Source organism: Chamaea fasciata, unplaced genomic scaffold (genome assembly GCF_029207755.1).
Source record: "Chamaea fasciata isolate MVZ Bird 193981 ecotype frontalis unplaced genomic scaffold, bChaFas1.0.hap1 SCAF_2, whole genome shotgun sequence".
Taxonomy (NCBI): Eukaryota; Metazoa; Chordata; class Aves; order Passeriformes; family Sylviidae; genus Chamaea; species Chamaea fasciata.
The window spans coordinates 15,596,144-15,668,232 of record NW_027094087.1 but is presented as its reverse complement, the minus strand read 5'-3'; the positions used below and the strand labels follow the sequence as shown (position 1 = coordinate 15,668,232).

The following is a 72,089-nucleotide window of genomic DNA, read 5'->3' as shown; positions in this document are numbered from 1 at the left end:
CTGAGTATTTCAATGTTATTCTGCCACTAGATGTCCTGCTGACCTCACAGAGTAGGGGATGAACTGCTTTCCCTGGTGAACAGCAGAGACCAAGGTGGAAATCCAGCTGTGACAAAACCTGCTAGTAACTTTTAATTCCTAGGAGATCATTTTTGATTAATAATGCTTCTTAACACAAAAAGTCAGTAAGAACTGTCTCATCTGCCACCTTTTTTTCAAGTGTCACAATGGGAATAAGAGTCTTGCTGTCATCCATCACTGGTCCTATTTTCGAGCACTTGTTTTCTACTTTGATATTTTGATCATCTTCCACAGCCCATCTCCTTGGTGGTCTCTTTGCTCATTTCCAAGGCGTTCCTTCTCTTTGGATTTCATATGCACGAGTGCTGTAGACTAAGAGCAGCTCACCACTCTGTGTTTCCATTCATTCTAGACAAAACTGAGAATCTTTAAACACCAAATGGCACCTTCCGAATCTCACTATATTTCCCACAACAGTTCAGGACAGTGACCAAATGCAAGGAAATTCCAGGGATGCTCAGAAGCCTATCACGGGAGGAGCTTGGAAGAAAATATCAGAGTTCATGTTTTGACAGACTTCCCTCAAGACAATGGTGAGAGTTTTCTCCCCTTTCCATTATTTAGCTCTGTATCTCAGTAGCAAATATCTGAAAGGAAGTGCTGTACAGGATAGGTGGGGCTTTGACAAGCAACTGTATGATACAAATTCTAGGACTGACAAAAATGGTCAACATATCTTCTGAACAAACATGACAGCACACTTAGCCTGAGGAAATACCAGCAGCTGCTGGTATAGAATCAGGCTATTCTACAGAATAGAAGGTGGGATCCAGAGCTTGGGCTGGTCCCCAAGCCTGATATGGCATCCCAAATAATGGACCTGAGCACAGGAGGATGTGTGGGTGTCTCCTCTCTTTACCTGCTCCCTGTAACGGAAAAGCTGTGCCTAAAACTGATGTGTATTTGAGTGCAAATCTCTTTTCTGCCTTCCACATTTATTCTCTTTGCTTTCTTTATTATGACTTGGGTCAGTGGCAAAACTTGGCATAGGACTGAGTACTGTTCTGAATTTCAAAGGAATACTTTCCCACTCTGTGGGTAAGGTAATGCACTGAACATCTCCACTCCTCAGTTTCACCATCTTAAGACTCAAAAGAGCTTGTGACATTTAAATGCTTGACAAGTTCCCAGGGACAGAGATGACACTGCGCTGTGTGAGCTCCTGTGGCACACCAAGTAAGAAAACCATGCAAATCATGCTCCAGCATTGAGACTATTTCCAGGAAGCAAATAGTCAAACACCATATAAAAGCCCCTGCTCTTAAACTTCAGATTTTATCCACAGAATAAAATGGCTTTATCTGTGTTTTTTCCTAGAGAAATGATAATGCCCCTAGCACTTAAGAGGAGTTACATGGGGATTTTTCCTTTATTTGAAGTCTAGTTGGCTCTAGCTTAATTATCTAGTTTGATCTAATTCATCGTCCAGCTCATTGACTTTCATTTAGTGGTTCTTACAACATGCTCCAAAGCCTGTAGTGCCTGGACTCCTTTGGTCATAGATGGAGACAGGATGTTACAGCCACAGGCATGATGACATCAAATTGGCTCATTGCTTCATTAAATAAAAGCAAAGAGTTGGAACTCAAATGGGAGTGTGACACACTTTTTCTAGTCCCTGTCAGCTCATCCATTCTATAGCTGATTCCAGAGAGATGCTGATAGGCATTGTGCAGGATAATGCCTGGTTTATTGACAGAGAAGGCCATAAGCACAACATAAAGGGAAATAGACATGGGACTGAGGGTTTTTTTTTAAACATCTTCCTTCTCCTCATCATAAATAATAATACTAATTAGGTTTTCATTTCACTCTGTCTCTTTGCTCCCAGGCAACATCTTGAGCTTGATCTGACCCCTTGGCCCTCACTCCTGTGATAAGATTGGACTAGCGTTCACTGATGAAGCTCTGGCACCATTGTTCTTTCAAGTAAATAAAACTCCCTGGCTACATCCATACTAATAAGCAGTGCAGGTCACAGCTGACTGTATAGTTAAATTTTATGCAAGGTCCCTGGAACAGCTTTGGACAGCACCAAACAGTCCTGTAGTTGCACAGGCCAAACAGCCTTCCTGGTGAAGAGAATGGACATGACCAACATGTTCTGTAAAGAAACAGATTAATGATAAAGGTATAGAACCTTGCATCTCATCTGGCCATGGGGCCGGGGGACAGACCTTGGCAATGCCCATTTTTGCTGGACAACTGTGATGCTTTAATGCCTGCCTTGGAAGATGTTCTGCTAAGATGAGCTGCAGAAGTCACAGTTTTAGTGTGTTTGTTCAGTTCCCTTGCTTCATTAATATTAAGCATATTTAGGAACATAATCCTAAAGCTGGCAGGGGAAGAGTGAGGAAAAAGCAGAACAGTATTTATTGGATCACTTTTACATGGGGCTGATGTTTTCAGCTTTCCAAGGACATCTTGCATCACATGACTTTGCTCAAAGCATGAAGTCAAGGAGTTTGGCAGCAGATGAGCAAATAGTCACTTCTCTCTGCTTTCCAACTGTCCCTAGTTCCTCATTCCAGGAGGAACCACTGAATTCAAAGTGGGAGATTGTATCCATTGTGGACGGTAAAGGCAAGGTTTCAGAAAAGATTTTGAGTAAAGTTTACAAATGGCTTCTCAAATATCCTGAAATATGTTCCTTTGGTGGTACGTCAGTTGTTTCGTCAACCAGTTCCTCTTTTGCCTTCTGAAGAGTTTGTAGACAGGGACAGCTGCATTTATGCTTCATAAGTGTTCTGTTCACATTTTCTGTATCATATTTGGGTCAAACCAGAGATGAGATTTCCAAACTGCAAGTAACCCACTCTTGATAAATTGATTTGATCTGAAGAACTTACCTGGTGATTCCTGGGATAGCATTTCCAAACAAAGCAGGTAAAACCTCTTTCCCAAAGCTGAATTTTGCTTCTGTAAGAGCAGCCGTCACCCCCAGCCAGCACTAACGTGACATTACAGCCCAGCATTCAGCTTTCATTGAACAGCAGTGCTCACTGAAGCCTGGTAAGTACCAGGAGAAAAACAGAGGCCCACAGCATCAGACAGAGGGGGAGCTGTAGGAGCAAGTGCAGAGGAAACTATGAAGATGCTCTGAGGGCTGGAGAACCTCTGTTCTGGAGACAGGCTGGGAGAGCTGGAGCTGTTCAGCCTGGAGAAGAGACGGCTCCAGGGTGACCTTAGAGTCCCTGTCAGTGCCTAAAGGGGCTCTAGGAGAGCTGGAAAGGGACTTTGGACAAGGACCTGGAGGGACAGGACAAGGGGGAATGACTTCCCACTGCCAGAGGGCAGGATTAGGTTGGATTGGCTGCAATGGTGGTAAGGCTCTGGCATAAGTTTCCTAGAGAAGCTGTGGCTGTCCCATCCCTGGGAGTGCTCAAGGCCAGGTTGGTGTCTTGGTTTGGAGACAAGTTTAGGAGAAGAACACTCTGAAATGAGTGTTTCCTCCAAAGAGAAGGACTCCAGTAATCCCTTTTGCCAATGATGGAAATTAATACCAGTGGGTGAAATCGAAAAAACCCATTCATTAATCAAAAAAAGGGGGGTGCCTGCAAGGCATGGAAAAGGATTGAATAAATGCTAGACATTGAACTCCTAGAAACTTATCCTTCACACATCCACCAGCCCCCAGAACAAAAAAACTCAGAAATGCCTGGGGAGGACAGACACAGGATAGACACAGGCTGGTCATGTGGCCCAGAAAGCAAAATGGCGGTTGGCCTCTTTTGTGTCCAGGAAGGGAGAAGAAAAGGGGTTCAGGCAGCAGCCTGGAGCAAAGCAGGTGGGAAACGTGTTGATCCTCTGGCATTGCTGTCCTCCTCACAGCAGGCAAAGCTGGCAGATTTTGGTGTCCTTTTTCCAAGCTGGTTCAGCTTCTCTGAGGTCTCGAGCTCGGAGCAGCCCCCACCAGCTCCCAGAACCAAAAACCAAGATGAGAACAGTTAAAAATCATAATAATAATAAAAAAGCCACCAAGAGGATTCCCGGTACAGCCTTGAGGCTAGGGGAGGGGGGAAAAAAGAAAACTTGTTTCAAACTAGCAAAAATCAAACCAGTGAAAGCAAGAATGTAACATCCCAGTCCCTGCTGCTGCCCAGCACGCTCTGGAGAGAGGCTTTGAATAAAAACTCCTGCAGAAGCCCAGGGCTCCCTGCTCCTCCCCCGGGCCCATCTTAAATCTACAGCAGCCATTTCTGGGCATAAAGCAGAATAGAGTATCATCATAAAATCACCTTAAGGCAGTTGGATGTGGCTTGGAGCAACCAGATGTAGTAGAAGGTGTCCCTGCCTGTGGCAAGGGGTGGAACTGGATGAGCGTTAAGGTTCCATCCAATCCAAACCATTCTGGGATTCTATGACTCTATGACAAGCAAAGGGAATAAGGAAGACGAGGCAGAACAATAATCAAAATGGCTCTGAGCCCATTACTGCAAATTGCACCTTCTCCCAAAGCCTTCTTTCATGAACAAATACTGGTGTAGAGGGCAGGGAGGGGAAATTTGAAAAATAGTAGCTGCATCTAGATTTAGGATACATCAGATTTCCATTTTCTTGCACTGTACATGTGTTTTATGATGCCAGGAACTACCCATGCCTAGCGTCAGTGATATGTGGACATACAGTGTGCACAACATTGTCATAAATTAATGGTGATCATTGTTATCTCACTGCAGACAAGGGTTGGTGCTGGATAACTGAGACAAAGGGAAATCATCCACAGAAATGCAATCTGCATGGCTGAACATAGTTAAAGAGGAGACAGCAGGAGAGACAAGTGAGGCATTCCCAAAAGAGGGTCCCAGGACTTTGTTGGGTAGCCGTCTTGGGGTGGATTTGCTTAACCCTGGTGATACCCTGCTTAACCCTGGTGATACCCTGCTCTCCCTTTTACTGTGGGAGACCACTAGGTGACTGCCTTGTGCTGGACTTAAGCAGGTGAAAACTACTCCCACCACATTTCTTACAGAGCAAAAGCTGGGAAACTCCAGGTCTGAATGTCCAACTGACAGCTTGTAAGATACACAGCTAACAATCAGCTTCAAGTGTAAAGGGTGAGAATAGAAGGCTAAACGGAGGGCTGCCTGGGGTGTCAAACCAGAGAGATTATTTCAAGTGGATCAAAGGAAATGGAAAAGGAAATAGAACCTGATAATCTGGGACTGCCCTTCTCCAGGATGCGATCTGCTGGGCTGTGAGCTCACATCTGCTGGGAGTCAGCAGGAGCCAGAGGGACTGGTTGTGTGTGTGCTCTAAGGAACAGTCCCAGAATACGCCGGAGACAACTGTGCCCAAGGTCATCTCCAGCTCTTATTTTGTTTTAGAAGAATAATGGTTCCTTTGGAGATTATTTTGAGTATTGTCAAAATAAGGCAGTAAGCCATGGAGCACATCCCCACCTGGCCTCACTAAAGGAGGTGATTTCACTACAGTGAATAAAGCTGCGACAGCTTTCCTCAGAGGTGGCTGTGAAGATGCTTCTCAGTGAACATGAGTCACACTGTGAACTCCCACCTTTGGACTCTGACTTTGGGAACCATGAGGTGGCGCAGTTAGCCTGGATGTCAGATCACAGCTAGCTACATACCGGCTAGGTATCTTCCCAAAATATATGTCCACTCCTCAGCTGCATTAACTACAACCACATGTTAAGGAGCTGCCGCTTTATACATGGTTTAGCTGCATCACCTAACCCCTCTGATATTCTGCCTTCCAGGGGGCCAGTGAGGTACCGTGGGAGAAGAAAGCACAATCAGGCATGTTGTACTCTCATGTTAGCAAGTGCGCCCCTGGCAGGGATCTCCTTCCTCTCCTTTTCTTAAATAGGAGTTAACAAAAAAATAAACTAACTCCAAATGCATTTTATGCTTCCCCCCAGGAAAGCACTACAAGGACATTGGTTGTTTTATTAGTGAGGCAGCAGGATGCAAACTAACAGATACAGACCATGTGGCAGAAGATGGTGGTGGTGGCTACCCTCCCTCTGCATGCCCCATCTCCACAGTGGGAAGAAAATGTTGGAGAGCTCTCTGCTGTTTGTGAGTAGCGTTCTTTGCTCTCTGTCTTTGGGTCCCTTTCGGGCTTGAAAAGATGTGGCTGGTCCAGGGCCCTGCTGATTTCCAGGGAGGGAGAATGCACTTGAATATCCTCAGGTTCCCCCTTTTTTTGAACTGGAGCTGGTTTTTTTTGTTGTTGTTTGGTTTTTTTGTTTGTTTGGTGTTTTTTGGTTTTTTTTTTTTTCTTTCTTTTTTTTTCCCCCTTGCTTCTTCCCCCAGTCATTGCAATGCTTTACTGTGTTCTCACAGATTGGCCCAGAGTGGGTGAATTCCAGTAGAAAATCTGCACCTGCTCATGAACTGGGACACTGCACATATAGAGAGGACAACTTGAATCCTGTGTTTCACATCGGTTCCATTCTGGGATTAAAAATACTTTGGGATACAAAGAGCATTTATGCCCTGGAATGCCATATTTGCTCATGCAACAGCTGCAGCTCCACTCAACCTAGAGTTTGCCTTCCTGTGGCGAAGCTGAGGCAGATGGACGCTTTCTTACTCCTGACAGTCAGCACGGCCATCATGCAGTGTTACATGCACAGGTGGCGTGTGGTGCCACAAAAGCACCATGTGGGAAACATGTCCTGCCAGGAAGTTGTGGTATTCTTTCCCTAGAGCATCATAGATCTCAGGTGTGATATGATTTGAACTCACTCTCCTGCCTCACAGGCATGTTTTGCTTTGTCTATAAGTGCCCTTCCAGTACTGTCTGACGTTGATTCTTATCACCTGTACACTTGAGAGATCAAAATAGCCTCGAAAAGGCACCTCCAGACTCTGCTATGAGTGCCCTGCAGCCTGCCTATTCTGACCACATTCCAGCTTCCTCCATTCATCAGGTGCCCAGAGCTCCTGAAAGAATATGCTTCAAGGTTCGGTTAATTGTATTTAACATTTTCTTCACCTTCCAAAATTGCTTCCCACCTTCCCTCAGCAATTCATATGATGCTAGTTCCAGGACCAGTTACCCAAAACCTAGCAGGTCTCCCACTTGTGTGGGCTGAGATGTGGAGATATGATGCCTCCAATCCCCCGTTTCATCTCTGGCCTTGAGACAGTGCATTGGGATCAAGAATGGTGGCAACTGCTACAGCAGGAACCTAACCACCCTTGACACCTCTGGCTGGGGTGCATTCAACCTGCCCCCAGCATCCTTGATGCCTGACTCAGGCACCACGTCTGCTTTTGCTATCAGCTCCTGGTTGTGAGATGAGCCCTGCAAGTCTACACATTCCTCCTTGCTTACACATCACAAGCTTTATTTGTTTTAATCAAAGGGTGCCCTGATAATTATTAACATGTTTAATTTTAATTTTTACTCTGAGTCACTCAGCTCAGGCGTGAAGTGATCACAAGAATTGCTTTACTGCACAGACCCAGCCCTGGAGCATTTGCACCACCAAGTAATCACTCTTTGCAGATAGCTCCCTCTGATGCTGGTCTCACAACCTGCCTTTCCTCCCAGTTTAAGCTGATTTTTGCTTTGTTAAGGGGCACCGGCCTTCACAGGAGTAAAATTGGGCACATTCAGACAATTTTCACGGCTAAGACTTTGCATGCTTACTTAGCAGAGGTTGCTAATTCTGGGACAGCACTGGCAGGGAATGATGTTCATCTGAGCTGTGCTCCAGTCCTGTACCTCAAGAGAGGTGTTAGTCCATCTGCCCTCCTCAGAAACTGCATCACCCCATCCAAGACTTCCCCTCCCAGGCTCACCAGCAAGTTGCATGGCCTTCCACCAGCAATGAGAGCAGACTGCAATTAGTGGTCTTTCTCTGAGGAAACTCATAACTCTGCACTTCCACATGATTTATGAGGTTCTCCAGCCTGGGCTGACCCATGAGTTGTAATTATTCCTAGCCTCAGTGGTTCATGGTGAGGCTACCTGGAACTGCCTGTATGGTTTCCTCCTTTGTTGTCCATCAGGGCTTTAGAGAGAGGTGCTGCCCTTGGAAAATGCCCACCATCTGTTGATAATATCTGGACAGTTTGGATGGGGACCAAACTCATGTTTCTGGAGTGCCTTTGCATTGGAGTGCGTCTACATCATCCTGAGTGAGCTTGGTTCCTGCTGACTCCTGTGTGACTTGGGACTTTCTCCCTAAAACAGAACAGGGCACTGTGATCAAGGATTTTCATTTGGACAATGCTCTCAGGTACATGGTGTGACGCTTTGGGGTGGTGCTATGCAGAGCTGAAAGTTGGACTTGATGATCCTTGTCACTCCCTTCCTACTCAGTTTATTCTGTGATGTGGGATTCCGTGATCCCACGGGACTGCCTTGGTCCTGAGCATTCAGGAGAATTAGTGTGGCATGTTAACAATAATCACTTTAATTCTCTCTCCACCAGTCCCACCAGTGATGTGAGATTGCATTAGCCAAATATGTAGGTATAATGAAATTGTGGAGGGTCTCAAGGATGCACAGAGGAGGCTTTGGCAGGGCTGGGAATTGAGCAAAAACCTCCAGACTCATACAGAAGATGCAGGCCCTTGCTGAAATACATATTTAATAATAAGTTTTTGATTAAATATGCACATAAATATTTATAGAGAAGAGGTGGAAAGTTTCACAAACCAAAACTTTAACAATTTTAAACAAATTAAATTTTTAATGAGAATCAGAACACTGATAGTACTTCAAAAGTATATAAGATAAGGGTCAGTCTCTGCTTTCCCTTGAGGAAAAAGATTGAAAAATAGTGATCGGGCTGTTCCTATTAAGGTTGGGCTCTTGCTCAGAAACCACCCTTTTTTTTTTTTAAATCTGCACTTTCGTTAGCTCTAGTAATAGCAGCACTTCTTTTGTCTTGGCTGATTTTACTGCAGACTCCAGGAAACAGAGCTGGTGTCCTGGCATGTAAAGGCTTGTCCCTATCAAAGTCTGTTTCTACTCTTAATCAGGAACTTGCGTGGGCAGCGATCACCCCAAAGTCCTTGTATTTTTGGTGTTGTCTCATTGCTAAAATTTTTTGTGTGTCTTGAAGCAGTCCCCAAAAGCCACATGGCCACAAGCTGCTCATGAGACCCTGTAAGCACAAGGTGCAGGGGAGGGGGCAGAACGTGTGCTTGGAGCTGATTTTAGCTCCTGTACTTTAAGTACAGCCTGGCCCCTGTGATGGCCATGTAGAACTTCTTGCCAAGCATCATTCCAGCCTCACACCTACTTTCTTGGGATAGACACAGTGGAGAAAAAGCAAATGGTTATGTGTGGGGTGAATTCCCAAGCTGAGCTCCATCTTTATCCAGTCCAGGGAAGAGTTCGTCTTGTGAACATAATGGGACTCCTCGTTTAGAGATGCTCCAAGATCAAATAAGTGATGAATGGGAGAGTGGTTCCCAGCTCTACTTGTGGATGCTGCCATCAAGAAAGGAGGGACTTGCCCGAAGTGGCAGACGACAGTAGATGGAAAGTGTGATGGGAGGCTGGAAAGATGCATGGAAAGAAACACCTAGCATCCCAAAAGTATAGAAGGTGGGAAGAAGCATCATCTGTTTGCTTCAGTTGCAGAAGCTGAGCATCCTCTCAGGACATGTCAGGATCTCAAAAATCTTTGCAGTACTTGAGCCTGGGTTATTTTAATCCAGATGGGTTGCCCGAGCTAATTCCCAGTTTACATGAGTGACAGTTCTCGCAAAATGAAATGAAAGACTAGGAGTGGTAGCTTTCTCAATGCTGCTGCTGAGACCTTTACCAACACTACATCCTCAGTCCACCACTGCTCCCCATCCCCTCTGCAAACAACCAGACAAAGCTCCTTTATTGTACAGTCAGAGCAGGGAGGGGAAAAAAACAGAGCAGTTAAAGCCAAGAAAATATTAAGGCAGAGAAAACTACAAAAATCAGTGCCTGCAATCCCAGCAGCGCTAAACCTATCTGCTGACTTCCCTTCCAAAAGCAATCTTGACCTGACCCGGGTGGGAAAACGCCTGTAGTTGTAGCCACTCATCATGAAAACACAAACCAAGGTTTTGTCTGAGCATTTGATTGCAAAGCTTGACATTAAATTCATTCCCCTATACAAAACAACAAAGCCAAGATGCTGCAGGTAACAGGCCAAAAAGTCTGGGACTTTCACTTCCTACAAGTTTTGGCACAGTGGCTACTTCACACACAATCAATTACTTCAGCACCAGATTATACTTGCGGACTCCAATAGAAGTGATAATGGGAACCAACTCAAGTAATTTATATTTACTTTGTAAGTATTTTCCTTTGGTAAATCTTTTGCTTTAATTTGACAGATTGGACTCCAGCATTTTGTTTTTATTAAAAGATACAACCCTAAAACCAGAAGATGAAATCCAAACCTGTAAAGCTAAGAAATCCCTCCCTTTCATGTTCAAAATCATGTATGACATGCAGTTAAAATAAAAACAACAAAAACCCCCCCCCAAAAAAAAACAAACAAACAAAAAAAAAACAAACAAAAAAAAAAAAAAAACAAAAAACAAAAAAAAAAAAAAAAAAAAAAAAAAAAACAAAACCACAAATTCCAAACCGGAATGTATGCACGTGCCTGGACTAATAAAAGTATACCATGAAATTTGTGGTAAAGTGCCAGCATGTCTTACTGGAAGTACATGAGCTGGGCTGGAGCTGGACACAGCGTTCATGCCAGAGCTTGAAACGGAGATAGACTTTGGTGTCACAGTGGGCAAGCTCACAAAACAGCTTGCATGGGAGAGAGCTGTGGTTAAATGTCATCTGCTGTTGGGGAACTGGCTTGCTAAGTGCAGCTGTTTAAAATGGGATGGTCCCAATTTATGCCATTATATTTTGGCATAAATCATAAATGGTTAAAAATTTTAACCACTGTCTGCTTCTTTTTTATGCAGTTTGGATGTTTCTACACCACATACATCTAAAAACTGCTGAAGGCCTTTGTGTCTTTTGTGAACTTCATACACAGTGACTCAGAAGTGAGAGGTTTATAAACCATTGCATTACCTAATCCACATCTCAGGGAACAACCCTAATAAAGTATAGCACCAGTCAACTAAAGAGTGACCTGCCGTAGACAGAGAAGGCCATGAAACCTGTGCCCCTTCATGAGCAGAGCTGTAGGGTTTTATACGGGTTAGCCTTTCCTATCTCACTAGCAGCCCTTCCTTCCTTGCCTTTTCCTCTCCAGCACAGTCCTCACAAGCCTCTGAGGATTCATGAAGTTCTTCTTGTCATCCAGTCAAACCGTTCCTGAAATGTCTAAGGCATCCCATCCCGTTCCGTCCCTCCCCAGCCGGGCGGGGCAGGTGCCACGATTCCCCCCTGGGTGCGGTGGCGCGAGTTCCAGTCGCCCCCTCCACGAGGTGATGGCGGACGCAGCTGGCAGACAGGGATGGAGAAAAGGCTTCCTTTACGAACTCACAGGGGGAGCTGATCTTGGTGCCCCCTCTGGATAGCAAAAGGAGCTGTAGTAAGAACCTTGGAGTGAGCAGCAAGCTGGGAAGGCGCGGATGAGCAAGGTCCTGGAGTGGTAGATGAGACGTACCCGAAACTCAGCAGGCAGCAGCCCGGCTCCGAAGCAGAGCAGGGAAAAGACTCCCTGGGAGGGGAAAAGGCTTGGGATCCCGGGTTTTCCTCTGAGGCATCCCAGCAGATGGCGGAAGTCCTGTTTTTTTTGTGAGGTGGGGTGTTATTAAAGTCCCCATGAAACATTAATTTTGAAGAATTAAAGATTTTAGTTAAACCAGATATTGCTGAAGTAAGACAGATAGACTTCCCTTTTGATAAGCAGAAGCCAGATTTAAGGAACTGATAAATCATGAGGCCTGTCTACTTATGTTTGTGTATTCTTACTAATCAATAGGCTTCAAGAAGGACAATGAATTCATAAATCAAATCCTCCTGGGAAAACCGGATTCAGTTGTCACACAACACTAAAAGCTTAAAAAGTCAAAGCGAAGAAGACTCACTTACTTCATCATTTTGAGACCCTGCTCCATAAAAAAGAACACTGATCCATTTCAAAGAACAAACCACGCATGCTTAATAGCTTTTGGCTAATTACCATACGAAGCGGGGAATGGGATGTACTAAAGTCATGAATATACATTTGTGTTTTGGGTATTCAATACTTCTGTACATAAAAAGACCGTGTGATCTTCTGTAGGTGCGCGTGTGTTTGGGAGCTATCCCGCACGCTGCCCGGCGTCGTAATAAAACATACACTTTCTAACTTTAAACTGTTAGAGAGTCTTTTGTCCATATAACAGCCCTAATACCGGATATCGGCATTAGGGCTGTTATAAATGATCAGAGCCAATTTCCAAAATCAAAGATTTATTTAACAAATTTGAAAAGCAATTTCGGGAAACGCCATGATAAAACAGGACAACATCAATCGAATGTTGGGTGGACAATCCAGGAGCAGCAAAGGGTGCTTCTCCGGAGTACTGCCCACAAATTCAGGGTCTCAGGGTAGGTGTTTTATACCATTTTTCTACCCGAGGCGAAAACAAGACGGTAACAAAGAACCCGAAGAACATGACATCATGTACATAACATAATCATTGAAATGTCTGGTGTCCGCAAGGGATATCTGAAAGAGTTTCCTGAGAAATTGAAAAGACGTCTGAATGAAAAGTCTCTGAATCTTCTGTCAGAAGGTTTCTGCCGCCCTCCGCCCAGACTGGTATCGGATCTCCTGACGAACTGAGAAGATGTGGTCAGCCCATGCTTAGTGGGCCGTTTCCCGGTTATCTCTCTGGCAGATGTCGAGGTAACACCTTTGGACTGTGAAAAGACTGTGGTATGCAAAGAGATGCCCTGGAACTGTTTCCAGGAATTCAGGGGTTTTTACATTCCACTGCAAAGTTTTAATACACACAATTTTAATCCACGAATTTAAAACTATGTTTGTATTACAGGGCGATATTCATATTTTTTTAATAATTCACCCGTTCAGTGGCTCCTCTCACAAGCAAAGGCTCACCCATGGCAGAAGAAGCAGGACTGGGCTGGGCTCCAGCGGTGGCAACGAATTCCTTCTCCCAAGTAGCAGCTCCAACCATCCTTCTCCGAAGCTGAGCGCAAGAGAGAACTAGCAGCTGCCCTAGCCCACCCCCCCACCCCCTTTTTTTTTTTTTTCTCAGCCCAGTTCTTGTGGTATCTCTGCCCCTCGGAGAGAAACCCTCAGATAAGAGATATGCAGCCAGATGCCCTCCTCCCCTGAGCTTGGCACCTCCTTTTGCCTCTCTTAAGCACCCGGTCGTTACTGTTCCTTAGCAACAAAAGTGGGGGAAAATTCCCAAACAGAAAAGAAAAACAAAAGGAAAAACCCTAACCTCCAACAACATTAAATGCAGCAGAGCTAGGGATGCCCAAGATGATAGTGTGGCTCTGTGACTAAGAGATCAGGAGAGAAATTTATGTGCACTGATAATGGTGGCCTGGACATGTACAAGATGGAAGCAAATGCATGTCCTCATGGACTCTCACTTTTATTCCAGGAGGAGGAGCTGGGCAGAAGCCTTCGCCTTCCTCTGAGCTGGCAGGAATGGGGGGACACAATGGAAAAAACTTGCCTCCTTCTTTCCCTGGGGAGTGAAAAGAAAGTTCACTAATGTTGCCAAAGACCCTTTGCAGACACTTTAATGCCTTTAGAAAGCCATTGAGTTTCTTTTGGGCTCTGAAAATCTACTATTTGCAATGTTGCTGTTTTCTCAGCTTAGGATAGTGTGTGGATTTTATAGCCATAGAATTGCCACTCAATTTTCACCCTCTAGATGGTGATTTATGGATTCTGTAACAAAGGTTAAACACTCTTCCTCTCCTTGTTAGTGCTGTTTTACACACTTCACGTAGATCAGTGCCATAGCCCTTGGAAGAGTTTGTTGGCCAAAGTGCCATAAAATCCAAATTTCTCTTCATTTTGCATCTCCCATGCCTTAAGTCAGGGAGATGTGTGACAATCTCATCTCAACAGACCCTGAAACAGGAAGTGGAGAAGGAGTAAAAAAAAACCAAACCAAGATCTGCAAGACAGCACAAAGACACTTCTCTGGTACATCGTAGTGAGACAACAACATCAAGCTATCACGAAGTGCTGCATCGAAGTGCTGAATCCGTCCCTGTTTTCTTTGCCCATGCAAAGGTATGTTGCTCACTCAACAGAATACTTGGGAAGATAGAGATAAAATCATACAATCATAGACTATCCTCAGCTGGGAAGAACCCACAAAGATCATTGAGTCCACCTCCTTGTGATAGATATTGTAGGATTAATTCGTGTTTTCTTTTTATAAAACTTTATAAACCTATATAGAGTTAGTTTGTGTGTTACTGTATAATATTTTAAGCCTAAGGAATGCAGGGTTCCGGGAAGACATTCCTCTGCCAAAAAGCAGAGAATCACCCATCACGGAGAGAAAGGAAAGCATCACCCATGGGTGATGGAGTTGAGCACTGCCATCATCGGCCATTTGGAAACCTCTTGTGAGCCCTGAATGAGCTTCTTCCTCCGTCTCCCCTTGAAAACTAGTTTCTGACTTAAAAATTTTAGGAGAGGAAATGATCTTAACAAAAAACATGAACATTTTAACACTGTCAAGTGTCCCCACCAGACAGAGAAATTATACTCCTGGGTTGTTTCAATTCTTGTCTCTTCACCCCTCACCCTTTTTCCCTCATGTGCGTTGACTGCATCAATAAAAGTCTACTTTGTAAGTCGTCCAAGCTATTATTATGTCAACCCATTTTGAAAGGCCCTTCAAAAAAGTGAAAAGTCACAAAAAGTCTCAAAAGCTTGGAAAAAAAACAAATCTCATGGTAGATCTCCACCTGCTTCACTTACCAAGAGAAGCCCAAGAGGAGGCTCAGAAAGGATGGGAGTTCATCCTCAGGAGAAAAGAGCCAGAAGGAACAGAGCCTTGTAGTCTATCAGAGGTCCAAGGCTGGAACCCAAAAGCAGACACATTTCATTTCAAAAAGCGCTTTAACAGTGGGAATGATTAGGTGTTGAAACAAAATACCAGTGAAAGTAGTAGAGTGTTCCTCTTCAGATACTTTCAAATTGTGAGCAGATGCCTGTTGGAACACAGGTTTCAGCTAAGCACAAGTTATTGCGTTCCTTACTGGAGTATGCAATTTTATGGTCCATATTATATGGAGCTCAGACTAGATGATCTTATGGCCCACTATGACTTTAAAATCTAAGAAATAGGTAGTTTTGGATCAAAAGGAGCCAGGTTTCCTTTGGATTTGTATTTTGAGGCTGACTAACTCTGCTGCCTAAGAAGACACAAAATCCAATTGAAGGCTTTCTCATTTTATAGCTGTGCTTTTAAAAAGCAGACTCTGTTTTCAAGTTGTATTTGTCTGGCTTCTAATGTGGTTATTGGTCTGCCTCTCTGCTTGACTGACTAGAAAGCCTTGCTCTCAGGAGGATACCAAACAAAGCCTTTTTGGCCTCTAATCTCCTGCAAGAGTGGTCGAGCTTGGCCAGCAGAGTCAGATGCTGTTAGAGTGGGAATGGACATACATGAGCACACACATTCTCACAGTCTGACAGAGAGAAGTTTGCAGTAGCTTCCTTTCTCCAGACTAAAAAAAGAGACTGAAAAAAGTTAACATTAAAGGAAAATTTTTCTCTTCACATGAAGGCTGATATATTTGAATACATTCTTTGTCAAAGCAGTTGCCTCTGATAACAATCAGATGACCCTGAAGATCTTGTCTGTTAGGGTTGTATACTTTAGTATATATATATTCATGTTAGCCTGACTTTATTTATTCTTGGCTTTGTAAAATGTGAGAGCTAATCAGTGCAGAAATCTGGTCTCTACTCAGTTTTCATGAAGAGGTTGACAGCTCACCCTCTTTAATTAAAAGCTAAAGTGGAATTCATTGTCTACATCATCTAACCCAGTGAGGATTCAATTAAGAGCATTTTTGGGCTGTATTTTAGGAGTTAGTGCCTGTCAAGATTTTACCTTGCATTAAACCCTGTCTCCATGTCATGCTGTGTGTAAAAGCTTCACTCTTTGAAGGAATTCATCTCCCCTATCTTTTGCCCCACACCCTCCCCAGACACAAGGGTGAGCTAATTTTTCATAGGTAGCAATAACAATTTTTCAGGATGCCAAGTTCAAAGCTCCTAACCTACTGCCAGTGTGAAGCCCAAGAGTGAGGTCAGGACTAATCTCAGACTTCTGACCTTCCAGTCACATCCACCGTTACTAGATCAGAGAACAGAAGTGGAAGAGCTTATTTTGAAAGGTTTTAGATTTCAGGTGAGGTCAACAAAAGATTTGCCCAGATGGAAAAAATCAAGAGGATAAAAATATGGCACATATTAGGGGAGATGAAAGGTATTGTGTAAAACAATATCCTTGTTAGCCTAGAAAGGAAAGTCTAAGTACAAGGGTAACCTTTTGGTAATGGCAAGTAAGCCCAAGCCATCTGAAAATGTAGCAGAAACCAGGCACTGTCCTGGAAAAAAAACCGCAAGCTTAGAAATTCAGAGTGACACTGCTGGGATTTATAAAAGCTTCCAAACAGAGTAGGCTCCAATCTTTTAAGCCGGTGGGATTTATGTGTCTTGGTACTTTTGATAATTCCATGAGGCATCTTTTTGTATTTTAAGCAGAGTGAATACCTTGGTAACCTCACTGTGGGAGCTTGATTTGCCACATTTTGAAAAATTTTGAAAAATAAGGGTCATGTGGAAATTAAAAATATTTGGGCATTTCACCCAGAAGAACCACACAGAAAGACATTTATGCAGCATCCAGCCCACTTCCAGCTCAAGAGACATCAACAGACCTGGTAACACCACACCATTTTGCAGATAAGTGTTCCCAGCTATACTGAGATCCCATAATGGACTTGGGAATTAAAAACAGATTTCCTGACTGCCATCTCTGAGTCATTGATTAAATAGAAAAAGCATCCAAAAATAGATTTCTATTTCTGAAACCACCTTTTGGGAAAATGACAGGATTTTTTGTGAAGTAATTTTTCTTTAGAGGAAAGAAGGGAAACCCCATAGAGATGTGACTGGAGTCCTCCTCTCTCCAGGTTTCTCCCATATGCCCTCTTGCAGCTTTTCTTACACCTTGATTTGCCTCAATGATGATGCCCTGGAGGAACAGGAGCACTAGTGATTCCCCTGTGGGGGATACACCACTTGGACTGGTAGTGGGATGTGTTAGTGTTCAAGGCTGTATTTTACCTGCATACAAGACTGCATCAGAAGAAGACTGTGCTCTAGGCTAAAATGATAAATTCCACAGAAAAGAAGTCAATACTTCCTTTTAAAGAATAATACAGAAGTTTTGCTAATTTGAGGTCACAGATGTGTGAGCCCTGGTGGACACACAGATCTTGTGGGCACTCGGAAGGAAATCCAGCTCCAAAGGGTACTTGTTGCTCTATCCAATGCACTCTGAGAGTCTTGTACAAGAGACCTCATTTTCCATTCCTTGTAAACTTTTGTCAGCGTTTTGGATAAAGAAAAGTAACGGGAGATGATGCTGTCAATCTCTGTGCACAGGATTTTATCTGGGGTTAGCTGGGCTATTTTCAGCTCAGAGTGGATAACTGTACTGTATGGGTGTCCTGGGTTGAAGTATATTCTATCACCATCTTCATGAACTGTTGAAACCAGGTGAGGCAGTGCTCCCTGCCTCCTCCACTCTGGCTTATCTTCTGTTAATGGGCCATCAGCACCTTTGCTACACAGCTCACAGATAACCCCCTCCTGGACTATCTCCTGTTAATGGGCCCATCAGGCCTTATCACATGACTCACCATCCCATTGTGGGATGCTCCGCCCAGAGGGAGAAACCAAGCATTCCAGCCTGGATATAAGCTGAGACTCTGAACACCAGAGGGGCGCTTACCCACTGGATTCCCAGAGGACCCGAGCTACCAGACCTTTCTACAGGATCACTGCTTCAGGAAGACCACCTCATCTGGACTGCTTCCATCACTACGCTCAGGTTGTATTCTGACTCTGTCAGTGGTCTTTTGTATTATTGCATCGATTTTATTTTACTTTCTTTCCTTTTTTTTTTTTTTTTTTTTTTTTTTTCTTTTTCCTATTAAATTGTATCTCTGACTTGGAGCCTCTCATTTGTTTTGCTTTCAAACTACTACATTTTTGGCGCCCAACGTGGGGCACAAGGCACTGAGAAAAGTCAGAATTACAATTTTGTATTGAAGAAGACACCTGTTCGCTATGATGCTCAACATGCTTACATGTGTCTTATATCTATCTCTCTATATTTTTCCACAACTGGGGTACTATCTGCCAGTCTTAATGCTCCTGCGTAGACCAGGGTATGGTACTAAAATTGCTTTAGTAGTCTATTATGTCCATTGCTTGATAAACTCTGAGGCAATGAACATTATTCAGAATATACACCCACTTTTGTTTTCTTGTTCTGGTCTAGGATGCTACATCTGGGGCCTCAACAATCTCACCCAGCCCCTGTGGGGAGGGGTGAAGAATGATTTTTTCCAGCTTTTCAGGCATGACACAGCAGTTTTTGAAAATATGGAATACCCTCTGGATGCCAAGGACAGCATGATGTTGTTGTTAGTCCTGCTTTGTCTTCTCTGCACGGCCCGCACCATGCTTAGAATCAAAACACTACATGGTGTGATACAGCGTGTTCTGAAGGAAGAGGAAGAGGGAAAAAGAAGCAGAGCAACAATATCAGTGTCTACACAGAGTGTCACAGAGGTGAAAGGAACCAAAGGCAAGGCAACAGTGTCCTCATCTACACAGACCGTCACAGAGGAGAAAGAAGCCAAAAGTGAGGCAACAGTGTCCACATCTACGCAGACTGTCACAGAGGAGAAAGGGACTAAGGGTGCCATCAGCATCTCCACACAAACCATCACCGAACCGGAACAGCCTAAACCAGTAGCAGTTGCCCCCGTTCAGAAGAAGAAATCAAGGACCAAATCAGTCCGCATAGTGACTGATGAGGGTGCAGCAGGACCTTCACAATCAGCAGAAGAGACAGAGCCAGAAATCATCACTCGCTCTCTATCTCTGGGTGAGCTGCGTGACCTGCGAAGGGAAATCACCCGCCAGACCAACGAGTCCATCCTGACCTGGCTGCTCCGCATCTGGGACGCTGCAGCCAATGACACCATTCTGGATGGAAGTGAGGCCAGGCAACTGGGATCATTGTCCCGGGATGTGGTCATTGACCAGGGGATTGGGAAAAGCCAAGAACCTCTCAGCGTCTGGCAGCGACTGCTAACAAGTGTGAAGGATAGATACCTTTGTAAAGAAGACCTCCAAGTGCACCAAGGAAAATGGAACACAATAGAACAAGGTATCCGATGCCTGAGGGAATTGGCTGTGTTGGAAATCCTTTTTTCAGAAGATGAGAGATTTCCTAAAAACCCAGATGGTGTCCAGTGCACATCATGGATGTGGTTGAGATTTGCACGGCTTGGACCCGAGATGTACTCACGTTACCTGGCAACACTGCAATGGAGGGAAGGTGAGGACAGGGTAGGTGTCTTGGCTAATAAACTAAGAATTTACGAGGACACTGTCACTGCCCCAGTTCGTACCCATGTCTTGTCTGTGGAAACAAGACTGGCTGAGCAAGTCCGGAACTTGATTGAAGAAGGCCATCAGAAACTGAAAAAAGAACTTAAGGAAGAAATTTACCATATCCAGCCAGAGCCAATGAGAGTCTCTGCCATTAGGAGCAGGCGCTCCCCAGCCAGGGAGAGAGGATACACACCCCGAGGTAACCTCTGGTCTTTTCTTCGGGAGCATGGAGAAGACATGAGGAAGTGGGATGGAAAACCCACCTCCTCCTTAGCAGCCCGGGTACGTGAACTGAAAAGAGAAACACCTACCACAAAGAGCCCATCTAGAATCAATGTTGCTCCGGTCTCTCGTGCACAGAACTCCAGACGGTACAGGAATGATGATATGACTGATCCTCTTGAAGGAACCTCAGAAACATATTTACAAGAAGAGAGCAATGTATGCCATGACCAGGAATAGGGGGGCCCTGCCTCTAGCCAGGTAGAGGAAAGGGACAATCGGATCTACTGGACTGTGTGGATCCGATGGCCTGGAACATCTGACCCACAAAGATATACGGCTCTGGTTGATACCGGTGCTCAGTGTACTCTGATGCCATCAAGGTACATGGGAGCAGAACCCATTTCCATTTCTGGGGTGACAGGAGGATCCCAGGAGCTGACTGTACTGGAAGCTGAAGTAAGTCTAACTGGGAAAGAATGGCAGAAACACCCCATTGTGACTGGTCCAGAGGCCCCATGCATTTTGGGCATAGACTATCTCAGAAATGGGTATTTCAAAGACCCAAGAGGATACCGCTGGGTTTTTGGCATAGCTGCTCTAGAGACAGAAGGCATCAGACAACTGAGTACCTTGCCTGGACTCTCAGACGACCCCTCTGCTGTGGGACTACTGAAAGTTGAAGAACAACAGGTGCCGATCGCCCGAGCAACAGTGCACCGTAGGCAATATCGCACCGACAGAGACTCTGTGGTCCCCATCCATAAGATGATTCGTGAGCTGGAGAGCCAAGGGGTGGTAAGCAAGGCTCGTTCACCCTTTAATAGCCCTATATGGCCCGTGCGTAAGTCCAGCGGAGAATGGAGACTGACAGTGGATTACCGTGGCCTGAATGAAGTCACACCACCACTGAGCGCTGCCGTACCAGACATGTTGGAGCTTCAGTATGAGCTGGAATCCAAGGCAGCAAAATGGTATGCGACCATTGATATTGCAAATGCCTTTTTCTCCATTCCTCTGGCAGCAGAATGCAGGCCTCAGTTTGCCTTCACCTGGAGGGGCGTGCAGTACACCTGGAACCAACTGCCCCAGGGGTGGAAGCACAGTCCCACCATTTGCCATGGACTGATCCAGGCTGCACTGGAAAAGGGTGAGGCTCCAGAACACCTGCAATACATTGACGACATTATCGTGTGGGGAAACACTGCAACAGAAGTCTTTGAGAAGGGAGAGAAGATCATTCAGATTCTCCTGAAGGCCGGCTTCGCCATCAAGAGGAGCAAAGTCAAGGGACCTGCTCAAGAGATCCAGTTTCTGGGAGTGAAGTGGCAAGATGGACGGCGTCAGATTCCCACTGAAGTCATCAATAAGATCACTGCAATGTCTCCACCGACCAACAAGAAGGAAACACAAGCTTTCCTAGGTGCCATAGGCTTCTGGAGGATGCACATTCCCGAGTATAGCCAAATCGTGAGCCCTCTCTACCTGGTTACCCGCAAGAAGAACGATTTCCACTGGGGCCCAGAACAGCAGCAAGCTTTCGCCCAGATCAAGCAGGAAATCGCTCATGCGGTAGCCCTTGGCCCAGTCAGGACGGGATCAGAGGTGAAGAATGTGCTTTACTCTGCAGCCGGGAGCCATGGTCTGTCATGGAGCCTTTGGCAGAAGGTGCCGGGTGAGACTCGGGGACGACCACTGGGATTCTGGAGCCGAAGCTACAGAGGATCCGAAGCCAACTACACTCCCACAGAGAAGGAAATCTTAGCCGCCTATGAAGGAGTCCAAGCTGCCTCAGCGGTGATTGGTACTGAAGCACAGCTGCTTCTGGCACCTCGACTACCGGTGCTGGGGTGGATGTTCAAGGGAAAGGTTCCTACCACACATCACGCCACCGACACCACGTGGAGCAAATGGATCGCCCTGATCACGCAGCGCGCCCGTATTGGAAACCTGAATCGCCCTGGGATTCTGGAAATTATAACAAACTGGCCTGAAGGTGAGACCTTTGGATTATCCTCTGAAGAAGAGGAGGAGCAAGTGACACGGGCCGAGGAAGCCCCACCATATAACGAGCTACCAGAGAGTGAGAGACGATATGCCCTTTTCACCGACGGTTCCTGCCGAATTGTAGGTACTAACCGGAAGTGGAAAGCTGCTGTATGGAGCCCCACATGACGAGTTGCACAAGCTACCGAGGGAGAAGGTGGATCGAGTCAGGTCGCAGAGCTTAAAGCTGTCCAGCTGGCTTTGGATATTGCTGAACGAGAGAAGTGGCCAAGGCTCTATCTCTACACTGACTCATGGATGGTAGCTAATGCTCTGTGGGGATGGCTGGACCGCTGGAGAAAGGCCAACTGGCAGCGCAGAGGGAAACCCATCTGGGCTGCTGAGATTTGGCAGGACATCGCCACCCGAGTAGAAAGGCTGACCGTGAAGGTTCGACACGTGGGTGCGCACGTACCCAAGAGTCGGGCTAATGAAGAACATCACAACAACGAGCAGGTGGATCGAGCTGCCAAGGTGAAAGTATCTCAGGTTGATCTAGACTGGCAGCACAAAGGAGAATTATTCCTAGCTCGTTGGGCTCATGATGCCTCTGGTCATCAAGGGAGAGATGCAACATATCGATGGGCTCGTGACCGAGGGGTGGACATTACTATGGACAGCATCTCCCAGGCTATCCATGACTGCGAGACCTGTGCTGCGATCAAACAGGCCAAGCGAGTGAAGCCTCTGTGGTATGGCGGACGATGGTCAAAGTATAGGTATGGGGAAGCCTGGCAAATTGACTACATCACCCTTCCCCAAACCCGCCAAGGCAAGCGCTACGTGCTCACCATGGTGGAAGCAACCACTGGATGGCTGGAGACCTACCCTGTGCCTCATGCTACTGCCCGGAACACCATCTTGGGCCTGGAAAAGCAGGTCCTGTGGAGACATGGCACCCCTGAGAGAATTGAGTCAGACAACGGGACTCATTTCAAGAATGGCCTCATAAGCACTTGGGCCACAGAACACGGAATCGAATGGATATACCATATCCCATACCATGCACCAGCTGCTGGGAAGGTGGAACGCTGCAATGGACTGCTTAAAACTACCCTTAAGGCACTTGGTGGAGGGACCTTCAAAAATTGGGAACAGAACTTAGCGAAGGCCACCTGGATGGTCAATACCCGAGGGTCCATCAATCGAGCTGGTCCTGCCCAGTCTGAATCCTTGCATACAGTGGATGGAGATAGGGTCCCTGTGGTACACATGAGAGGTATGTTAGGAAAGACTGTTTGGATTAATCCCACCTCGGGCAAGGGCAAACCCATCCGTGGGGTTGTCTTTGCACAAGGACCTGGTTACACTTGGTGGGTGATGCAAAAGGATGGGGACACCCACTGTGTACCACAAGGAGACCCTATTTTAAGTGAGAACTGTGTGTAGGATTTCATTATATATATATGTGTGTGTGTGTGTAGTTTAAGGAAGGTATTGATTTGGGATGATGTAGATGGTAATAGAATAAGGGGTGGATAATGTCCTGGGTTGAAGTATATTCTATCACCATCTTCATGAACTGTTGAAACCAGGTGAGGCAGTGCTCCCTGCCTCCTCCACTCTGGCTTATCTTCTGTTAATGGGCCATCAGCACCTTTGCTACACAGCTCACAGATAACCCCCTCCTGGACTACCTCCTGTTAATGGGCCCATCAGGCCTTATCACATGACTCACCACCCCATTGTGGGATGCTCCGCCCAGAGGGAGAAACCAAGCATTCCAGCCTGGATATAAGCTGAGACTCTGAACACCAGAGGGGCGCTTACCCACTGGATTCCCAGAGGACCCGAGCTACCAGACCTTTCTACAGGATCACTGCTTCAGGAAGACCACCTCATCTGGACTGCTTCCATCACTACGCTCAGGCTGTATTCTGACTCTGTCAGTGGTCTTTTGTATTATTGCATCGATTTTATTTTACTTTCTTTCCTTTTTTTTTTTTTTTTTTCTTTTTCCTATTAAATTGTATCTCTGACTTGGAGCCTCTCATTTGTTTTGCCTTCAAACTACTACAATGGGATTACCATATATATGTTGCATTTATTAGTATAAACATAAATGTTGTTACAGGCATAAATCAAATTAAAATTTAGACTTTTCCAGGTAAGTTCAAATGTGTGTCTGTTTAAACATCTGTCTTACATTTGTTAGAAACTGCTCCTGGAAAGAAAGGGTCCTGGCTCTCTCACAAATGCCTGCTTGATACCCACCTCCAGGGCCAAGGACCCCAAAAACCTTGCTTCAGTACCATCAAGTTGTACACCTGCATAAGGTCCCAAACTCGAGTTAATCAGACCAGAGTACCCTTGCCCACCCACTGTGTCACATCTTTTCACAGACTGCAGAGACTGTCAAATGACAGGGACTCAGTGATGACCTCGGGCTCCAGCTCCTCTGCTGGTTGTGAGGGCCCTTGTACCTAACTGGTTTTATACTTCCTCCTCTGCACAGGGGTGGCTGCTGCTGGCTGTGGCTGCCCTTGTGGTTTGCCTGGAACCTGGATGGTTGTATCTCTTTGTTCTATGGCTGCGCTATCCACCTTTCCCTTAGTAGGAAAGGTAGTACTGCTGGGCAGTGTCTATGGCCTCTGCAGCAGGTTTCTGGGCAGCATTCCTAGTATCTGGGGCAGATTTTGAAGGAATCTCATCCTGTCTTTAAATGCTGAATGGACTGTATTGAATAAACTTAGCAAAAACATCAGCAAGAATGTGGTATCTTTAGAATTTAGAGGGAATTTAAACCCTTCAAAAGCTGTCATGGTAGGCCTGAAGAAGTGTTTGCAGAAAACACCCCTCTGCATTCCTCCCCCACAATAGGTACCATCATTAGTGAAAGCCCAACTTAGGCTATGGTAGTCAGATAGCCATGTCCACACATTCAAAAAGAGGTTTGCAAGCACTGAATTCCTTACTCAATCGACTCATTCTAGGAATTTAGTAACAGTCACAATGGCCTTAGTTGTAGGGTCCATGTTTAGATAATGACCTACAATTGAAGAAAACCTAACCATGATCATATGCCAACTGAACCAAGGTAAGCTGGACCACATGGTGATGCCTAATAAGGTTTCTACATCCAATACACAAATGGGTTACCAAAGAACTGTTATTCTCTTTTCATCCTTTCCTCTCGAATCACCATACTGGGTACCAATTAATGTCTTGGTTTAAAAGACGAATGTCTGCCAAGGAAAGCAGGAACCTTCCTGGAACAGAAAACAAGACTCCTCCCTCCAAATTATTGTAACTCCAAAAATTATAGGCCTTCCAGGCAAAAATGTAGGAAAACTAGTAACAATTCTTTACTATAAAATATGCAGGTATCTGAACAGAACAAGCAACAAAACACATACAGAAGTTTCCCACTCACTGAGCAGTTTCCCCTGGGTGTAATTATGACCACGACCGGCAGCAGCGCTGGCAGCTCTGGTGGGGCAGTCGGGTGCAGCAACTCCCTTGCAGTCGGCAGGTGCTACAGCTCTGTCTGCTTTATCTCGGCCGAGGTCAGGATGAAAGACACAGGAGACATAAAGCTGAGTTTGGTCTTGGTTGTTTATTATATCTTATCTGTTATAAATGAAATTCTATATTCAATAGTCCAACTGAATAAACAACAAAGCTAAATTTTAGCAGCATTTTAATTGAGATGAAATAAATTTGGCAGTGATTAAGTATAATTGAGGATCTGATAAGGCATAAGCAAAACCGATCAGGGAATGGGGAGGGATTATCTCCCTCCTCATGTATGCACAATACATTTCAGACTTTACTTACATACTATATGCTAATACATATTCATCAATGTTTCTCATAAATTCCCTCCTATTTCCCACTCTAAAAATCTAAGTCACTAATACTTCATGGCGCATGCTTCACTTGTTGCCAGGAGTCTTCTGTCCTCTTTCGGTGGTTGTTGGAGGAAGGCTTACACTCTTCATCCTTGTCCTCTAATTAACCTTACAGGTTGCACGTGCGTATTAAGCATTGTGTTACGTAAATAAGCATTATGTTCCAAAAAAATTAGCCTTGTAAAACCATAGCTTCAGATGTTATGCCCAACTTTGTCCACCCAAGGTCGATTTTTTCTTGGGACAATACTTATCTCAAAATTACATTCAGTGTCCTATTTTTACAGGTAACATCTGCAAAAGGGGCCCACACGCTTCTTGACACTAATTTCCTGTATTACTTTGTAACAATTATTTTCTAAAAGATTGATATAGTTACAATTTAGTTAGAACGAATCATATCCATTTATCACATTATCTGTTTGAAGTTTCACAAAGTGTGAGCTCCAACTTGCAAATTAGAGAAATGAGATAAAATGGAGTGCTTCTAATAACTCTTACCAAGGCTATTTAAGAGATAATTACCTAATATCAAGGTGACACTTATATTATTTATACTTTTGACTCAATAATGACCACTCAAGGCCCACAATGCAGACTTTTTCATCCAATTAGAGAAAACCACCCAAATCTGTGAAGAACGAAGAAGGTGAAGAAGAAGAACCCAGACAACACCCTGAATCCTCCATTTTAGCCTACACAGATTACTATATACCAAAACCCCAAATCCAATCTTTTCATCCTGTGAGATCACACAACACCATTCAAACTACATACCCACAACCCCTTTGCTATCACACAATCTCAGAAGCCTGTTCTAAAGCCTCCAGTCAAATGCGCTGCCTGCCTGAGGGGCAGCACCCCTCAGCTCAGAAAGCCTGAAATTTTCAGCCTCCAGGGTTCCAATAGGCAGGAGGTGGTGGCTGCCCCGGGCCTGCATGCGGCCTGCCTGGGCCTCAGGTGGAGGCGGAGCTGCACCTCCGTCTCGGTCTCGGTCTCTCTGTCGCTGCCTCTGCCTCTGCCTCTGCCTCTGTGCTCCATCTGCGTCTGCCTCTGCATCTGCATCTGCCTCTGCTTCTGTCTCTGTCTCTTGCAAGCAGTGGCCTTAAAAGCAGGCGGCAGGGAGAACTCCGCAGCAGTGCCAAGCCGCTGCGCAGAAGTCCGCGGCCAAAACTGTCCCTGCTCCCAGGGGGGAAAGGCTGCTCACCCCCAGCCAAGAACTGCCAAATCCCCGTTGCTTCCCCCCCCCCGACCGTTACAGTGGTATGCCAGAGCAATTGGCCGCTCCTTTTGTTTCTTAAGGACGGTATATTAACCAAGAAAGCCGCTCCCTCCCCCCTTTCCAGCCTCTCCCTGACGACAACGGGAAGAAATTCCCCAAGAAACCTAACACGCAACAAAATTAGAGTCAGCATTGTACTTCATTCAAGTGTTTTGTGGCGTTTTTTTCAGGCTCGGGCTAGAAAATAAATTCTGTTACAGACAAAGTGAGATGCGAATGCTGCAGGCATCTCCCAGATCATCCCTGTGAAATCCGCTTTCATCACTTTTTTCCCCCTGACTTCCGCTGGAGCAGTCTCCAGAAAGAAGGATGTGATGCCTCTTGCGTGAAAATTACCGTCCATCAGCAAGGAGTATCACAAGTGGTTTGTTTACAACTCCTACGCTAATCAAGGCATTCTCCTGGATAGATGAACTCTCTGTGTCTCAGGCAGACGACTACTGGACTTCCAAATGAGCAAGATAAACAGCATATATTCAATTGCAATCCAAAGAACCTTCAATCCGTTGTAGAAATAAGACTATAAATTACAGTGGAAACGAGTCTTAGCAGGAGATATGCAGTGTCCAAAAATGACAGCAATAGCACATGAAAACGAAGCAGTTGATAGGAAGGGGAGTACTAGTCGAGATGTGGATTTTTGACTCCCATTTTACTCATCAGATTTAAGTCGGAATGTAGACAGAGCGAGGAATGGTTTACCACTGGGAGCAGCTTGAAGTCCTGAATCATCAGGAAACAGATGGACATTCCATTGAGACATTGCTCTCTAGGCTGATCAGAGATCATCTTCCCAAAGAAATGGACATAAATCTTTGGGGACAATTAATTCATAACCCAAAGATGTTGGGTTTTTTGGTGGGGCTTTTTGTGTGTGTGTGGGGGGCTTGTTTTTCCTTACAACCTGTTATGTTTCTCTGCATTTCACTCCGAATGCATGAGGACCCATTTGCTGTAGCCTATTTTGTCTGGTTTTTCTTCTTGGAGCTTTTCCCAGTGGTGGCACACATTCATCTTTCTTACAGATGTGATATTAGCTATAAAAAAGGCACATAGTTAGATGTGGCAAATTCTAGTTTATTACTTGAATCCATTTCTTCAGAAGAAATTATGTCCTTTACGTACATGGCGTGCAATATATGGACAGTTCCATCTCTGTGGCATCCTGTTGCATTCAAATTCACGTCACTATTATATAACAGCAAGTGGTCTTCACTCTCTCCCTGTTGCCAAGTTGTTTTTTGCCAAAATACTGTCTGCCTTTGAAATGGCAATCATAACATATTCATGAGATAGATGACAGAAAAGTCGTATTACAGACAATTAGTACAAGGACATATTCTAATGAAAATCCTTGCCTGGGAAAAGCAGTGTGTGATGTTCGCAAAAAGCTATGACTACAATCTTCACTTGTCTTTCTTCTTTCCTCAGTTCTTTGATAATTGATGCCATTTACAATATTAATATTTTATTTTTATTTTTTTGTTCATATTTTCTCAGATGAAAAGTAAGATGTCTTGGGTTTTGTAACCAAAAAAAAAAAAAAAAAGTTTATTCTATTCCAGCTGTTGAAACCTGCTTTGGGGGGTGTTTTTTTTTTTCTTTTGTTGTAACTCCAGAAGGGAGGAGGTAACTGCCTTCTCTGATAACAAGCCAGCCGTTAAAACCAGGTGGGGCATTGTTTCTTATCTCTGCTCAGTCTTGCACTACCTCCCGAGCCAGCTGTTAAAACCAGATGGGGCATTGTTTCTTATCTCTCTTCACCCTCCCATTACCTCCATGGGGATAGCTTCTGTTAATGGGCCATTAAAGCTCAACAATGACATGACACACTACATCATCCCATTATAAGATGCTCTACCCAGGGAGGAGGAGCCAAACAATTTCCACCTAGATATAAAGGAGCCACAAGTGTCACCAGACATCTAGTGTTCCCATGGGACTCCTGAAAGAAGACTGGACCCATCTCTGGACCCTTTTCTCTACAGGACCATCTCTCCTTCCAACAGGACCACATCTGCCACTCCAGGAGGGCTTACTTTTGGACCAACAGGGTGTCAGGTTGTATTCTGACTTTGTCAGTGGTCTTTTGTATAATTGAATTTATTTTATTTTACTTCTTTTTCTTTCTCTTCCTATTAAGTTGTATTTCTGACTTGGAGTGTCTCACTGGTTTTGCCTTCAAACCACCACAGAAGAGATACAATCTTTTCCATTACAAATGTGTATTTCTGGATTGATTTTCCTCAGAAAATAATTTAAACTCTTTTTAGAAAGGCAGGCAGAATGTGATTTAGGTTTCTGCATTGAGAAAAGAAATGTGAGGTGGTACTGAGTTGTTATGAATTAGCTTAATTTGATTTAGCAGAACAGATTTTAAGAGTGGAAATTAGGACCTGGCATTTTTTTTCTTCCTCAGATGTAATGTAAGATGGAAATGATAAATATTAAAAAAGATCTGATATGATACAACAGAGATGCTGACAAAATTATCCTTTAGTCATACTGCTTATGCATGGCTTTAATATCACAGGGGAAAACTCCTCCCAGTTATCCTACTAATTTTTCAAGTACCAGAAAACGGAACCATAACTGTTGTCATTCAACCAGTTTCTCCTCATGGGAATCCTTGAGCACTTCAATCAATTTCCTTCAAGAACCAGTTTTCAAAACTGCAAAAACACGTTTCTCTACCTCAGAGCAAAGAACTGGACTTAAGAAAGATCACCTTCCCAGCTCTGAAAAGATTATTTTGGGAATTTTATTTTTTTTAAATCCTGGACAATGTTTAATATTAAACAATATATTAATAAGCAATAATATTGCTTTAAGCAATATTATTAACAAGATCACTACAGGGATACCAGAGTGGGAAGGACTGGGAGAACTGTATGCAATACTGTGTTGTGTTAGTGTCTGCCTAACTCCAATGATGACTTAATTTATAGAGGCAAAATTACTCATCCCATAGCAGTATGTTTGGCACAAGAACATGGAATTCACACTTCTGTAACCAAATGCACTAGTGAGCAGCAGAGGTATTGGGAAAGCTCGTCTGAGTGATTTTTGCATGGCTTCACTTTGGCATCCATCTCCAGCTTCTGCTGAGCCCATATTAAATGGAGCAAAAAATCAAACTGTTTCATACCGATTTCAAAGGAGGTGAGTTTTCACAGCTCCCTGGTCATTTCTAACAAGCTGTGTCTACAGCAAGTCCCTTCTGGGTCTGGCACAGCTGCTGTCAGCTCTTCTAACAAAAACTAGTAGCCTATGATGGACAATGCATAAAATGAAATATTACTGTTTTTTTTTCTTGGTATTCCTTGCTTGATGCAAAGCCCACTGTAGGTCCCTTTGTTCTCAAGAATGGAGATTAATCATTTTTATAATGAAAAGCAGGCTTGAATGACCTCCCTCTGAGATGAGCTAAGGTGACTGCAGAGGGGGCTGCAGGAGTGGTGGGCAAGTGGTCTGGGTTTTTTTCCCCTTGCTATTTGCTTTTATAGTATGAAGGACATATTTGGGACTGTGCACGGCAGATCTCAGGCTGAAATCAGTGTTTTCACCTACTGAAGGTCAATATGCTGAGGATCAGCACTTACCACCAGGCATTTCACAGCACAATAATTAATCTGGAGATCCAATCAATACACCGCATGATCCTGGCAGTACTGCAGTGCCATGCTTTGGGTCATCTCATCCTGAATGCAGCCTGACAGTTCATGCCAACACACCAAGAACCTAGACTTCCTGCAGTGCTGATGGATAAATGCAGGAGGCAGTAGAATCTTTTGTGACCAAGACAACTCCTTGTGGAACCTCAGAAGGCCTTTTGTAAATGTGGTCTGCAGTTCCTGCCAGGTTTCTTCCTGTTGCCTGGTTGACCTTAGCTGTTGCCCAAGGGCAAAGAATCCAGCACCAGCTTGTCAGTGAGCAGCTGAAGGTGTTTTCTGTATTTGCCATGCATGTGCGTTACTTGGGGTCATAGAATGCTGTGGGTTGGAAGGGACTTTAGAGAGAGCATCTAATTCCAACCCCCTACCATAGACAGGGACATCTTCCACTAGACTTTAGAGAGAAACCATCTAATTCCAACCCCCTACCATAGGCAGGGACATCTTCCACTAGAACCAGTCTGCTCCAAGCCCTGTCCAACCTGGCCTTGAACACTTACAGGAATGGAGCAGCCACAGCTTCTCTGGGCAACCTGTGACAGGGCCTCACCACCCTCACACGGAAGAATTTCCTCCTAAAGTTTAATCCAAAATTGCTCTTCTTTAGTTTAAAACCATTTCCCATTTTCCTATCACTATATACCCATACTAAAGAGCTGCTCTCCGTCTATTATAAGCCCACTGTCATCACTGGAAGCTCTAAGCTCTTCCTGAAGCCTTCTCCAGGCTCAATATCCCCAGCTCTCCCAGCCTGTCTCCAGAGCAGAGGTGCTCCGTCCCTTGGAGCACCTCTGTGTCCCTACTCTGAATCTGCTCTAACATGCCCATGTCATTCTTATGTTGGAAACCCTACAGCTGGATGCAGAATTCAAGGTAGGGTTTCATGATGGCAGAGTAAAGGGAAAGATTCACCTTCTTTGACCTTCTGACCCACCTGTCTTTTGGTGCAAGTCAAACCTATCAGTGCACCATTCCCAGAGCCACTGCAATACTGGGGCAATACATGAAGCAGAGAGAGCAAGCTCCAGGTTCAACTCCCATGCCCCAAAGTCTGTTTAATATAAAATCCTCTCATCAAGGGCATATCAGATATTAAACTTTTAAGATCAGATACTACACTTGGCCAACACCAGCAGACCAAATCAATCCTTTCTTTTTGCATGGCTCCTTCAAAGAGTGGATAGATGCATATAGATGACCCAGCTGATGACAACACTTACCATTGTCTTGTTATTTCTTAGCCTGGAGTTTGTGAAAGGAAAAAGCTATAGTAAAGCCACTTCAGTTCTCCTTCTGCTCATCTTTGGGACTTTTCATAAAATGTCAAGCTCTGTCCCTTGCTGGGATGGGACCAAGTCATAGGAAATTTTGAATGCAACCCAAGCAGCATTTTGGCCTTTCTTGTCCCAGACTAAAATGTTTCCGTGACAGCAACATCAGCTGCCTGAAACCAAACCCCGACCTCCAACAACCAGCAACACAAACAGAAGCAAGTCCCTGGTGGCAATAACATTTAAAGACTCCATCAGAACTATAACGTTGTCAGCTGCAAGGCACGTCATCACTCAAGGTTTGCAGTAGGGTAATCAAAATCCAGGCTTAGAGGCAGATCTTTCACATTCTGTGTGTCAATGACCTTGAGAAATGTTAAGGTTTTAACAGCAGGTAGCAGCTACTGGAGGTTTTTCTGTTAACATAGAAAATAAAAAAGATACAGGAGAAGCAAAATTATTGCTCTGAAATGGACTGCCTCCATTCATGTACTGGCTGATTGCATACATCCATATTCTGCAGTGCCAACTCCTTCTCCTTATACAGTTGTATTTCCATTTGGCTTAGTTCCCCAGCACAAATCAGCCAGAGTCTGGCACAGTGATTGTGTCAGGTATCAGCCTGGTGCTGGGTTTAAGCCTAGCTCCTCAAAGTTTACCATAAGTAAAGACATAGGAAGGCAGCAGGTGGGTGTCATTTCTTCCCCAGACCCTTGGCAGCTCCCTGGGACTCTAGTGAGAAGGTGTTCAAATAGTGCTGGAAAACCCCTCCATATAACTACAATATTTTAAATAAGTAACTAGCCCTGGAAAATGTCAGAAGAGACACAATCAAGACAGCAATGCTCAAAGGTAATCTAAAACACAATTAAAATGCATTAGAGTTTCTGTGTTTTGGTTCTCATTTTGTTCTATGCCAGTTTGGGATTGGATGGGAGGCTTATTCCATAGGGGAAACATAGTATGACTCAAGTCTGAGAGGTCAGAAGGCATATGAGGAGGGGTTTTTTTCTGCTCTCTCTTTCATCTTCACACTGTTTTTTTGGGGGTTTTTTGCTAAAAAATAAAAGAGCCTGAGGAAGAACACCTCTTTGCTTCTCCATGAAGCTATCATGCTTTCCATTTCCCACCAGTGATAAACTTTTTTTTTTCCCCCAATGGAAATTAGAAGAGAAAATCTCAGAATAGTTGAATAGAAGCAAAGAAAAAAGATTAGATTTTCTTTTTCCATTGAAAAGATGTTTTTAATCCTCACCAAAATGTCTGATAACTATTTTACCACTCTCTTTGCAATTAACTCCTTTTTTTTCTTTGAGTTAATCAACACACTTTTTTCAACTCTGAGCATTTCCTAGCAGCGTATAACCACCACAATTTTGTTGCTCTTGCTCCAAACCTGCAGAAGACCTGGTGTGATGGAAATCTTACCTGCTAATCAATGGCAGATTGGTGTTTAAGGAAAGTTATCCCCACCACAAACCTAGCCTATCAGGAGCTGGCCTTACAGCAGAGTTGGGTATGAATACTTCTGCCCTGCTTGTGCCTCAAATGGGGTAGCAGATGTGGAGAACCTCTGTGGTTCATCACCACAGAGACGAGCCTGCAAGGTTATCTGACTGCTTGTGTCTGGGTGTCCTATGTATGGTCTCTGCTCCATCATCCTCTCCATCCTCTCCAGGAGAAGTGCATGGTGTAGAAGACCACATGTGCCTACTTCTGTGCATTGATCACTGATAGCACTGTAGCCTTTCTTCACTCAGGATCATCATTCACCAGTACCTCCATCTACCCAGTAGCCCATCAGTAATCCCCTGACTGCTCCTGGGGGCAACCACCAGGGATGCCCTTCAGGGAAAGGGAGCAATGCTGTTTCCATAGAATCAGGAAATGGTTTGGGCACAAAGAGACCTTCAAGAGCATCTTGTTCTAACCCCCCTGCCATGGGCAGGGACACCTTGCACTATCCTAGGTTGCTCCAAGCCACATCCAACCTGGCCTTGAACACTTTCAGGGATGGGATAGCCACAGCTTCCCTGGGAAACCTGTGCCAGGGGCCTCACTACCCTCACAGCCAGGAATATCTTCCCAATATCCTACCTAACCCTGCCCTCTGGCACTGGGAAGCCATTCCCCCTTGTTCTGTCACTCTAGGGCCTTGTCCAAAGTCCCTCTTCAGCTGTCATGGAACCCCTTTAGGCACTGACAGAGATTCTAAAGTCTGTCTGGAACCTTCTCTTCTCCAGACTGAGCATCCCCAGCTCTTCCAGTGTTTTAGTGTCATTCCAGTGTCTCTAGAGGGGTAAGGGAAGGCTGCTGGTGACAGTGATTTTCTGACCCACCAGAAAGTGGATTGGAGATTCGTTTCCCACCAATATGATCCAGTGGTTATTTTTGGATACAGATACGGAGGTTGATAATCTTTAATTTGAGCCATGGGACTGACACACACATCACAATATCCTGAAGAGGGTAATTTATTTGAAGGAGAGAAGAAGTATATTGTGGAGCAAGAAATGGGACAGAAGATGACAGTTGCCTGGCATTCACAGGCAAGGGTGGGTGCAGGGAAGTTAAAGAACAGGTTAAACTGATTTCCTAGGAGTAGCTGAGGGATAGAAGAACTGAATAGCCATAAGATGATGGATTTGCCAGCCACAGGTTTGTATTGTTAACTCTTCTGCAGCTGAACATTCTGGTGTTATATGTGGTTGACACAGATGTAAAAGTTATTGGTTAAACCCACTTAACTCCTCTCTCTGTTTCAGCCTTTTCTTTGTTGCACCTCAAGAATTTTTTGCCTTGCACTGTTTATTCAATCAGCTTCAGTTTTGGATACATTTTCTCTGTTTCTTGCCATAGATATGTCCCTGTTTAAATGTCAGCACGGACTATTTTGTAGATTATCACCCTGAAGAAAAAATTCAACATACTATGATAATATGCCATGACCCTGGCATGTTCTCACCACGGCAGTGCATGTTTATGCAGATAACAAGAGCATCAGGAAATAAAATAATTAGCTTTTGCAATACAAAGAAAAACAGAGACTCTGAAGGGAGGTGAATCTTCAGTCTCCAACACAAATCCGATGTCAAACTCCAATTGCCTTTTTTAGTCTTTTATTTTTAGTGTATCATGTTTTTTCTCTGAGGGAGATGGAAGGATTTCTGAACAGAGAGCCTAAAATACTTGAGCTTTCCTTTCAGAAGAGAAAAACTCAGAACAGTTGAATAGAAACAAACAAAAAAGAGTAGATTTTCTTTTTTCCATTGAAAAGACATTTTTAATCCCCCCAAAAGGTCTGATGAGGCAATATTTGTCCATGTCTGCTCTGGGAGTTTAAGTCAATATTTGCTGGAAGTTAGAAAGAGATTCCTACTATTGATCCACATTTGCTTATTCTGTTTTTTTTTTCAGTTTTCCTAACACATTTGTTCTTTGCCGGAGTTTGAGACAATTTCTCAAGGCTCTGATCCATTCCTGGCAGCCCCTCTCACTTTAGCTCAGTCAGGCTCAGTCAGGAGGCCAAAATAGGGCCCTGCTGGGGTCGGGTGAATTGAAATGTGGACGAGGGCTCTGGATGTGCCCAGCTGAGAGCAGAGCTCAGTCCACACAGCTCTTGGGTGGAGGGTAAAATGTTATCCCCACTTCAAAGCACCTGGCTGGACCTGATGACGGGACTGGGCACCTAATTGCCCATCTGCATCCTCCCAGGTCCACAAACCTCATGTCAAGACAATAATTTATAAACACTTGCCAGGAAGGAGTTCAACATTTCTAACACCCTCATCCATTAATTATTTCTTTCATCTTCCACATCTTTTGGCATAATTTTCTTCCATCCTGTTGGTGCTTAGAGGCTCCAGAGCACAAACACATGTACAACTAAAAGAGTTGGAAAAGAAACAGAATGAGCCCATTTTGCTGATCTTTGTGCAGAGGACAGGCTTGAGACATCTGCCTGGAAAGTCTTTTGAGAAAAATATCCACCAGCTATGCCCTTGTTTAATACTTTTCATCTGGATGAAACAAAGTCCCGACTCTTTCTCAAAAACCAGGAAGCATTCAGCAGTTAGCAGAAAGTCAAAATGAATTTATCTGTGAGGAAATAATATGTCTTACATGTATGACCAATTTACATAACAGAGTTTGTATGCCCACTGGACTATGCTTAGGTGTGGACTTCAGCTCCTTCCTGTGTTTGCACAGGAATGTGTGAATATGGATAGATACGCATTAAAACACCTTGAGGCTGGTTTATTTCCTCTCACCAGACCAAGATAAAGACCTGCTTTCACAATCCCCATGTCTGGTGGTCGTGAAATACACAGTTTAACCTGGTGACGTAGAGAAGACCTTAGATTTGGGGATCTTGATACAAAACAGCTCAATCTGGCATGAATAGGGGCAGGTGAGTATAGCACAGAAGTCAGGGGGCTCCTCAGGTTGGGAACAAATATCAGTGTTTGCACATGATGAGTTCCTCTTCCCTCCCTGGCTGCATTCAGTACAACTCAGTGGCATCCAAATCCAATCAAGTGCCTTCTTTGGTACAACTACTGTAAATCTTTGATTGATTTAGGCTATGAGGCTCTGGAATCATTCAGAATACCCAAATGATGATCTTGTTGGTGCCTCTCTGTGGACCCAGTATTTTCTGAGCCTGAGAATTCCTAGCTTTTACCAAGGGAAACTTTTCAACAGTTTTCTTTTTCCCAAAACAACCTTGTGTAAACAGTATTCCTTTCCCATAACAACAGGTGTTGTTTGCTATTTCTGTTACTTAGCCAATGAGAGAGGTGTCAGTCCTATGGACCAATAACATGTCTTTTAGTGCAGCATGTTATAAAAGGGCTGAATGAACTGTTAATAAAGCTTCTGATTTCTACTGCCTTCTGACTGGAGTCAAGCATCTTTATTTTGTGTCCTATTGTGACACCTCTCAACATCACCCATATAAAGCAAGACTTGTCTCCTTTGAGATTTCAAAGAAGGAGGATGAGACCTATTGGGAAAGGTACTGGGCTGAGACAGAAATCAGGGGAAGTATAAACAAAGATGTGTGTAAAGAAAGGTATCTGGGGGTTCAGGTGAAGGGGGTCAGCCAGAGCACGTCATCTGAGGATGCACCTCTAGAGTATGTCCAACTTGGTAAACTATCTGGAACCTCCTTCATTGTTTGGGGTGACTGACACTGGGATGTCAGGGGCTAGTAGTGCACACCTGGTCCTACAGCAGAGTCACACTCAGAGGATTGGGGAAATGCTTAGTGGGGCAATGCCTGGCACAGAAAGAATCAGGAGCACAGGTAGGAAGAGAAAGAAACCCATGCCATATTTGCTGCACCTCAGGCAGATTTTTTAGTTGTTATCTCAAAACCTTCACTTTTTTTCAATTTCCTTATAAAAAAGAGGATTGCAGCATTTATTTATGCAATAGATTTTCACAACTCACAGAATTATGGGGAGGTCTGATTGTCAAGATTGCTTTTCACTTTTGGCTTCCTGCCTCTTCAGCTTTGGGGATAGCTAAGGAAATTCCCACTACAAGTCAATGCACAAGGTGTAATACCCTTCCTGCTGTTGGGGGTCTCATATATGCACCATCAACACTTACCCCAGGAGAAAAATAAGACTGAGTGTGATATATGCCCTGGAATTAATTTGTGTTTTATTATATTATGCTGTATAAAACCATTTTAAGTTTAAATAAAAGAATTCCAGGAATTGGACTGCCTCTTCCAGGAACCAGGGAAGTGACCCATTCTCAAGAGAAAGAGGGGTGGCACCCAGAAGAGATAGGGCTGCCCAAGATAAGCCTGGTGATCAGTGGCCATGACTCGGTGATCAACACCTGATATTAATCCTATCTACCTCATCAAGGATGTACATCTGAATACAAGATTCCTGTAAATCTAAACAAAGGTCCATTACTCCCCAGAATAAACTGTTCACCAGACCAGCAACAAGAAAAGAAACTGAATGAATATGCAACAAGAACCAGAGAAACAAAGTCGGATGAAGCAACTGACTATACAAACCGAAAAAGTGTACAAAAGCAGACCCTGCACAGACCAAAATTGTGAACTGGGGGGATTCGGTGCCAGCACTGATCCCGGGATTGGAGCTGTATTTTGCTTATGACTTTATCGTTTTTTTTTTTCTATCACCGATCTTTAATAAATTTCTTTATTTTATGAAATTGACTGATCATTTATAACACTGAGAAAGATGCAGAAAGATTTTAATGAGGAGTATAAAATGGAGGGGACCTCACCACACCAAAAAGCAAGGGATGACTGTGACCCACTCATCTATGGTGATACCAAAAGGTTGTGAAGTGCTTTAAAGGACATGCTTCTCAGCCAACTCCAACACAAGGTTCAAACCTTCAGCCAGGGTAAACGTATGTGACTCCATAGCATGGGAGGCATTGAGAGCTATAAAGCATCTGGCATCTAGGCTTAAGTCTCCCAGGAGTGAGAGCTGGAAAAGATCTGGGAGAATTTTGATCCATTCATCTTGCTGAGGCAGAATTGCTACTCACTGTGTATTTTCTATTTGCCTTACTTTAAAAGCAAGGGGTGCTTTTGGGGGATTCTTTACAGCTCGTCTAGTCAAAGCTTTTGAAACAGATAAACATAATAAAGGCAATGACTGGGAAAACAATCAAGCTCCTTATGTGTGGACACATTAATTTGGACCCACCATGAATGATCCTTTCTGACACCAAATCCCATTGCCTCCCCATATCCATGCTGGGTTTGAAACTAGTAATTTTCTTTAATTTTTTTTTTTTTTTTTTTTTTTTTTTGTGCATGGTCCAACTGTCCCATGTCTCCTTCTGTTTCTTCCTGTTATAGCTTGGCATTGAGTGCTCCAAGGTCCAGGCTCCAGAAGGCAACATAGACTTTATTGATTTTTAAGCATTGTAAAGACAAATATGGCCATGAACATGATTCCACTCAGCACTGTTAACCCTTCTGAGTGGATGCAGTGGTGACCATGAAAAGGCTCTGCAGTCGGTGAGGACAGAAGCCTTCTTTTCTTCTCTGCATGAAAATCTGCACTGCAAATCTATGGCATTCATTCCAAAATCTGTGCCAGGCTGTGTTGGCTTTGGGCAGTAGGAATTTCAGCCTTCAGTCCTTGTTGTTAGTAGTGCATTAGACTCCAGAAGCTGGATCCAGGTCATATTGGGGTGGAAGACTGGGAACTTGTGGTTCACATTGACTGAAAGAAGACATATGGTGATGCCAACCAAAAAAACCCACCAAAAAACAAAACCAAAAAAACCCCCAAAACCCAAACAAACAACTTCTCTCCCCCTCCCCTCCCCTTCCCCCCCCCCCCCCGCCTCCCCCCCAATTATCTTAGGAAGTCGGCAAATGAAAGAAGGACAGGGAAAAAAATTACTATCCTGTAATTTTAAGGAATGTAACGGAAAACCAGGGGAATTTGAAAGGACTCTGGGTTTGGCTCCATCATATTAATCAATAGCTAGTTTTGGCCTCCTGTAGCCTCCTTGACCACAAAACAACCCAAATGGGTTTTTTCTCATGCACAAATGTCACTTTGTTTATCAGTCAAAGGCAACTTTCTGTTGTACAGAGCACAGCAAATCTGGAGAGGAGACCGAAATGAGAAATAAAGAATAGGACAGCAAGAATGGGAGGAGGTGAAATGTACCTCCCCCTGGAAATACTCTGAAGGACCAGTCTGAGGGCGACCTTTCAAAGGGCCATGTGAGCTGGCAGTCTGCACTGGGACGACTTTTCAAAGGTCAAAATGAAACTTTTGAAACCATCAGAAGACAAGCCTTGCGTTTATGCCAAAATGGTAGTGGAAAATGTGGCATAATTGTTCCTAAAATACCCTGATTTATTTTTTTTTCCAGACTAAGTTGGATGGATCATTTGGAGAAGCAGACACACTTTTAGCTACTTGTCAGCTCTTGAAAGGTGTGACACAATTCTTTGCAATCCGGTTTTCTTTCAAAGGCTTGCATGGGAAAGTTATAAACAAAACAGTAATCCCAGATCAATGAGTTTCTGCTCCTCTTGTGAATGTATTACTTTGTGTATCCTCTACTCATGTGGATACATGACTGCTTTTTTGTGTTGCTTTGGATCCAGTTTCTGCTGAAATTGTGTGAGTGTGTCAGAACAGATCTTTTGGGGCAGAAGACTTGGGGATAAAAGCCCTTCCTGCAGGAATATCAAACAATTATGCTGGTGATCGAATGCACAGCACATGGGTGGTGCCGTTAGGGACACGAAAGAACCACACTCACTCAGGTACAGAGGTGAGCAGAGAAAGAGGAAGTTTATTATCATTTGTGATTTAAATAGAATTTAGAATTTGGTCAAGGATTGGTGGATGAGAGGAACCCCTTTCTGACCCTAGTGCTCAGTTCACCAGTCCATCACAGACTGGAATGAAAACAATCTACTTGTTTATGTTACATTCATGAGAGACTCCACTAGAAATATGTGAACAGTCATCAGAAGGCTAAAGAATCAGGGCAACACATGGGTACACTCAGTTTTGGGATCTCCACTGCATCACTAAGTGCTGCCCTGTTAGTGTGATTCAAAGCTGAAGCCTTGGCTGCTGCCAGGGGCCACAGCAGGGTCCTGATGAAATCCAAAACTGGGTAATGATAATTTTGGAAGCCACAAAATATTGTACCTGTAGACCCAGCTGAGCCTGGACCCAAGCTGATGGAGCTAGGACTGCATCCCACCAGAGCAGCCATGGCTTTCTAAGTGTGCAGGTACATGCAGGCAATGTAGCAAATGACCCCCAGAGCCATGAATGTGCCAGTGTTAAATCTGTGCTTGGTGTCCCACCAGCAGCACATAACAGCTGGTTGGGGTGACACATCAGCCTGGTCAGGGTCTTTTGCATATTACTAAATTCTGTAGGAATTTCATAATTTCTATCCCATCACCTTTCACAGTCTCGGGTTACCCAGATCCTCTTTGCTGCCCTCACCTGCTCTGTGCTCCATCACCTCTCCAATTCATTTCTGTGCTGCGGAGACACCACCACATGGTGAGCCAGGGGTGGAATCTCCCATAGGGCTTTCCTGGCACCTTCTGATGGTTAAGTGTTTTCCTCTATTCCTTTTGCTTCCAACTGAGGGACTATCTGAGTTTCAGGACCTGGTTTTAATGGGCTATGTGAAATAGCCAAGGAGTCGGTGTTCATTGCTTGTGTGTTTTAGCAATCATACTTGATGATCAAAGCATGAGGCGGCAGGCATGGTGGCATTTATATACAGTAGGGTCCTTGCGGACCTCTCCAAACTGAGCCATACAAAGTATTACTACCTCCCAGGTTTATTATACCTTTATTAACCTTGAGTGCTTGTTTTTCTCTTCTCCTTCTCCTTCTCCTTCTCCTTCTCCTTCTCCTTCTCCTTCTCCTTCTCCTTCTCCTTCTCCTTCTCCTTCTCCTTCTCCTTCTCCTTCTCCTTCTCCTTCTCCTTCTCCTTCTCTTCCTCCTCTTTCTTCTCCCCCTCCCCCTCCCCCTCCCCCTCCTCCTCCCCCTCCCATTTTTTTTGCTTACCTTGGCATCACCGGTTGGCTCTGAACCAAGAGAAGCAAAGGATGATAGGGCCAGTTTTAAAATTAGACATGTGAGGAGCCCTTATCTCCAGCTGGGCTTTATCAGACAGGCAGGGAAGCCTTATCCCACTTCGTAATCCCCTCTTCTGAAGGCTCTTGAACGCTAGCAAGAGCACAAAAATGTGCTCTGTAGTAACTGTTGCCTGAGGAAATGTGAAACATCACATGAGGGCTCCACCACTCCCTCTCCCCCGCCCCTGCCCTGGCCCACCATCCCCCTTGTCACATTTTGTCGACAGATAATCACTCACTTTGCAGCAGTTCCTTAGGAAAAGCTGAAGCATCTTTTTTCACCTGGCTCACTGTCTGCAGGGAAGTGGTGGATTATCCTGCTGGTAGCCTCCTTCAAAGAGCTCCTTAATTTCATTAGGGAGCGTTTCTGCTGTGATAATGCTGGTGGTGTTTTGTTATAAATATATATTATATGATTTGCTTTTCACAAATATTGAAATGAATATTATATGTGTTATATTAGAAAGTTATTTTGTATTAATATAGTATGCTTAAACTAAATGTATGGCCAGGATAACATCCAGTGAACATGTAAAGAAGACTCTGCTATTGTTATAATATGCTTAAACTGTCTGTTTGTTCAGGATAACATTCAGTAAACATGTAAAGAAGACCCTGCTACTGATATACCAACTATCAGCATCTACCATCTGAAGAAAGTGTGGACCAAGGCCCAAGATGGAGGTGATGATGAAGACACAGCCAAGAAACACGCATGCTTTAAAAAGGCGGACCCAAGGAGGGGCCATGCTAAACAGTTCCTGGAATATGGAAACCAGTTTGTGGAAAAGTTTGAACATTCAACAAGACTGATGCAATAGAAAGGGTATTTCAAGACGGCCTCTGAAATAACAGGTTTTGGACTTGGCTGAATGCCAAGTCACCCAGTCGGCCATACTTCGCTTTTTGTTTCTTAAGTATCTTATTTTTTACTATTAAACCTATTTCTTAAAATTTACCAGGAAAGTGAACTCTGTTTTTCACAGTTTCAAGCCTGGCTGTATCTCATTCTTAATATTTTACTTCAGATCAGGGGCTGGAAGTGTTTGATGTGGTGCCAGTCAAATATCAAAATGTATTCTGCCAAGGGATGGGCTGGAAAAGATAAATCCTACCATGAGATGAGGGTTCTGAATTGAAACCTGTCTTGGGGTGATTTATGATGATTAGGCTCTTCCCTGATCGTGTGCTTTATGCCCAAAAATGGGTGCTGTATCATTAAGGTGGGTGGGGGGGAGGGGGGAGTCTTGGGCTTTTCTGTGGGCTTTCCTCAAAGCCTTGCTCGCCAAGTGTCCAGCGTGCAGTGTAGTCTGGATATTTGCTTGGCTAGCTTGTTTTTTTGTTAGCATAGCCAGGAAGTTTGTTTTTCCCTTCCCTGGCCTTGGCTGCAGCACCAATACTTCGGTGGCTTTCCTGAGTGAACTGGATGGTTCGGCTTTGATCTGAGATCAGAGAGGACGACCGGTGGGAGAGGCTGGGCCCAGCGGGAAAGGTGAGGGTCTGCTTAATTTCGGCCTCACATCTTGGAAAAAGCCAAGCTGGAGAGAGAAAGCGCACCAAGTCCACCTGCTGCATCTGCTGTGAAGAGGGGAGACTCACGTCAGAGATTCACCTGGTTCACATCTGTTTGCTCCAACTGCTGCTTGAATCTCCTGCGGTTTTTTTTTGTTTGTTTTCTCTGAAAGCCCACTCCATTTTCTACCCACCAGATGGCAAACCGCTGTTATTATTTTTTCTTTCCCTGGCATTTTTGGGTTTTGTTCCGGTGTGCATGTGTGTGTGGGGGTAAGGTCGGACTGTTCAATATTTAGCATTTATTTACCTTTTCCCCTGTTGTGTGGGCATTCAGTCAGTAAACAGTTGGAGTTTTTTTTCACTTTTAACCATTAGTATTCATTTCTTATTGGTGGAAAGGGATTGTTGTAACTCTTTTCTTAGAGGAAATACTCATTCCAGAGTATTTTTCTCCTAAACTTGTCTCTTAACTGAGACAAAACTCCAGACCCTAATGGCCTGGGAACAAAAAGGATTTACGTTTTATGCTTTGCCCTGAGGCATCTAACTAAAATCCTGAAACTGAACAACTCTTCCCCCTACTTCATCTGCCTTCTCTCAGGGCACCTCTGGTTTTGTATCATTAAGCCTTGCACTATTTCTTCTAGCTGGGGTGCCATGTATATCCTGTGAGCTTTCTCTAACCTGAAAGTGGAGGTTGAAGATGAAAATCAGTGCATTCACAAGTTTGGCTGAGTTTTTTTATTTAACCCTCTCCGGCACCTCCTCTTTCAAGTGCTCAGTGTAGGTCAGCAGCCCAGACCAAGTCAAGGACTCTGGCTAGACTGGATGATGTGAAGATTTCCATCTCTCTCTACTGAAAAATGGTTTATGGGGAGTTTCTTTGCTTACAGAGCAGCTCTAGGATTCAGTAACTGGAACTAATGTGTTCTACCTGCTCTTCACATTCACACTCCCTCTGCTTCTACATTTTTAATGAGCTCTTGATATTTTTACTCTTCTCCTCTTGTTGCAGAGATGAGTCTGTGATCCACAGTCTGCACACTTGCAGCTAGGGGGACAAATTTCCAGGTGTTCCACAGCAAAAGTGGATAGGACCTTTAGGAACAGCATTCACAGACCACCCTCGGCCCAGAGCCCTCAGCACATGGGCCTTGTAAAGTGTGTTGAACATTTCTGGGGGTTCACAAACAGAAGTCAGTGGCTGCCAGAGAAGCTGTGATGAGAAATCTTTCTCCTCTCCTGCTGCCTTCCATTCTGTGTTGATACCTGACTGATAAACTAGCAAGACATAAGGATATACATTTAATCTACAATTTCTCTTAATCACCTTGAATAAAATGGTTGTCTCATCTTGCACTTTTCCTTTCCTTTTTTGAAGAGTGTTGATTTCTGCTTTCCCCCCACTGTTCATATATTGTTCTTTCTGCCAAGAAGGCAGAAAAATTGCCTCCTGCAGGCTTCATGGGTAATTGTCTCACCAAAGCCCTAAGGATAACAGGGAGAAAGGAGAGGGTACCTAGCACATTTTGCCTACTATAAACAGCTCCATCAACATCCTGTCTTCAAAAACCCACTATGGTCTCACCTAGAACCTGAAGACCTAATGTGGTATGCTCAAACTGTCTCTGCAGTCAGGCTTCTCCAGCAGCTGGAAGCACAGTAGCTGGAGAAGTCTGCTGCCTTTACCAGCAGACAACATTTTGGGATATTCTGACAGCTGTGCCAGAAGGCTCAGCTTACAAGTGTGCTCCATCATTCTGCCATCAAGTCCATCCATGGGGGCTGTGCTTCACCATTCATTTACCTGAACTGAAATATCTATTCACTTCCTTTTCCCTTATGCCACAGAGCAAGAGTAAAAGGATCAGGGTGAGAAAAATGCAGAGTGTAACCAGTACAGTTCTAATGGGGAATGTGAAAAGGGTCCTTGATATCCTCTTGGCATAGATCTAGGTGAGATGAGGGTTGCTGCCAGCTCCTGAGAACCTTTTGTCTTCTCTGGAGGATACATAGCAATGTTGATGGGTCCAGCACTGCAAAGAGGAGGTTAGGTCCCTTGCAGGGGCTTTTGGTGCTGGAATAAACCCAGAAAATACCTAGATGTTGCAGCTCCAAAATTTTCTAACTATATTAAAAAGGGATGGGGACCTGGTCTGAGGTGCACTAGCAGCAGGGAGAAGAGCGATGTTCTTGTGCCAGCGTGCAAAAGGAAGGTGTCCTGCATGATCCACATAGGAGCTGGGGAGGGTGCTCTGCACCCATGACCTGCTGTACCCTAATCTTTCTGTGTGTTTGCAGTTATGCCAGCTGCAATTTTTACATGACACAGATGGATGCCTGGAGTCTAAGTTATTCTAGCAGCAGGAAGCCACAAATCACAGATTGGCATAGGGGGATACATACTTGCAGCACTGAAGTCCCCACAGAGGGAGGAACAGGCTTCCAGCTGCCATTGCAGTCTCTTTGCTGCTAGGAGCCCTGTAAAATTTGAATGCAAATACCCTGCAGATGAGGTGACACTTTGCTTATGAAAGAACTACTTGAGCATGCAGAGACAGGAGCCTGGCCCACCCTGCTTAGTGGGAGCTGCAGGATGTGGCCAAGGGCAGCCTGTTTGCAAAGGGGAGAATTGCTGGCATCTCCTTCAGAAGGATTCCACTGGCTCCATTCTTCTCTTAATATCCACTTTGAGCTCTAAAGAAGTTAAAAATCTCTGGGCACATTCTGACACATGGAGCAGAGCAGGCTCCCAGTTCCCAAGAGCAAAGGGGTGCTCAGACAGTGTTGGTTTGCTTCATTTGAAGGATGTGTGCCTGGTTCACACCCAAGTGAGACAAAACCAACTATGCAAAGTACATCAGGATAGAAATGAAAGCAGCAGTGAATCATGGCTTTCCCTGCAGTTGATGGTCTGAAGTGTCTCTTAGACTAGTTTGCAATGAGCACCACAGTCCATGAAACCCCCTGCCAGCCGAAATATTTGGTGACTTCAGCTCTCCCAAGCTATTTCACTGACGTATTGTCAGCTGGTTTGGAAAAAAAGCACTGTGAAATTTTAACACGAAAAAACCTGCAGTTCTTGACCTTTCTGTTGAGAATTTCAGCTGAAAATATGCTGCAACTGAAAAGGAGAAGACTCAAAGAAGTTTATGTTTTCATCCCTCAATACAAATTGCATAGAGCTAACTAAGACGAGAGTTTTTAATGTCACAGGAGTGAAAGTGAGCATAGAGTGCTGGACAACATGGAACTGCAGAGCTGAGCAGCTGGGACTGAATCTACAGCACTGTTTGGGAGTTTTACTCTACCCTTAGACTTCATTGCTTCCCCTCTAGAGACATTGATGAAGAATTAGGAAGGCACAAGACCCAGCCCAACTCATTTCAGCCACTCCATACAGTGAAAACACAGTTCATGCGCTCTTAGTGTTCTGCTGTAGCTGTCGCCTGATGGTGCATACCATTGCCAAGGCCAGTGGCACTGTGAGCATCTCACACAAGGAGGGCTGCTCATGGGAAGAGCATCAGTGGGAGGCCGAAGTGCCCTACAGACTTGACAAGGCTGATTTTAAGTCATTGCAGGTGCCCCTGAATGGGTGGAAGTTGTGCAGAACAGCTGAGCCTGCACCACTTTGTCATCACTTTTTGTTATAAACGATTAAGAGCCAATCCAAAATCAAGGAATTCATTTAGCAATTTCTAAGATCAATTTTGAAATGCCACAATAAATCAGGACAACATTGATCAAATGTTGGGTGGACAGTGGAACAGCAGCAAGGGTGCCTTCCAATCTTGCCCACAAATGCTGGGTCTCAGTGTACGGTTTTTATACAGTTTTTCTGCCTAGAGACAATGTCCATTGAAAAGTTCGAATATGTTATGGCCAGATTTATCTTGTCCTGCTACAGACCAGCTGTGCTGTGACAAACTCTGTGTTTTGCTCTCAATATCTCGTCAGATTTTCAGCTGTGAGGGATGTGTGAAAGGTATAAATCAGGAATCCTCCAATGAAACCAAGTCAAGCTCCCTTCTGTCTCCACTGAAAGGAATAAACTTATGCGATGCAGATGAAACCTGTTTTTAAAGGTCATGCTGATGGCTTTGTTGTGTCTTACAGAAGCCCTGAAGTAGGAGATTTTGTAAGTAGAAAGTAGTAGGAGCTGTAGATGGAAATTTTCTGACTATGTTGGTCAGAGGGGGAAGGCTGCCTGCACAGCTGATAAATGTGCCATCTGTAAGGGTGTAAATTGTGGCTTCAAGGCTCGACTCTGTAGAAAGCCTGTAACACTTCTGAAAACATTGCCAGTTATCCTTTCCAAAGGGCAAATCAACTAATGGTTATGGGAAGAGCTGTTTCCCTCTGCTATGGCTGTGCTCCCTGGGTCTTCTTTGCCTGATGGTCTTGGAGTGAAGAAACAACCTCCTGTCTGGGAAGATGTCTCTAGATTAATTCCACTGTTTATGCTTTGATCTTCAGTGTATGACTGGTGTGTGATGAGAGGAGGAGAAGGAGTGCAGGAGCTCCCACATCTTGAAGAAAGAAAGGTGAATTGTTTTTCTCTGTCCCAGACCCTGGGTGTTGGACCTGGGCACCAAAATCTGCAGGCAAGACATTCACCAAGACCTCCATTCCCAGAGTCAGTGCTAGGTGTTCAGGTGGCAAATCTGCAGGTGTTGAGTAGTAAAAAAGTTGGTGATCATCCAGATAAGCTGGTTTACTGGCAGACCTGGATGGCTGGAGGAAGAGCAGCTGTGATTGATCTGGAAAAGCATATTCTTCCACCATCACACCTACTGGAAGAGGCTGTCCCATGGCTGGGATTGTGTAGTATAATCACCATGCTGATGAAATGCTTCTGGGGTAGAAAAATGACAGGTTACCCACATGGAAATGCATCCCCATTGTGAGTGATGATTGTTACCAAAGACAAAGCTTGACTGACTTCATCTGCAACCAACAGATCTGGAATCCTAAATCCCCTCACCCATCCTACAGCAAATCACATCTCCCCATGCTAGGCACGCAGGATGGATCTTCTGCTCTTTGCTGATGTCTTTGTCCAGTCTGCAGCAACTTCTGCTGTTTCCCTGCTTGTTCTGCCAACCTCTATAATAACACCTGCTTTCCCCCTAACTTTACACTATCTCTGGGTTTGGCAACAGCTGGAAAGATAATTAAAATCTCTTTTGCCCACCTCCACCTTCCTAGGCCAGTAATGAGTAGGCTTAAGCCCCAGGTTCGTCCTTCAGGCTCTCCCAGCCCCACGGAAAAGGAGCATGAGCAGACAGCATCACAGGGGGAAAAAGCTGATTTCTTAAATGGAAAGACAGGATGTGCCCCTCTTTTTCAGCCCCCCCCTCAAGTACAGCCTGAATCAATGTGTGAGAGGACATTGGGTATAAATGGTTGTGGAATCTATCTGAGCTGTTCCAGGGAGGAGTTTCTGGTTCATCGAGCCTGGTGAGCAGTGACATCATTTCCATCAGCATTGGCTCTGTGGAGCTACAATTCATCAGGCACCTTGATGGGAAAGTGGTGCATTTCTTTGCAAGACAAAGCTGAAGGGACTACCTGAGCTGCAGTAGTAAACCATGTAAGTTACTGTGCATCGTTCTTTATGATCTATATCTAATGCAAATGCTGACTGCCTCCAGGTTAATAAAACATCACCTTCAGAGGAAATAATAATAAGTACCTTACCTGTAACAATTGCCTTAACAATTTCCTGTAGCCTGGTTACAGCTTAATATTTAAGGAACTATATAGTAGTGTGCATTTATAAACCAGATTCTTAACACTGATATAAGACCTTTCTAAATGTTAATCCATCAATACTCAGCACTTGACAAAGGCTTAATTGAGTGGCAAATAATGAGAATTATCTTTATACCTCTGAGGATGGCCACATAGGTCATCATTATTTTTAGCAAAGGGGCTGGAACTCAAAAACTTTATTCTCATATCACAAGATAAAATGGGACTCATAGGTTTAGTATGTGTAGGTAGGCACATACGCACCTATATTTAATATAACCAACATGGAAATGGGTTGAGTGCACCATTATGTGCAGATATGGGTCTGATATGAAGTAACAGAAGTTATAGGGAATGAATAATATCCAGACATGCTTATGTGTTCATACATACGAGAAGCTGGAGATAAACCGTATAATTTCCCACATCTCACTAGGAATGTAGAAACTGCTCTTCATAAGCAGGTTTGTAAAATTCAGGAGAAAACACAGACTTTCCCTTGATCAGAGGCTTGGAGGTAATGTCAGAGCCATGACTGCACTGGGAACACAGAAACAAACCTGAAAATAAGTAAGTGCAGCTAATTGGGTCAAATTAATTCCATGTGCAGTTGTCTTGCAAACAGGCAAGAACAGGTCAGAGCCATTCTGCCTGTAACAGATGTTGAGATTTCTTAACTAGTGGTCAAATCTCTTCGCTGATTGGTTGTCTCAGCCTATTGCTTGTGGGACAGGTGCTGGTCAAAATCTTCTCTCATGACTGGGGGGGAAAGGAAAAAGCAGTGGAGGTCAGGGGTACTTGGAAGACACAGCCCAACAATGTCTAATCACTTTCCCTTGCTCTGGATTGCTCATTTTTGAAACGGCAGAGCAGTGCTGGAAAAGGGGAGGCAACATCTAACCAACATGACATTGTCCAAGCTGGTCGAAAACCAGATATAAATTACTCTCATAGCTCTACAGTTCACTTTTCGGAGCAGGTCTTGAAGAAAAAGACAGGGTTTGGAAGAGCAGATTTTATTCTTGCAGTTAACAGGTTAAATAAATAATAAATTCCAGGAGGAAATGCTTTACTAATTAAGGCCAAATTGGAAGTTACTGGTTTACACTGAAAAGAGCTACTCCAAAAAAAAGTTGGACTGCTCTACAATCACTCACATGGGTAAGCACAGCAAAAACAGTTTAGCCTGGAAGGAGCTAAAATGCACACAGATAAAATCTTACTTTGAAAACAGCAACAAAGGACACGTAATTTACATCTCAGTCAGTGACTTCATGTGTTTTGCAGACTTTCTGCAAAATGTATTGGAAATCATAATTTCTTTTTACAATGCATGAAATTAAAATACTAAATTTCAGGATTTTTTTGAGAGAAAGAAAATTCTGTAAGCAGCACTGGAGGATCAAAAGATATTTTGACAAGGAGAGACTTCTGTTGACTTGGTGGCTTTGGATCAGGCTGGAGATTGGTGACTAGATGGACAACAGTTAATAAAAGCATGTCTGTTAGATATGCAAGAGCTTGAGTAAGTTGGAGCAGATCAGAAGCTGACTGCAGTGTCTGAACATGGAGCTGGTTCTAAAGAAGCTGGATTCTGGCTGGAGCCTTGCTGTGCTTGTGATGGGAGCATGGCAGCAGCCATGGATGAGTCATGGAATCCCATAATAGAATCACAGAATGGTTTGTGTAGGAAGTGATCTTCAACAGCACCTAATTCTAACCCCTCTGCCATGGCAGGGACATCTTCTACTAGTCCAGATTGCTCCAAGCCCTGTCCAGCCTGGCCTTGAACACTTTCAGGGATGGGACAGCCACAGCTTCTCTGGACAACCTGTGCCAGGGTATCACCACTCTTGTAGAAAAGAATTTCTTCCCAATACTCCATTTAACCCTGCCTCTAGTAGTGGAAAGCCACTCTCCCTTGTTTTGTCACTTCAGGCCCTTGTCCTAAGTCTTGCTCCAGCTCTCCTGGAGCCCCTTGAGGCACTGACAGGGGCTCTTAAGGTGTGCCTGGAGCATTCTCTTCTCCAGGCTGAACAGCCCCATCTCTCCCAGCCTGTCTCCAGAGCAGAGTGGCTCCAGATCTCAGAACATCTTCATGGCCTCCTCTGGATTTGCTCCAGCAGGTCCATGTCCCTCTTATGTTGAGGGGGGCTCTCTTTTTCTTCTGCTACTTACCTTCAGCAAGTGCTGCTGTTCAGTGGGAGCTGAGTGCTGGGGTCTGATGTCATGTTAAAGCTGCCTGGGGAGGGGACAGCTGCTCTCACAGAAACAAAATTCAGGTTAGGGAAAGGGGTTTTACCTGCTTTGTTTGGAAGTGCTGTCCCAGGAGTCACCAGGTAAGAAGCTCTTTGTATCAGGCAGCTGATATGAAAATCTTACTAAAAGATGTGAGTTTCTTTCCGTTTAGAAGTCTTATCTCTAGTATGACCCAAAATGTGATATAGAACCACAGCAAAATATTTATAAAGTATAAATGGTCTATGTCCTGACAAGTCAAGACAAAGAAAGTGAGAATGGAGGTGGAGGAGAGATCAGGGATTAGTAGATTAAAGGAAAAACAGCATTCAAGGGTCAAAACCATTCCCAAACCTACATTTATCCAAAGAAAAGACCTGTTGCATTAATAAACTGCATATTATTTCTGGAATTACTCATTTCTTTCATGTAGGAAGAGTTATTATCTCTGTGTTTCTGATCTTTTCCTTTATGCTGGAATATATTATGTGTTTCTCATCTAGGGCAGCATTTAATTTTTTCAGGAACACAAGGAAAGTCACAGGTCAAAGCCAAGGAGGTAACTTTGGTCACCTTGTCCAGAATACAGCAGCTTCAGACATTTGCTGGACTTATGAGCCATCAGTGAAGTTGGGCAATGCTGTTTGTCCCTGTCTGTACCTGCGAGAGATATATTTTGCTGAAAGATGCCAGTTGTAGCTGGGAGGCAATGAGTTGGACCAGGGCTGAGGGCACTTGCAGCTTCAAGTATAGGATTTACTTGACCCCCTTGTAATTTAAACCACAAGTCATTTCTTGTCTACAACAGTCGCAGCCATAAAGCCCTCCAACAGCAACAACAACCACAAAGTAGCACACCTATCTGTTAAATAGATGTCCTCCCTTTTGGTGGTATTTAGACAAGAAACCACCTGTATCCTGTTTGGTGATCTCAACCTTTTCGGACAAGCTTTTTTTGTCACTTCTTTTTCAAGATACTCATTCCTTTGTCTCTCATAACTGTGTGGTGTACCCAGAATAGATCTCCTGAGTAGAAGAGTTACATTCTTCAGCCTGCTGGTTGCTCTGTATATGTGATCATCCTGTGCTGCATAGGCACAATGCTGGCTTGTGGGCACATTATAGTCCACTGGGACCCTTGGGTCTATTCAGCTGGCCCCAGCCTGGGCTGCTGTGTGGGGTTATTTCACCCTCAACATGAAACTTTACATTTATCTGTGTTAGATCTCTTGAGGTCTGGAGGCTTCCTGGGAGGGCAGCGAGTCCCATTGTCTAAGAACTGGTTGAGTTTAATGACAACATCCTTTGGCAACATTGGGTATCTCCTATTTGATCAGCTGGTCTTCCCTAAAGGACTCCTTGCAGCTCTAAGATGTTATTCAACCTGCTGCAAGATCTTAAAGACTCTGGAGCTTTAATGTCTTTATGATTCATGGCTGGGATTAAGACTTTGTCCAAACTGTTGCTCCATTTGCATAAACCCTTCAGGCTGACGGAGGACTCTGCAAATCAAGTCTCTGACTTTTATTTAGACTCTCTGAAAATTGAGTTGTTCCCAAGTGACTTTGCATCTCACCTCAGAGTGAGTAAAATCCACAGTCATGGAGTGAGGATTCATGCAGATCAAGAGCTCACTTCATAGAACTGAATCAAAGATTTTCAAAATGTTTTTTTCCAGGAGCAAGTCATAGGTAGATGATAAAATTGAAGCAGTTTAATGTATATATCTTCTTACTGCATTTACTCAGTGTCTGTTTATGATGAATGTAAAGCAGACCCAATGCTCAGGCTCCCCTTTATGTGCTGGGATTTCATGTCTATCATGGCCTGTTAGGCTTTTGAAAAGGATAAACAAAAAAATGTGCCTAGTTTTTAAATTATGCATTAGTGTATCACTCTTCATGTTATAAACCACTGAAAAAAGTGAAATTATTTATATTATTTGTATGACATTAGGCCTCAGGAAGAGCAGATATAACCCCATTTATTGCTGTACAAGCAAATACAGCTGGACTGAATAGTCCAAGAAGGTGGCGTTACTCTGTTCTGAGAACTCCTTAGTTCAATGTCTTGCTTAAGCTCATGTACAAAGTCCATGGCAGAACTGGAGCTGTTGGAATTGCTTCTGCCAGAAAACACAAGACCGGATCAGCTGGGTGGTCAGTACCTTTGAAGCATGAAGAGCAAGCCGAGGGCTGTAAAAAGGTTTCTGAGAAAGGAGCATGGTGGTTTGCTGGGCCAGCACTCCCATGGTGCCTGAAACCTCCTAATGTTGATGTTCCAGGAAAGAGAAACTGGACAGAGATGACATTTCCTCATTTTTGAGGGCTGACTTTGCAGCCTGGCCCATTTTTTCTGGAAGCATTTAATAGTCATAGCTGATCCCAAGATGTGTGGCTAAAAATATTTTTTTTTTCTCTCACTAATATTTGGATATTAGAAGCTAGAAACAAACTAGTGTTTATGAAGACATTATGGGCAGGTTATTCCATGTTTTCTTGCCTCTTCCCACGAAAATGCTTGTGCTGGTCCTAGTCAAAGTCAGGCTCCTGGATGTGACGCCCATGTTGGATCAGGATGGCGTTGCTGACCTTTGCCTGGGCTAATGCCTCTCCTGCTGAGCTGTGAACATCTCTTGGAGCAATTTGCCATTTGTCAGGAAGAAATGGGAGACAAAACTGCTCTATCTTATACTGCAACTGCAGGTGTATCCCAGAGGTAGGGGAAACTGAATTAAATCTCCCCTATCCAAAGCCCTGAATCCCACTCCCTCCTTAATAATAAAGATATTTCTTCCAAGCCTTTTCCAATAAAACTCGGAGTGTATGTGTATGTTGTAGGATGAAGGAAAACATGCTTTTGAAATCTGACAGAAGAGCAAGAGGTGAAACCTTATGAACTTGACTTGGATAATTTGTAATCTCAACACTAGCTGTCTAATTTCAGTGCTTTATTGCATTTTGAACCAACTGCTTTTGAGTCTGAGATTTCAAATAAAGCCCAGGTTTTCACTGTGCCTGTGCAAAGGGTACAGAAGACCACATGGAGAGCTGGTCCATGGGTCTGGATACAACCTCAAGTTGAGAAAGTCTGAAGGAAAGCTGGGGGAAGGGTCCTTGATTTCTAATACCCTTTTCCTCAACATGGGCTAATGTCAGAAGTGAGTTACCAGGACAGATGGCCCCTTTGATCTGTCCCTGAAATGTCATTCCTGCTTTCTTACTCTCATCAGCGTTTGTTACAAATAACAGTGCATCCACAGAACTTTACAGCTGTAAAATGAAGACCTGGAAATGCCAATATAAAAAATTCCTTATTTTATTATTTTATTTCTCATGATGAAGCTTACACTGATAGAAGAATAATTCAGCTTCAGACTCAGCTTCCACATGGACTATTTTAACCAGACCAGATAAAGACAGACTTTATTAGAAACTTGTATTTTCAAAAATGTGCTGCAAGGAGGAAAATGGAGTACAGCAGCAATGTGTGTGGTCAGCATTTCCAAAGGAAACCATGTTTATTGATCATATAATGTCTGAGTATACTTGCATCCCTCTGCAGAGCTTTGAAATCCCTGGTTATTTGGTCCAGCTCTGGCAGAGTAAAAAAGGTCTCAGAGAGAGGAAGTTTGAAAATTCTGCAAAAACTGGTGGAAGGGAGAGAATCTACCATTTCCTGCAGCAAAATTACTGTGTCACTAAGCAGCAGATAATCCCCATTAAAAAAGTTATTTTGGGTATACTGATGATGGGAAAACTTTCAGCCAGAGCTTGAGATTTATGAGACATGCAATAACACCAGCTTCCAAGCACAGGTTCTGCAGCTCATGCAACAGCTCCTTTTGTAAGGGCAGCATTTTCAAGGAATGTGTTCCATCATGTCCATCTGCAGTTGCCTGTGAGTGAATGTGAGCCAGGTCCAGGTTCTTGGTGATGGGAATGATTTGCAACACCAGGTTGTACTTGCTGTCAGTCCCATCTTCCCTCCCTATTGCCCTGCAGCCTTTCTCAAACCAGGTCTTCCTAGTTCAGGGAAGCTGCCTTGTGCCTGTCCTCTCTGCTCAGCTGTTTCAAGGCACCTGCTGGGTTTGAAGGCTGATCTTCCTTCTCTTTTTTGGAAACACTTTTCTTTTTAATTTCATGCCTAGGAACCCATCCCAGTAGTATCTCTCCTGTGCTCATGACAGCCCATGGCAGTTCAGTCTCTTAGTTACAGGGGTCAGCCATTGGGTGGACTCCACAGGGTTGTCTTTGTAAGCAGCAATGGAAGAGGGAGGGTAGCATTTACCTGCATCCATCTGTTTGGTCTTCTCTTGCCCCTGCCCAGCAGAGTGGTGCCTGCTGAAATGTAGGGAAGAGTTATCCTGCAGAACCAGGGCTGGGGGCTTGCAAGGGCTGTCCTAACTTGGCAGGGAGGCTGGGTTATTTCACAGGCAGAGCAGGACATCAGATGAAGAGAAATGTAGTCTCAGCATCACAGAACACATTTTATTTATTAACTGAGGCTGTGAAAAAATCTGGAGGAGTACGAGAAAAAGAGAGAATTGAGCAAGGGAGATGCTGGCACCGGCAGTGGCTGCCTGCTCTCAGGGTGCTATGGACTGGGCAGTCTCAGAAGGACTCCAAGGAGTCCTCTAATAATACCCATGGAGGCTGTTCATACTTTACTGGGATCTTCAAAAGTGTTCATGGGATGATTTCTGTGGAATGGTTGTGCTGGAAGCGGTTTATGGGAGGTATGCTGTTATTAGAAGATTTTTTTAAACTCCATTTGGACACTTCTTACTGTTATATAACAGCAAGGAATGAGCCCCAGCAGCTGTTTCCTATTTATTAGAGGCCACAGAGGAATAATGAGGAGGGAAGCAGCAGGGAAGGCTTCAGCAACGTGGAGAATTCTTCCATCTCCTTTTCCACAGGTTTTCTGCAGAGCTTCTTTGAATCCTTATAATTTCCTATCCCGCACAGACATCACAGGTGAAGAGTAAAGTCCTTGAAGAGCACCCCATGAAGCCAACACTGTGTGAGCTGGTACTGTTCAACCCTCAAACTGCAGACTCAGAAATCATCACTACACTGTTTACACCCTTTCTGTTTTCATGTTCATCTTTTATTGTTAAGAAAGTATTCAGACATTACATAGTCCTGACTCCTGACCCTCCTGTATGGCAAATGGAGAGATAGCAGATTTATGCCCTGAGAGACAAAAATTTCTAGTCTATTTCTGAACACACAATCCTGGTTCAAGCTGCCATAAAAACCTTTCTTCTGCCACATATTTAACTCCATGTAAAGTTTTCCAGACGTATTTGTACAGCTGATTATGGCATTTCACCAAACAATAGGGAGTAAAACTGGTTAGCAAAGGCAGTAAGACTGCAGGATTTTCAGCCAATCAGTGGAGGATCTCTTTTGGTGCCACATGGCCACTGCAAGGAAACGGAGGAAAGTGAATCACTCATTATGGCCATGCAATTTTTTGCATGGGGAGTCCAGGTTCAATCTGGAAATATTTTTGGTGCAGGGAGAAGGTGAATTGGGGAAGGTCAGCCTCGGAGTCTGCTATGTCACTGCAGTCCTGCAAAAGCTCACTCAGCAGAGGTAGCTTTTAAAATACCTTCTCCTTTCTGATGAAAGATTCTGCAGTGTCTCTCAACACAGTATTTGAAATCTCACTCATCTCTCTGCTCTTCCCTACCTCCTTGATTATCCCTTGTTCAAGCTGTCAAGGTTTAACAGCCCTGCTTGGCTACATTACCAACATATACAGCAAGTCACAATGACCTTTGCTCTTTCTAGCATTGCACAGCCAGGAAACCTGCAGGAAAGGGAATAGGATCCCATTCTGGTTCATTCATCAGCCACAAAACCATCTGTTGAGTGTGGTGCACAAGAGTTTTATTAGCGGTGTGATATTGCAAGTAGAAAGGGCTCTGCTATGTTGTCACATGCCCAGGATAAAACCTTTTCCTTCCCTAAGAGGAATTTGAGCAAGCTCCATCGCACTCTGCATTGAATTTCATTCCTTCTCTTCTTTTTGCTGGAGGATCACTGACAAGCTCTTTCACCCAAAAGATCTATGTCCCACTTGGAAACCAGTGGGAACCATACACATAACCTCAACGGAAAGTGTTAGACGAAGTCCTGGCCTCTCTAAAGGCAATGAGAATTTCGCCACTTCTTCCTGTGAGCCCCTTCACTCCAGTAAGCCATGCTGCTTTACTGTGCAAGCAGAGCTTTTATTTTCCCTGGAGCCTTTATTTTCCATGCAGATGGAAAACAGAGGTGCAGAAGGGCTGCCAAGCTGAGAGGCAGTTTCAAATCCCCAGTGCCATGTATTTTACAAATCCCCCTACCTAATTTTTATCACTAAGGAGGTCTATTACACTTTCAGCTGGGGCACAAAAGAGTGGGAAGAGTGGTATCATTGGACCAAAGACAAATCCTTCCCACAAGGACTTATATCAGGATAGTCAAGTGAAAGGTAGGAGAAAGGAATAACACTTGAAAGCCATTGACCTGGCATCTTGCCTACTCTTTCCTCCCCCACCTTGTAGCACTTGCTGATGTTTTCAGGGGCATCTGTTCGTGTTCTCTTTCCTCTGCTCCTTCCCACTATTGCTCTACCTCTGGTAGCATGTTGGTACACAGGCATCTCCTGAAGAGCTGGTTTAAGAAATGCACAGAGATGCACAGGAACAGTGATTGGGACGAGTAGAAACAAAAAAAAAGATCAATAGACACATAGCATCTGCTTGGAGGGACCGAATCCAGGCAATTCCAGCTTAAATTGTTCTATAATTACATTTGCAACCATGACTCTTTTCTTTTTTACCTCTTTTGCTTATTCTGTCCTCTGGCTGTTTTCCCCTGGTCCTCACTGTGCTGTCTCAGAGCACCCAGGCTGCACATAATGGATGTCACCAGCCCATAAAATACCCAAGGTTTCAGCATCCTCTTTCCAGCCCTCCCTGATTTTCCCACTCTCCAGCCCTACTGTGACTTCACTCTTCCACAGACTGAGTACTTGAAGCCAGAACTGGTTCAGATTCTCAGCTCTGCTCAGATCCTTTCAAGTACTTCTTTTTTTAACCTTCTAAATGTGTCAGATGCCAGTCAGGACCTGGACCATGAAAGGGGAAGAGGACAACAAAACTTCAAGGTGAAACAAGAGCCTCAGAAGGTTTCCCTGGAACCACCACAGGGAGTCTACGCAGGTGCTCTCCCTAGAAACCAGGTCCCCTGAGACTTTACTACCTGAAATTTGTATTCCTTCCAGGAAAAGTCTGGGAGAAAGAACAAGTCTATATAATGACATCAGGACTGCAAGTAAAGCACATATAAAGCTGTGAGCAGGTGGTAGGGGTGGTAGAGTGTAGTGGTTTGAAAGCAAAACAAATGAGAGGCTCCAAGTCAGAGATACAATTTGATAAGAAGAAAGGAAAATAAAAAGTAAAATAAAATAGATGCAATAACACAAAAAACCACTGACAGAGTCAGAATACAACCTGAGCAGAGTGATGGAAGCAGTCCAGATGAAGTGGTCTTCCTGAAGCAGTGATCCTGTAAAAAGGTCTGGTAGCTCGGGTCCTCTGGGAATCCAGTGGGTAAGCGCCCGCTCTGGTGTTCAAAGTCTCAGCTTATATCCAGGCTGGAATGCTTGGTTCTTCCTTCTGGGGGGAGCATCTCACAGTGGGATTGTGAGTCATATGATAAGGCCTGATGGGCCCATTAACAGGAGATAGTCCAGGAGGGGGTTATCTGTGAGTCATGTGGCAAAGGGGCTGATGGGCCCATTAACAGAAGATAATCCAAAGTGGGTGAGACAGGGAGCACTGCCTCACCTGGTTTCAACAGTTCATGAAGAGGGTGATAGAATATACTTCAACCCAGGGCACAGAGAAATAATCCTCCCTGAGAGTTACCGGAGTGACCTCAGCTGTCTGCTGAAGGAAACCACTCCATCACCATCTCACCAGCTGGCTGGTACAGGGTGCTGTGGACTGGGTAGTGAGGTAGCAGACAAGCAGTAGTTGAATCATCCAGACTGAGCCATATTGCTGAGGCCTCTAGGCCGTGGCACTGAGGCCTGTAGAGGCTTGTGGCGCAGCTAGAAATTCAGTGCCAGGAGTGTGTCGCAGTTAGAATTATAGCTTAAGGTGTTAGCAAGGGTCAAAGGGTTTTATAGTAGTTAACAAGTATAGTGACTGGTGTGGACATAGTAGCTACCTTAAACAGTTTATTAAACAATAAGTGTTTGTATTCTTCCCTGTGCTGTGTGCCAGTGAGAATGTATCTGTAACTGTAAACTATATAGAGTGTATAAAAACTGCCATCTTTCACACAATAGAGGAGAAACGTAGCACTGATCATATTGGTTGTATCTGTGTTTGCTTTGCTGACTTCCCTTCATTATCGGGGTTCCCCTGCGACTTCGAGTGAGGAACCCAGTCCTCCCCTAGGATCACCCCAAACTTTCTGGGAACCAGGCCTTTTCAGATGCTGCAGTATTTGGAGCTGGCTCACTTGAAACTTAAGCACCCCCATTTCTGGCTTTCAGGAGCTGTCACTAAGGTGGTGAACCTTTTTCCTGGGCCAGAACCACAAGACTGACTCTAATTCACATTTGCGTTCAAAATAAAACTGCTGTGAATTGTCCTTGACGCAGAGACTGCATTTTCCCTTTTCTACAGTAATTCCTTTTTTGCCCTGCTATTAACCCTTTCCAAATTTCCAGCCTCAGCTTTGACTCCCACTGCTTTATGTGTCTACTTTTCAACCTGAGGCTCACAGGACTGCTCAGGTTCAGCCATTACCTTCCAGGACCTGCACATCCCTGTTGGAATTGCTGACTTCCAGAGAGTCAACTTGTGTCCTGTACCCCAACCCTGTAAATAATGACCCTATGTATCATTTTTAAGCATGCAGTCTTACATCTGGTCATGGGAAAGTACCAGTAGTTTGTTTGTGCTTGCATATCAACCACAGTGAATTGCTTCCTGTTAGCAATCTATCTTGGTTTTTATTGCTCTTGCCAATCCCAGAGTCATCTGCTATATTTATTCATTACAATTGTCATGCTTCTTAGTCTTTGACAAAAATCTTATGTAATGTAAGTCTACAGACAAATCTATCTGGAGTACAGCTATGAAATGTATTAGGACAAAGATGTGCGGAAGCATTTAAACCCTCATTTCAGACATATCTGACACTTGTATCCCTTCAAATGTACATTAGGTTGATTATCTGGTGGTTCAAATTTCATAAGAGAAATGTTCTGGTGTAATTTAGAGTATTTCTGGGTAAATATGCTACACCCATACTGTCATTTTTGCCTATCAAAACTTATGTGAGATTGGCTTGATGTGATTTGCTTTCTGTGTGGATCAGTATTACGTTTTTCAGTGATGTCATTGACTCCATCAATTTTTTCCATTACTGGAGTTAGGCTGATAGCCCAAATTTACTGAGGTTATTTTGTTTCTCGATCCCAGAAGGACTCTTTTTGTTCCCAGGATGCAAGTTACTCCTCAAACTCAACAGCACATATTGGTCCTTGGTTAGTTTTTCTGTAAATCTGGGCTGCCAGTTACACAGATACCTAAAATCTATGTATCTGATATAATTAGCTACTCTTTCATGTGTTTTTTTCTGTTTTAATGTATTTATTAATCACCATGTAATATAAATATATTTCCCCCCAAACTGGAATAAAAATGTTTTCTGAAGACACTGATTGCTTCTGAATTATGTAATTAAATCTGTTCTGTCTTTCTATATTTATCTGTTTGTCCATGAGGCAATATTACATTTAGGATTCATTCTGAGTTCGATTTATTAAGATGTCCTACTTACTGTGCCAGCTTTTCTTTCTCCCTTTCTCCACTCAAAAATACCTACAATGTATAGATTTGAATTTTTACTTTTAAACTCCCCTGGTTATTGAATATTGGAGTTTTATTATTCTTTTCATAGCTACATTCACTGCCCTTCTAAAGATTTTTTTTTAAACTAGCTTACTCTTCTCTTTCAGCTCTGAGCCTTTGTTTCTTTAAATATTTATAGTAAAGTATTCTTTACCAGTTTCCAATTTTCATTTAAATTTTCTAATTCCGTTTCTTTGCCAACCAGTTAATCATTTGTTTTCTGAATCAATAGAATAGACTTAAAAAACTTTTCAGACTTTCTTTCCTTCCCTGTATTGAAAGGAAAAACAAAGATGAGAAACCTGAGATATATATCTAATCCCCTGATCTGAAGTCTGGGTTTTTTAGAACATGTAATAAAGGTCCAGATACAATCATAAGAATTGGCAACACTCTATTGCATGTGTCTGTGTCCTCTGGCCAGGACCTAATAACATATTATCATAATTTTTTTAATAGATGAAAATAATGATTTCATCATGATTTTGAAAGATGAAATCCAGAGAAAGTATTTGTTATTTCAGCATTTACATCAATAGGAAAGATGATTTCCAAGCTTGCAGTGATGTATCTAGGAAGCGGTGCTGACACTTGTCACCTGTGAAAACCCAAGCAGTTTAAATTCAGGCTGTGTGGATTTGGCACAGCCTGATTTTTTGGTAGTGGGGGAGGGCCACCCCACAGCATAGTGGTAGCTTCTGTGAGAAGCTGCTGGAAGCTTCCACCATGTCTGACAATCTCTGATGGCTCTGAAGATGGACATGCTGCTGGCCCAATTACAGAGGTTGGTAACACTCTGAGATGATGTATTTAAGTAGAAAATCAAAACAGTGTGTGTGCAGTTTTCCCCCAGGGGTGGGGAGGTGCTGCGGTGGCCGCCACCATGCCAGTGCAGCCCGCAGCGAGCCCTGCCTGCCTGGCCGCCCCCAGCCAGCCACTGCGGGCAGGAGGGCAGGGGTGGTGGTGGCAGCCTCCCCTGCCCAGTGCCCCACATGAAAAGAGGCGCTAAATAGCACCAGCACCACAGCAGCTGCCACTGCCCATGTGATGGAGGCAGGGCTGCATGGTGGGCCACAGAAGCATGAGGAGCAATTCCCCGATGTGGAACCTAAACGAGATCAGCTTCTCGATGCTGCGGGATCCTGCAGGAATCTTTAAATTAGTGCAACTTGTTGGCAATGGTACCTACAGCAGTTCTTCTAGTAAGAGAAGAGGAGGAAGTGAGGACATGTAAGAGAATACAATATGGCCGCACCAAGGTCAGTGGAAAAGAAAGAAGGGGAGGAGCTGCTTCAAGTGTTGGAGCCAAGATTCCTCTGCAATCCATGATGAAGACCATGGTGAAACAAACTGTCCCCCTGGGAAGTCCACAGGGGATGCTGAGATCCACTCAGACACAGGAGAAGTGCTCATGCTGGAGCGGGTGGATGCCAAGGAAAGTTGTGATCCAGTGGGAGACCCAGATAGAGAGAGAGGGTCCTTTCTTCCAGAAATAGAGAGAGAGAGCCCTTGCTGCCAAACTAGAGCAGCCTATCCTTAAAAGACTGCACCCCATGGACAAGCAACCCATGCCACAACAGTTTTGGGATGACTGTTTGCCTGTGGGACAGGCCCCACAGCATAGGAAAAAAAGACTCCTCTCCCTGAACAGAAGAAAATCTTGAGTGACAAACTGAACAAAATCCCCACGCCCTGTCTCCCTGCACTGTTGGTGGGAAGGAGGGAGGGGCTGCGGGGAGAAAAAGGTTTTAAAGGCTTGTTTTATTTTACTTCTCACTACCATCCTCTGACTTTGTTAATAATAATTTTACTTCATACCTTTAAATTTGAACCTGTTTTGCTCTTAGAGCATTTTTTTCCCCCACCCAATCCCTAATCTCAGCTCATGAGCCCTTTGTTAATCTTTTCTTTCCCTCTTTTCTACCCAACTATAACAGAAGAGGGTAAGCAAACAACTTTTGTGGGTACCTGGTGTTTGGCCAGTATCAAACCATGACACAGGCCAAATTAAAAACACTGGCCTTATATTCCTTGGCCAGTGACTCACCATCTGTGGCACTGTCATCCAAACAAAGAATGTAGTTTAGTTCATTGAGTTCATCATTTAGTGGGTGAAATTTATCCCATAATTGTGATATGGGGTTGGCTTTTGTTTGCCATCAAGAAACAGAGTGAACAGGAGTCTTACAAGGTGTAGTTCTGAATGCTGATGGCAATGTTTCTTTGGCATGTCATTAAGCTACTAGTTATGTGAAAAATAACTCAGTTGTGCTTCTAAGTGCCTTTGTTCCAGTCATGACTTTTACTTTCCAAATCCATCATCTTCTTTATGAAAGTCTGAAGATTTTATGAACTTATGGTCTTCCAAGGGAGAAGAGCAAGGAGAAAGAAAAGCAAGGAAAAGGGAAGGGAAGGAATAGCAAGGAAAAGAAGGGGAAAGGAGAGGAGGGGGAGAGGAGGGAAGATTACTAAATGGCAATAACCTAGGATCTAGCTAGTTATCCTCTCATATTAGAACTGTTACCGTGTGGAGTTTCTCTCTTTTCTGGCTTTTCGAAATACTAACTGAACTTCAAAGCATTCTTCCAACGTGCCTTTGCCCCCTGCCCTGAACCCAGGAGACATTTGCAGAAGGAAATGTGCCGTGGCATGGGATGGATAGCTGCAATTTACCAGCTGTAGCCTGAGGCCACAAATCACCACTACAGTAAACACTGCCCAAGAGATGCTTTTTGTATTTCCTGGCACATAGAGGATCCCAGCATGGATGAAAGAAATCTCCTGGGTCAAGAGAAGCACAAGTGGAAATACAGGAGTGATACCTCATATTCACCTTCAGGAGCAGTATTCTGTGGTTTTTTAAGTGAAGTGCCAGGACATGGATGATAGATGGAGAACTTATCATCCAAGGGGAAGCTGAAGAACTTGGCTTTTTTAAGCTCAGCACAAAAGCAGTTGAGAGGGGAAATGAGTCGCTGTTTCACATGAAAGTTAAAACAGCTAGAAGCAAAAAGAAACATTGGAATGAAGAAAAAAAAAGTTGGCACAATAATTAGTAGGTTTAATTGGCCTGAAGTAAATTTGAAGACGTTTCCTAAGCATTGGATCAGCAAAGTCCTGGAACAGGCATCCAGGCGCTATGAAAACAGAGCTTGCTCCTATGACAAGTAGGTTTAGTTACAAGAACAGAATGCTCTGCTTGGTGAGCTAGCCGGGTCACACCCTGTACACTCATGATTTTAGGGACAGAGTGTAGTGGAGACATAGTCTGTAAGAACCATCTTTCAGTCAAAGGATTGGTAGTGCTTGGACCATAGTAGCAAGGTAGAACTGTAAGGCACCAGAAGACAATTTGCAGATGAAGAAATATTCCATCATGCAGAAATCTTTGTTGCATCTTCCTTGTAAGCTTGCGTTGGGGTTTTAGGAGTTCTCCTTTTGTTTTTTCCTCATTAGGAATTTTCCCCAATACATGTTGCTAGGAGACAGTAACGACTGGATACTTAAGAAAGACAAAAGAAGGTGCCACGGCTCAGGGAGGGTGCAGCTGGCCACCCTTTCTTAACATGGGGTTTCCCCGCGAAGGGCAGAGATACCACAAGACTGGGACTGGGAAAAAGAGGTTGAGTGCAGCCCCCAGCTCTCATGTGCTCTCGGCATTCGGAGGGGAGAGAGGCTGCAGTCGTTGTGGGGAGAATTCGTCATCACTGCAGGGTTCTATCTCCTGTTTTTCTTCTGGCGTGAGTGGAGTTCTGCTCCTAAGAGCCGCTGTCGCACTGCGACTTTTTCACCATCTGCTTGGGTGCCTCAGCGGAAAACCCCGGGATCTCGAGCTCGCCTTTCCCTGCCCTGCTGGGAGCCGAGTCGCCGCTGCCCTGCCCCCGCCGCTTCCTCGGCACTGCTCCGAGCCTTCGCTGCACTGCAGCTCTGCACACCCTGCCTGCTAAGACCACCCGCGGTTCCAGCTACAGCTGCGGAATTTCTGATACATCTCGTCCACCACTCCGGGATTTTTGCTCATTCCTGCCGTTTCAGTTTGCTGCTTCCGAGAGAACTGCTGGGGTACCGCGATCGGCCGCCCCTGTGAGTTTGTAGAGACTTTCTTCCACCCCTTCCCACCCCGGTCAAGCCACCATTACCGTGTGCTTGCACCACAGCGCCCCCTGCACCTGGGAATCATCGCACCTGCCCTGCCCACCCAGAGCCACCAGCGCCCCTGCCGGCCGTGACCAGAACTGCACCAAATGCCTGCAGCCGGGAAGGGGTCACTGGGTCTCTGGTTCTGTTTGTTATAGTTATTGTTGTTTGTTTACATTGTTATACATACTAGTAAAGAACTGCTATTCCTATTCTTGTATCTTTGCCTGAAAGCCCCATAATTTCATAATTATAATCATTCAGAGGAAAGATTTTCCCTTCAAAGGGAGGCTCTTGCCTTCCATAGTAGACACCTGTCTTTCAAACCAAGACAGCTTGTGAGATCTCTCTGTTGCTCTAAAAATGAGATTTATACCTAATCTGGCTATCTGTGACCTGACTCCCCTGTCAGTTCTTTCATCCCTGCTCAGCCTGCCAAACAGGTGAGATATCTATCTTCTGGAAAAGAGACTAAGACCAGGAGAATCACCTCCTTGGACTGCTATAATTGTATATGATCAACTGATTTTTTGTTCCTTGTGACTTGAACCTGCAAAGTTAAGGGTTTAGTGGCAGCATTGGCACAGCAATAAATATCCCTGTGTCCTGACCTATTCCAGAATTACCAAGAGTAGGGGAATGCTGGGGACTAGCCAATGCAAGGTTTTGTTATGAGTCCATCTCCTCTATGTGCTCAAGGCCAGGTAATCCCCCTTTAAACCTGCTTGATGTGATTGTCTACATGAAAATTCAAGGGACTCTAAATGCATGTTGAGTAAAGTCTTTGATATACATAATTTTGATGCCCCCTGTTACCTCTCAGATCAACTGTAAGGCTGTCCTCTCACCATGGCCCAGGGCACATGGCTTACCATTGGAGGGGCAGCCAAATGACCTTCCCAGTTTCTTGGAGGAATGTCATAAAATGGCTTGGATTAGAAGAATGATCATCCAGTTCCAAAGCTGACCAGCTGAAGTGTTCTCTCCCTTATTACCTGATAAGGGCTGCCAAAAGTGTTTTTGTAGTAACCATAGTGGGAGTATCCTGATCCTGATCCCAGCTTGCTTCCCTCCTTTGGAAGTCTTCAGCCAACACAATGAAAATTAAGGCTATGAAAATGTGTTCTGCTATGAGATTCTCCCTCCTCCTTTTTCAGGAGGGAAATACCAGAAAAGATCCCAGATGACACTTTCCCATCATCAGAAAAAACCTCAAACTCTCTGGGCAAAGGCTGTAACAAATGCTGACATCAGTATAAATGCAGGTATAATCCATCTGACTTTCTCTAAGGAATGTTGAGATGAATTTTGCAGAAGACTCTATGTGTTTTAAATGTCTTTATTGCACATACACTCATGGGATCCCTACTACTCTCTGAGGCAGTGCACTTCACTCTCCTGTGAAGACACCAAAGGTGGTTTATTCTCCTGACAGGCTGTTGCTTTATTATGAGATTTCTCCCCTTTACATTGAAGCCAGAAAATCCAAATTCCTCAGCAAAGTTTGGTCCAGTGTGCCATCTGGAAGGGGTAAAAAGGTGTCATAAATCATTTTCAGGGAGTAAGGGGGTTGGAAGATGAGTTGAACAGAAGCAAAGATGCTGTTGTAACACCAAATCTCTATCAAGGTGTCACCGTCCAATCTCTACAGCTACCATTCAAGTCACTCTTCGCTTTGCAGGACCTGGGTTGAGACCATTTGAGCTGGACCTTGGTCTTAGCATCCTGCCCTACCTTATCTCCCCCAGCCGGGTTGGCTCAAATCCTTCCAGAGTTGTTGAGCAAGGAGGATTTGCCTGATTTATTCAGATTTCATACAGAATAGAGATGTGAAGGATTCTAGTTTTTAGTGATTCTGGTGCCATGTCTCTGCCTGTCTTTGATGTAATTCAACCTCTGTGAGCTTCCTGCACTGGCATCTGACCAAGAGGCTCAGAACTGTTTCCAGAGTTTTTTCTTGCCTTTATCCTGTGCAGACTAGAGCAACAGGTCCCTGGAAAAGCCATTGGAAAACAAACCTTCTCTGGTGCCTACTATGAAATTTGGTTATGTTCAGATTAGCTCTGAATTCTAGACATTCAAAACCAATGCAAATGGTTTAAAAGCCATTCATCTGCACAGTGATGAAAGGACAAAATTCCTTGGCAAGGTTGGAGGCTTCCTTTCATATCTCATATACTTTAACAACCACATTTACAATGCCTTTAGTACCTTATGTTTTACATTCTGCACTTGCTATTTTTCCCTTCTACTCCAGCAGCAGAGCACAGGAACCAACTTTCACTTTCGCGAGAGTGGTGAGACATCATTCTGTATTTAGAGATCTGTGTTCTGGATAAATGAGCAACATCCATTCTGGCACTTATTCATCCACTCTACTACACACATAGATTGGCTTTCACACACTGACTACACTTTCTCTTTTATTCAGCAAAAAAGCCACTGGTCAGAGATATTCCTAATGAATTACCACTGGCTTTTTAACAAAATATTGTTTGAATACTGGTTGGGCTGCCACTACAGTGTGAGACATGAAACTGAGGCAGCTCCTGCATTGAAGACCTTGCTCAGTTATGGACTGGTGTCTCTCCAAACAAAAGACTGTCCTTGCAGTGCGAATTAATCTTGGCATTTAACATTAAAAACTCCTATTTTCTTTTCTTCTGCACTCAGAAGAAAAAGAAAAAGGAAACACAGAGGAAATGAAGAGGTTAAATGAGAGCTAAATACCAGGAATGAGATATTTTTCTCTCTAATTCTATTTCAAACTATGCAATAAATGGAGCTAGAAATGACTAGGTAGTTTCCTTTTCAGCACTTTTTTCAGAACTGTGTGTGTTAACAGGCAGCAGCCGCTCATGTGTGAACTGAGAAGCTGTTCATCGCAGGCAAAAGGTTTATACCCTCATCAACATTCTGGAAATCCTCCTCTCCAAGGTGTGAATATAACATAGAAGAAAACTTCTCTCAGGTTTGAGAATGACCCATTACTAACCCCTCTCTCCCATCCATCTGGGAGAATAGTTCATCTATAATTTGGATGCTCTTGTGGATCTAGCTGTTTAATTTCTAACCCTCAGTTTTCCCACCTATAAAATTGGCTTTTTAGGGAACTTCTGTAGGGAGGGGAGGGGAGGGGAGGAGAGGAGAGGAGATTTAGTTTCATACTGAAATTGCTAAGAAATCCAGTACAACTTTTGCTCAGACTGACCTGACCAGATATTTTGCAGTAGAGCACAAACTGTCCCTACATAAATATTTCCATCTGGATGTTCAGACTTGAGACCACCAAGAATCAATTATTCCTCAGAACTCCAGGCTTATTTTGTCTCTGTTTTTTTAAACAATAGGAAGAGTTTAAAGCTCTGCAGAAGTGCTCCAAATCCTGCCCAAGTTTACTATCACAAAATAAAAGGTAGAGGACAAAACTGGAGATAAATAAAAAGAAAGGGCCTCTTCTAAAAACCTGACCCTCTGCCTGAGGTTTTTTTTTAGTGTTAAATGGCAACCTTCAATTTCTTTGTAAAAGGTTCTCCAAAGAAGTCGCACCTTTGTTCCAACAAGTAAATACCAATAAATTGAATTTTCATCCTTTTTATTTGGGTAAGGCACTTAGCGTTGAATACAATTCCTTGCAAATGAAGTCTCCTGTTTGAGGAGGAGAGGTATGAGGAATCTGCCTGGCTGTGCAGAGTTCTGTCTGCTCCAGATCTCAGGAGCTACTTTTCAACATCAGAAGTGAGATGATTGTTGGTATCAGCAGTTGAAACAGAGAATGGTTTGGGCTGGAAGAGACCTTTAAAAGTCATCTCATTCCACCCCCTGGCATGGCCAGGGATACCTTCCACTAGACCAAGCCCCATCCAGCCTGTTCTTGGACATTCATAGAGACACGTTCTCTGGGCAACCTGTGCCGCCCTCATAGTAAAAACCTTACTCCTCATATATAATCTAAAGATCTTGCTTGGTAGGAGTATGTTTGGCTCAGTGAACCATGCTGACCGCTTTAGGTGTAATTCTGCCTTCCAAATGCACCTGGGGTGTGAGTCTCTGCAGCAGCAGATGTCCTGGCTTGGAACATCAGGGAGCAGCCTGCAGCTGTCAGGATAACCTCTGGGTCCTTCCATGCTTCTGCATCCTAGACAAACATAACACCCTCACTCATTGCTGCAAGCCCCAAAGGAGACAGAACTGACCTTTGAGAGGTGCACAATATGTGTGTTTATGACTGCTTCCTGAAATGCATGGGTTTAAAAATGCCCAATGCACTTGAAGAGGTTTTTAAATTTGGGGGTTTTTTTAAATTACTGCATGGCTCTGTATTACTATGGTAATTTTTTCCCTGATACATCACATAAACCTGCCTTAACAGTCCTCGAACGACATTAGATCTCACTTTGACATTTCCAGTGTGCACTTTGAGGACAGATTTTAAGAATTAAGGGCAAAATTTTGAGAAAACTTCCATGTAAAAAGAGCCTCAAAAGATTTAAAACATATAGAATGACCAGGGCATTAAAATGGATATATGTGTGTGAACCTAAAGGGGTTTTATTTTCCTTAATTCCAGTTGAACATCCCATTATGTCTTTCCCTGGAGCCTGCAGACTTGAAAACCAGTCGCAAGCTGAACTGAAGTGGTTGGGATATGTGATCTATAAATATCAGGGTAGCTAAAGCATGAAAGCAGATGATGTGAGGTTGGGTTTATGATACTGATGCTATCTCCTTTTCTTTCAGAATTGCCTGGAGTTATGAGATGGAGTCTTCTGGATTGTATAAATGTTACATAGTTTAATGAGTGTATGAAAGAGGTGTCAGTCTTGAGAGCATGTGGGCATTGGCTGCTGTTCCTCCTGAGTGCCTGGGACTGTAGATTTGTGAAGTGAGCAAAAGGGGATTTTTTGTTTGTTTTTCTTTTTTTGTTGTTTGGGGTGTTTTGGTGTGTTTTTTTTTTTTGTTGTTGTTTGTTTTTTTTTGTTTGGTTGGTTTTGTTTTGTTTTTGTTTTTGTGGGGTTTTTTTGTGCGTGTTTTTTTTTTTTTTAAAGATCCAGCCATTCTTCTGGTATTGGTCAGGTATGGATTTGAAGCCCTAATTAGGCACTCACTGTGGGCAACAGGAGCATTATCACAGACTGCAGTGAAACTGCAGTGAAACTGAGACTGTAAATCACTGATTTCTTTTAACTAGGGATTGCTTTTCTATTTAGTGAAGCAAACCCTTGCAATTCAGCTGATGGTCCTCTGGATATGAAAGGACACATGATCCGCTAACCCACAAAGAAAGGCCTCCAAGGAGCCTCCAGCTGATGGAAACAGATGATGGTTCAGTGTAAATCAGCAGAGTCATGCTGACTACCAGCAGCTTCAGATCTGGTTCTGATAGCAGCCAAGCCTCTTCACTTCTGGGTGATTGAGTGTTGTCTGCATTCCCAGAGGCTCAGATCTGGATCTCAGTGTGCTGGATCTAGGTCAAGCACTGAAGGCATCCTCTCACCCAGCATTCCCTGTTGTCTCCATCAGCACGTTCATTACCTCTCAGCATTGCAGTTATGATACTGCTGGGGGGTATTGCTGCTGTCTTGGGCAGAGAAGATGAGTCAGCCAGAGAGCTAGGTAGACTTGAAGTACTCAAGAAAATGACTGAGGGCTATGTCTGTCACTGCATGTGCATGAACATACGTGTGCTTTCCTAGTTTGGCTGTAAGAACCATCTTCAACTACTCTTCTACTCTTCTACAGCTATCATCCTTAAATGAACTCTTCCTTTCTTGCGGCTTCCACTCTTCTCTCATAATTGCTCTTCCACATTTGGGTCCAGCCTTGCATGGACTTCTTCTCCACCACTGCATCCAAGGCTACTCCCACCACCCTCCCTGTCTCTGAGACTTGTTGGCCTGGAGACCTAGGAGAGGAATTTTTCCAGTATCTTCTGCTGTTCATGCAGTGATGTCCACCTCCCCATGTTCCAGGTCCTCCCACCTAATCCAACTCCTTTCTGCACATTAAACTTCCTCCAGAAGACTCTGCAGTGCTAACCCTTCATCCATTAAATACCTTCTCTGTCCAAGCAACATGTAAGTGGGGAATGATAGATTAAAATCATGCTAAATGAATACCTGATGTGGGCTTCCCAGAGTGCCACTCCTTGTAAAATCAGAGAACTCAGCTGCTGAACTCTTTGGAGCAGAATCTGTTTTGTATTTATACCCTGTGAATTTTCAAATCCATTGCTGGTGCCTACAAATGAATAGTTTATGATTAATCACCTATCATTTTGGGCCTGATCCAGCTTTGATTACATCAGTGGGAATCTTTCCATGTGCTCCATGGGAGTTGGATCAGACCCACAATCCAGCCTGTTTTTAGCTCAGTGCTGTCCTTGAGGGGACTTTATCTTGTCTGGTTAAAGGTGTTTGCATTTGGGCAGTTTTCCCTGCTTTTGTGAAGGTTACATAAAGCGACACATGAAATCTGGAGATGTGACCACCAGGGACCTCCAGAAACCAGTGTTTGGGGTCTGAGAGATTGTCATATTTCACATCTTTATTCACTCCAAGAATTTTAGCAATATGAGGCTAGTGAAATGATGTAGACTATGAAATAAAACCTCGTCATGACAAGGATGGAAAATTCAAATATCTTAAAGCCAGCCTGGGCAGTGCTCTTGTGATATGGCACTGCAGTTCAGAGAAGATGATCTAATGGAAGATGCCAATGTGCCTTTTTTTGTCCCCTGATCACATGTGGGTTTTAGTTAGTATCAAAATTGCAACTCCTAATCCTTTTATGTACAGCAGAAAACAATGAGAAAGCAACTGCAGGCATGAATGGCTCTCAGGTGATGCAGCTCAAGCAACTAAAA

General features: G+C 44.0%; 1 non-coding gene across 1 annotated transcript; it reads right to left on the bottom strand.

Moving 5' to 3' along the window:
• Window positions 1–31,693: 31,693 nt before the first annotated feature.
• On the bottom strand, window positions 31,694–31,882 carry LOC136286174 (U2 spliceosomal RNA). Its single transcript, XR_010719811.1, has one exon. It is a non-coding gene; the product is annotated as a U2 spliceosomal RNA (small nuclear RNA).
• Between the last annotated feature and the right edge of the window lie 40,207 nt (window positions 31,883–72,089).